Source organism: Lissotriton vulgaris, chromosome 3_1 (genome assembly GCF_964263255.1).
Source record: "Lissotriton vulgaris chromosome 3_1, aLisVul1.2, whole genome shotgun sequence".
NCBI classification, from domain to species: domain Eukaryota; kingdom Metazoa; phylum Chordata; class Amphibia; order Caudata; family Salamandridae; genus Lissotriton; species Lissotriton vulgaris.
In genome coordinates, this window is record NC_141689.1 from 1,451,410,355 (window position 1) to 1,451,482,443 (window position 72,089).

A 72,089-nucleotide genomic window follows, 5' to 3' on the forward strand; every position below is an offset into this window, starting at 1 on the left:
AAAACCTGGGGAACCCGGAGCCAATAACTGAGCTGGATCTTCCAATGTTTGTTTATTGTGCACCCGGAATATAGCAATTCATTTGGTAAAATATAAAGAGTGAAAAATAGGTACCAAGGAAACCTATATAATATCAACAAAATGTAGAGTTTAGAAGCAGTGGTTATTTGCACATCTGCAAAATTGTGCGCACCCATAAAAGCATGTGACCTAGAGGTCATTTTTCAAAATGATTTCATTTTACAAATTGTCTTACATTTGGAAGGCAGAAATGCAAAGAAGTTCAATTAGTAAGAACACTTGTTCCACTATTCTTTGTTTCTCAAAGTCTCCCAATAAAAATGCTACGTCACTTGTGTGGGTAGGCCTAGTACCTGCAACAGGAAATGTCCCAACACGCAATCTGGACACATCACATTTTATAAGTGAAAACTGACCCTTTTTTTGCTATGTGCCTAGCAGTGGATTTTGAACCCTAGCTCTGCTGGAACCTAGGGAAACCTATATATTTTTTTAAACTAGACACCCAGGTGAATCCAGGATGAAGTGATTTGTGTGACTCCCACCAGGTTCTGTTACCCAGAATCCCTTCCAAACCCCACCCACCCAGCATTTCCCACAGTCTTCTGATAAAAATGGCACATCACTTGTGTGGGTAGGCCTAGTGCCGGTGAGAGGTAACGGCACAAAACGCAACATGGCCACATCACATTTTTCCAGTGATAACTGACCCTTTCTTTGCAATGTGCCTAGCTGTGGGTTTTGATCCCTAGCTCTGCTGACACCGAGGGAAACCTAGCAAACCTAAAAAAAATGGAAAACTAGACACCCAGGGGACTCCAAACACATTTTCCTTACAATTCTGAGATGTAAAGTTCTGGAATCTGCGTGGTTCCACAAACTTTCACCCACCCAGCAATCCCCAAAGTCTACTGATAAAAATGGTACCTCACTTGTATGGGTAGGCCCAGTGCCCGTGACAAGAAACGTCATCAAACATATTGTTTGTGGTGACATCAAAGGACCTGGTTTTGCAAGGGTGTCAACTGCCTTTTTAGTCCTGGGCTCAGCTGCCATCTAGGAACTTGGCCCACCCACACCTGTGAGGTACCATTTTTATTGGGAGAACTGGGGGAACGCTGGGTGGTAGGAAATTTGTGTCAGCCCGGTGTCAGTCCAGCAGAGAAGCCGCCACTGATTATTAGTGCTCAAACATCTATTCCTCAAACACACACACATACTGGTTGGGTTTGGCACAAGGGTGAGTGATGGCTCAGCATAGAAAACTTTATTAACAAAAGAGTTCACAAAAATGAAATGCACTGTTAATAATTAAAAGGACAAAAAACTGAACCAGTGACTCACAGCTTGTGAGGTGTAAGCCGCATCAAGGCCCCAACCACTTTACAGGCCTTTCACACACCTTTCGTATGTGATACACACAAGACCATTCACACCGCCAGCCGTAGAACCAACACATAACAACATTCACAAAATGGGCCAAAGTACACCCTGCCAGAAAAAAACAGAAAAGACAAATATTACTGCACAACCATCTGTTCCTCAAGGACACCCATATACTGGTTGGATTTGGCACTAGCGTGAATGATGGTTCACTATATAACATTTTATTAACAAGAGATTTCTCAAAAATGAAATGCACTTTTAATAATTGAAAGGACAAGAAACTGAACCAGTGACTCACAGCTCCTGGGCTGTAAAACCGCGTCAAGATCCCAACCGCTTTACAGGCCATTCAACACCTTTCGTACGTGATACACACAAAACCATTCACATCGCCGGCCGCGAAACCAACACACTATGATATTCGCAAAAAGGGGCAATGTTCACTCTGCCAGAGAAAGACAGAAAAGACACATATTACTGCACAACTATCTGTTCCTCAAGTACACACACATACTGGTTGGAATTGGCAGTATATAAAATTATATCAGAGATTTCACAAAAATGAAATGCACTGCTAATAATTGAAAGGACAGGAACCTGAACCATTGTCTCAGCCCATGAACTGTAAAGGCACGACAAAGGCACCAACCTCTTTACAGGCCATTCATACACCTTTCATATAAGTGACACACACAAAACCATTCACACCGCCAGCAGTGGGCCCAGCACATAATACTCACATCAGCAGACAGCGCTATTCAAGGGCCCATCACTTTCACATGCCTTACACAGAAACCACACCTGCTGATGGATTATGTGGACTGGTGTTTAGCTACCAGTGTGTGTAGTGACCAGCAGCAGGTCACTACTCACACATCGCCAGCAAAGCACCGGTCCACGCACACTTCTAGCCAAGTGCCAGTCCAAGCACACAGCCAGTCAAGCACCAGTCCATGCAGACCACCAGCCAAGTGCCAGTCCCCGCACACCGCCAGCCAAGCGCAGTCCACACATACCGCCAGCCAAGCGTCAGGCCACACACACCACCAGCCAACGCACAGTGCCAGCCAAGCACCAGTCTACACACACTGCCGTCACATTTCATTTTTTTTAAACAATAAAGAAAACGCAAACAGATTGTAAGTAGATACAAAACTGGAAACACAAAAGCAGAAACTAAATACATCGCACTAATGCCATCCTTGAAACTGAACAAAAAATATAAAGCAAATCAGACCAGGCAGTTCACTTTATTACACATGGATGCTCCCAAAAACTATTTTGCATGTGGTACATTCTAAAACAAGCAGGCACACGCAGTGCAGGGTTAGAAGGACACTCTGGCAGTACATACCAGCCTCCTTCCACATACCTGTTCGCCAACAGACTCTTATCTCTTACTGGGAAAGTCTTTTGTGGGCTTGGGAGGAATGTGATCAGGAAAGTGGCAATCTTTCAATCTAACAATACAAAAAGGACTGTCACTGGCGGTTCCTTGGGTTTGGAGAAGCACATAATTCCAACAGGTGTGTGGCTCCTTAACCGGACCATCTTTGGTTCTATCCCAGATGATGAAGCTCTGCCATTGGGTGGGCTGATGGGATTCATTTACTTTTTGTTGTACACACTTTACAGGTAGACACAGAGCCCATCACATTTTTCTTTGCCCCCATCACTTGTACAGACCATTGATAGTCCTTTTTGTATTGTTATATTGTGGATAAGGGGTTAGTCTGTCCTTTGGTCTTTAAATAATTTCCCCCTTAGACCCTCCACCAACCTTGTTTTTGATGAAAATCTTTCAATCTAGCCACATCGTCCACCACCCCAACTCTAGGAACAGTTGCCTGTTCCACGACAACAAGGCTGCCTATCACAGACTCCTGAAACTTAACAAAAGTCATCGTTGACTCAGGAGAACAATCCTTAAATACAACAAAAGCATTAAAGGTTGCCAAGTGGAAAAGATTGATAGCCAACTTCTTATACCAAGTGTAAACCATACGAAGATCAGTATAAGGTTCCAACCTCTGATCTACTCTATCAACATCACCCATGTGCATATTATAGTCTAAAATGCACACAGGTTTGCGCACTTCAGCAACCTGACCCCAAACAGTCACAGTTGAAGTGCTTTCATCATGGATGGTACTCAGCATGTGGACATCTCTCCTGTCCTTAAACTTCACAACTAGAAGTTCCTCACTATGCAAAACACTGCACTGTCCCTGCCCAAGCTTTTGACAAACAAGTCCTTTTGGGAAACCTTTACAGTTCGAGCGGATTGTGCTGCAAGCAACAGTGTCCACTTTGGCCAATTCCATGAACAATTGCACACCAGTGTAGAAGTTATCTGTGACCTTTGTTAAAATGTCCTCTACCAAGTTCCCACAACATTTTCTCACTCACTCTGAAAATGGACGGACAACCAGGGGTTCAACCCTGGAGTCCCTACCATTGTACACCCTAAAATTAGAGACATATCCAGACCTACTGTCACACAGCATATACATCTTAATTCCATAGCGTGCCCTCGTGCTAGGAATGTAATGCCTAAAAACTAAGCGTCCCTGGAACAAGACCAAAGACTCATCCACAGCTATTTCTTTCCCTGGAACGTAGAACTCAGAAAATTGATCTACAAAGTGATCAATGTCAGTCCGGAACTTAAAAAGACGGTCACAATCAGGGTGATCTCGTGGCAATGCAAAACCATTATCCACAAAATGCAGCATCTGAAGCAGATGCAAATACCGATCATGACACATGATTGCCAGAAGTATAGCTGTTACCATCAAGGGACCAGTAGACCAATATGAAGACATCAATGGCTTCCTTATCAAGCCCATGAAAAAAGTGAAACCCAAGAACTTCTTAAACTCTTCCAGATTTGTTGAAGTCCTCCAGGTAGCTCTAGAATAGAGCCTAAGTCTGGCATGTTGTCCCTCAAATACTGTTCAGCATACAAATTAGTCACCTCATCAACCTCCACCAAAAATACATCATCCATAAACAACTGAAAAACATTTATAGGCAAAACGTTTTCAATATCCACTCTACACCCTGGAACACCATTAAAGTCAGGCAATGCCGGCTGCACCATGCCTGGTACAACCCAGAGGCCAGCTCTTCCAATGTGTAGCTTTGCAGACCCAACATGCAGCCCAGATTCCTCTTGCTGCACTGTCAGCACATCAATATCCTCCTCTAAAACAGGCCCTTCATCTACACTAAGAGTGGCTTCATCATCCGATAATTCCTCGTAGACAGAAAACTCACTGACAGAATCTTCCACTCCCTCACCTGCCTCAGATGCAGAGTCAGTTCCTGAACTATGGTTGGAGGAAGACTCAAAAGACATACCAACAACCTGCTGAGCAGTAATCCTGCTGCTAGCCATAATCCTTACTAAGAAAGGAGACTTCACAAACAAGTCAACAACAATTAACACTGTGCAAAACAAGTAATAAACAAAATGTGGCTTTATCACAAAGATCTTTATACGCAAAAAATATACAGCTCACTTGCCAGAGACAGCTACACTCACCAGCACCATCTCTGCTGAGACACAGCAAAATCCAACAATATCCCACTAACTCAGAAGACAACAAAATACACATTGAGCACAAATGCAAAAAGATGTTCAAATTCAATAAAACAGAAGCTAAACATACTGCTATTATTACACCATTTACGAAAACACATTCATGCAGGGGAATGAAACTCATTTAGAGTAAATGGTACAAAAAACATTTTCTTACCAAACACATGCAACTACACAAACTGCAGAACCACCAGTGACGAAACCGCAGCCTGGAACATCAGTCAAAAGAACAAAAGACTTGAACTAGAATAAAAAGGAGAAATAAAACATTTCAATCACAATTCACAAGAAATAAAACAATTAATATTATAACATGCTTTGTCACTACTCAAATGGGCAATCTGCCACCAAGGGGACAGTAAAACAGCTAAAAGTAAATAATAACCGATGCCCCATCCCATTGGGGCAACCCTTACCCAAAGGGCCACCACCAAATTTAAATATATTCATAGCCCTAGTGCTATTGGGTTGTCTATGGGGGCAGCTGGGCCTCAAAATATGGCCAGTCTGTCCCCAGAGGGAGCAGAAAACAGCCAAAAGTAATTTTGTAAAATTATTAGCACCAATAAAGGCGACCATTACCCAAGGGGTCAAACTTAAACTTAGAAATATACATATCCCTGTTGCCAGTGGGGTTTCTACTTCAAATAGGGTCAATCCGTCCGGGGGGGGCCAGAAACTGCCCACAAGTGTAAAAAAAACAATTTGGGGGCGATGCCCTTTTAAAACAAATCCCTGGGTCTAATGGGGATTTATGCCCGCCGAAAGCCAAAGAAAACAGGCTGATATGTCTCGAGGGGGGCAGAAAGCAGCAAACAGAAAATGGCCCACTTTGGAAGCGACCCTTGTCCAAGGGGTCGCTTCCATCTACAAAAATAAAGATGTTTTTCTACCCCTGTGGGCAGATGGGCCTTAGAAATAGTCTGATCTGCCCCCGGGATGGGGCAGAAAACTGTCACAAGTACAAAAAAAAAATTAGGGGCGATCCTTGCCTAAGGGATCACCCCCATTCACAATTAAAACAAATCCCTGGCTCTAGTGGGGTTTTCAGACAAAGAGTAGGCCAATCTGTCCCCCAGGAGGTCGCTTCCATTTTCTAAAAAAAAGAATCTCTGGTGCCCAGTGGAGCATTCCTGCTGCACGATCGTGACCCCGTGCACGTTCGTTCAGCAGGAATGCACTGCAAAAAGACATCAAGGGAGAGGAAAAACACTTTCCTCTCCCCCAATGGCTCGATGCACAAAGAAACCCCACCGGGAACAGGAAACACCTACCTGCTCCTCTGGACGTCTGGAAGTATGTTGGCTCCAGGGTGTCCAGGGCTTCCTGATGATGTCGTTGCACGCTGACGTCATGGGATTGCCAGGGGAGGATCGGGGTGGCAGCGGAAGAGTTTCCACTGCCATCCCTGTTTGTGGGGAGTAGATGGGCTGCCCAAACTAGTGGTTTTTGAAGATGTTTCTTAAAGAATGTAGCATGAGGCTGGAGATATCTGAATCAGATGCAGTGTGAGCAGACATTTCTGACTTACCATCCTGGCTTTGAAAGACTGGGCCAATAAGTGGGAAACAACTAAAGTAATTCTAACTGTAACATTTTGTTTTGCAGATTTATATTGAATGAACTCGACCCAAAGGTATTGGAGGGCTTCATATGAGCACCAGTTATGTTTTATATCAACAAAAAACGGTATCTGTGGGAAAAATGAAACAGAAATAATGGTATTTCTGATAATAATAATCCTTAAGGACAATGTCAATGCTTGTGAGAGGAGGTGCACAAACAACACAGAAAATTCAAACAGCTCAATGAGTAGAATGCAATATTTTTTATATTGAGAATTGATGTACTAAATAGAAAAGAGGTGTAAGGTGTCCCAAATGAATTTTAAAACTATATATAAGTGACAGGTTGTGACATACATTGAGTTTTCCAAAAAACAAAAACGACCTTTTAGTCAATATACTTTAATTATTCAGAGCCTTCAGTGATAATTGTGAAGGATAAGTGCAATTGTTCGTTTTGTTAAGCCTGTCGACGGGGTTTTGACCTCTGATAGAGTAGGAGGTCTCATCAGGACCTAGCAATGAGGGACACCTCGGTTTAAAATAGTAATCTGTCAGACCAAAGAGGTAAACACCCTTAGAAATGTGACTCACAATGAGTTAAGCAAGGGAAATTACATACATAGGGCCCAGCCAGGCACCCTGTAATTGGGAGGGGGTCTGACAGTCTGTTCAGCGTGTATCCATTTACATGTCTTGGATTAAAATGAATAAATTGGCAATCATGGACCTTTATGGGTCAAGTGCTTCCCAGGAGAGGATTGCTGTAAGTATTCAGTATTTTCTTTAGGGAAGTAGGGTTAGTTTTTTTAGACACGGGAGATTAGGTGATTCTGCCCAGAATTAAAGGACGTAGAGCTGATGCCAAGGCGTGAACCTGGTTCCCCAGTTCCAAAGTTAGCAGCTCTGGCCGTAACACCACATTATCTTGTATGCAATTTTGTGCATGATTCTGTCAATGTTATTTTTGGTTTCAATCATATATACATAGTAATGTGAACATTTTGCAATCAAAACAACAATGCTGTGAAGTACCGAACTGTGAAAAGGCCATACCAGGCCTCAACACCATCTCAGATTTAGAAGTAGTCCTGCTTTGATTTCTCAGAGACACCACATACCCTGATGCTTTGGGTTGAAACATCGTCTTAGAGAGCCTTGGAGGGTGTATTTTAATTAAACTATTGCTCTCTAAGGTCTCTGCCTGCTCTGTTCACTGTAGGTCTATTCATCTACAAGACCTTTCTTGTTTGTGGAAGCAGATTTGTGCTAACACGACCGAGGACATTAGGTCAGATGAGACTCTTGAATATTCATTAAGTGCTTGGATGGTAGGATAATATTACTGTTTTTAATGCAGTATTACGATTTAATGCTCAGTTCATACGTTTGCTCACTCTAGTCTAACTGTGTGATTTCCGTTGCTTCCTGTGGTGAATTAATCTATTAAAAGAAGTGTTGGGGGGGGGGGGGGGGGGGGTTAGTGAGCCAGAGATTTTTTGTTTTTTTCCTTGAGCCTTTCCATTGACGTGTTCCATATTCTGTACTTAGACTATTTTTCAGATAGATTTTGCTTATACTGCTAATTACCTGTTACTGAATGATGCATTTTAATTGATTTTGAGACTGACTATACATTTTTGCCTTTTATATTAAACTTTCATATTTTTTTAATAAACCTTTGTGGTTTCAATTTACTGATCTTAAGCCTTTTTGAGTCTCAAGACGTATTTATTGATTGCTTTTGAAATGCTGTTTGGAATCTTATCTTTATGTACACATTTCCTCAACTATTTTTGAGGACAAGTTCGCCCGACCCCTCATTAGGCTCTTCATTTCTAACTCTAGTCAGACTATCAGAAATAATGGTAACAGTTCACCATCCTGATGTGTATATGTGCCTATGGAGGCTGTGCTTTACCTCGTGATTCAAAGATGCTGATGGTAAGTCACAGAGCAGGGCATGTGCTGGGGGAGAGAAGCAAACGCAATCCTGTTGGTAATAATAACATACACTGTAATCAGTAACAAATACCCTTCCAGTGAAGGAATAGACTAACAATCTCAAATGTATTCCCTATACGTTTAAAGAACTGGTTAGGCAACAGGCGTCTGCTTCTATGTGTCACATGGTCAAATTAACGTGTGCTCATTTCTACGCTGGGAATCCTCTTATTATGAGAAAGTAAAGGCTATTTGTTTAGAACTTTTGGTGAACATGGATGATGTGAAATGGTAGCAAGAAGCATTTTAAAGCTTGCGACCCTATGCGGAAAAGCTAAGAGGTGAGTTAGTAAACAGCCACTGTATTTGCATGTGAATAGTGCAGCAACCTGAGCCCCAAAACCTAGTTGCAGTGAGATGCTGGTAAGGAGGGTGGTCAAGGGCTGGGGCATAGGCATACTCCCAAATAATCAGTGAACCCAAGCCAGGCTCCTGACAACATTAAGGAGCCAAAATAAAACCTGGAGAATGTTGAAATAGCAAAGCGAGGGGAGAATTACCTCCAAATATCACAGCTCCTAAAAAAGAGAAAAATATCAAAACTTTCATGGTTATGAATTAACTCCTAGGTTGGATGACCTGTCGCCCGTAGTTGAATTATGGCAGGTTTCCTGACCATTGATGTAGGAAAACAGAAAGTAAAGAGTTGATGACAAGCCGTTCATACCAATGGAATCATCAGCATGTGAAAACAGCATAAATGGAGACACCAGGCCTACGAAAATAGAGGCAGCAATATGATTTTCATCTGAAGCATTCATGATAGTGCATGTAGGTCCCTGTTTATAGGGCTCTTCATAGGTCCTCCTAGGTATCATGATGCTGACCTACCAGATCAGCTCTTCTGTCACTGACAGAATGCCTTAAAGGCCAGTATGACCCTGGGTATATGTCTTGCTGCCGCTTACAGATGCAATGTTGGTGTGAGCAGTAAGTCATTTTTTCAAGTAACAAGTATTTGGGGCAACATCAGCGGACAAAACAACTTGCCAACCCGCACCAGTAACTGACTACCAATGCCCAACTATTCCAGAACCTCCTGTCCCCACATGCGATGAGGACTCTGTAGTGGCCAGCCACATGCTTTGCAGGACACAACACACCTCCTCCTCCCCAAACCTAAGCAACACAGGAAAAACCAAAGAGAACAAGAAAATAAAAACTGAGATTAAAAATGGAACCAAACACAAAAAGATAACAAAAATATATGGCAAAAAGAAATAAATCATTACACTCATGGTGAAAAATGGTGTGATTAATATAGGAAAAAGAATTCAGTGCAAACTAGGTTCCTCAAACAAGCATGAAATATAATTCAAGATATAATAAAAGACTTTAACTTTGTAGAGAGGTGTCTCCCACGTTGACTGCACATTCTCCGAAAAGTTTGCATAGGTACTTTCCATGTGACATGACCAGCTGCAACTCCACCATTAACTTGTGCAGGACAACCTCTAATAGAGATGGCACAATCAACATTCTTCACCTGAACAACACGTATACTATTCCACCACTGACCATTCTCCAGTTTCAGATCGCAGCCATCTGCATTTATCTCCACTACTGCTCAACCTCCTGGGGAAAAAAATATCACAAACTGCTCTCCTTCTCAATACCTGGAAAGGTGTCACACCAGTGATACTATTGGGCATATTGCAGTGAGCCCACAACATGGCTCTAAACAATCTTCAATGCACTGTCCTGAAACCACTGCCCGAAACCACTGCCCCAGTACACCCACTCACCATCCTGTTGAATCTTTCGACATGACCTTTTATTTGGTGGTGGTGCATACTACATCTCTAATGTTTAATTTTAGCATCATCCAAACTATCTCTCCTACCATGAGAAGTGCATTGCATGCCATTGTCAAAAAGAATCTCCAATGGGAAGCCCTCTCTGAAGAAAATATAAGTAAAAAAATCAATCAGTATTTTGGTACCTCATAAATCATACTTCTAACTACTTCGAAACATAGTTCACCAAACCTATCACATACCTTTGTTGAGATAGCAACACCTGAAATGACAAAGAAAAATCAACACTCATTCTTTCCCAACCATCAGTGTGAAAGCCTACGCTGTCCATCTGAGGGCTTCTGCACTGCAACCCCTTATTATGGGTCTTGCAAACTACCCACCTTCCAACACAACCTTCAACATCTCTGTCCATGGCAGGCCACGAAAACCTTTCCCTTGACCTTTTTTCTTGGCCATCATTCCCATTTGCCCCACATGAGAAATCTTAAGCAAACTTCTCTTGATGCTACAGGGAGAAACTACGTTATCAGCCTAGAACATCAAACCCATCTCCAAAGAAAGCTCATTCTGGGTCTTACCATAGGCTTGAAGATGAAAAGAAAGCAAATTCTCAAAAGCTACACTTCCACCACAACCCGGATGAGATCATCATCCTTGGGACAACTCCCTTCTGAATTCAAGTTCACTTACATGCTTGCTTGACAACCAAGTCATACTTGAAACCAAACATTCAGTGTCCACATCATCCTGCTCTTGAGAAAATGCAGTTTTGTCACTAACAAGTAGATCAGAAAAACAATCTTTCTTGTTCTTCCCCCATGTAAATGTTCTGCTTCACACTGATGCTCTAAAAGCTCGGAGGATTATTCAAAACTTTGGCAGATACCTAAGAATCTTGAATCCTGTTAATGATTGCTATTGCTTCATCCAGAGATGGGTTTTTGTAGGTCAAAATTATTTCTTAAATATTCTTACAATAACATTCAGGGCCCGATTCACAAAGGTAAACTGAGACCTGAAGTCTGCATTTAGACCTAAGGTCTAACTTTAGGCCTGAAGTCTAAGTTTTGACCTGAATTATAAACTTAGACTTCAGGTCTAAACATAGACTTCAGGTCTAAAGTTACACTTCAGGTTTAAACTTAGACCTGAAGTCTAAGTTTATACCTGAAGTCCAAGTTTACATTCGGGAATCGGGCCCCTAATGACCAACTGATATCTGTCATTAACATGCAGGAATTTACACTTGGATGCTAAAGTCTTCAGTGATGCCACATATGTGGTGCTCAGGAGAAACAGAATTATGCTTTTGACAACAAGGTTCGGCAGTTTAGAAAGATTCTCCTCAAGTCTTTTGAGTTTTGACTGCTTCTCATATTTATCTAGAACGTAATCTATATCATCAGGGACAGATGCCAGCAAGTGTCTGAAATCCTCTCGACCTTCCAACCCTAATGAATGTTCCAGAAGCCAGTGTTTTCTGTTGGGGTTAAATTTGAACCCATCTATGGTGCCTAAGTAGGCATTAAAGGTCCTAAACTGCTCTTACCTTCTGAAGGGTGGTTCAATCAGGGGTTAAATAAAAGAAGGTGGAGGATTAATTGACTGAATGGTGAAAAAGTTGAAAGAAAAAAATAATATGCACACAATTTGGGGAGAACAGTTGAACAAAAAGCTGTGACAGTAGCAGTAAGACAAACCAAACAATCCTCTTCACAAAGTTAATTATATTGTGTCTTCCAACAAGAAATATACTGTTTCTTCCAAGAAGAAATGTAGATTTATAGACTGTTCCAACATAGCCACACCATTTTGTAATGAAAATCACACTCAAAGTACTAATGGTGGAATACTGACCCAATTCAAAATGGCTGGCAATGATGTTGCTGTTGTTTGATGGCATGCCCAAGCTGAAATAATACAGAGCAACTTATCAAGATTCAAAAGGGCAGCCAAAATGTTGAAATGCCACGCAGTGTGTGGTGAGCAGTATGTATACTAGCAATGCTAGTGGAAATGTTTATGTCAGAATCAAGATGCCCACTAGTGATGTTAATCTGACATGCAATATGCTATCATGTGCACAAACATTCACTCAGGAACACCAGAAAAGGGGTGAAGAGAAAATTTTCTCAAACATGCATTGAAAACTGCTCTGCTGTACCACTGTTGCCTCATAAATACCTTAAATTGGCAGCCAAGTGATTCTCTTACATGTAAAATAATTCCTCATGTCTGATGAGCTTCGCTTCAAGCTCTGCTTCAATGCCCAAAACACGAGGCAGCAACATACATGGAGCCATTCAGCTGCTTGTCATCATACTTACATCCACATACAAAAGATGAGATGTTGTTGTGAGCAGTGAGTAATGTATTCAAGCAACAAGTATGCAGGTGACGGAGCAGGGTTTTCTAAATCTTAATCTTCAGGGGTAATCATTAAATAAACCCCGCCATTGGTCAAATGGACCTTTGTTCAAAGAAGCAATCATCTACATCTAATACCATATAAATGATAAAATTCACTAAAGAGTTTAGTACAGTCAATAAAGAGACGTTTTTGAGTTAAATGATTTTATTGACCAATTCTTTAGTTTCATTATTTATTCAATAAGTATTAATCTTTTAAGAATCAGCATAAAAAATAAATATTATCTAATAATCAATATTGTAATATAAGGACAAATACAATATTTGTAAGTATTACAGTTAATATTGTAATAATCCAGCAAGAGTGTTCCACAGAGGAATTTCCCAAATTAGGTTGGAATAGAATTAAGGTGTCAGTTCCAAAACCTAATAAGAGTCCTCCTGACAAGAGAATAAATGTAAGCATAAAGCCTTTGCATATCAAATAAAAAAAAAAAATTAAACTGGAAAATATTCTCAGCTATAAATCAGCAGACATCTAATAAAACAGGGTTTCATCCAATTCCTATAAATTAAGTAGAAATTTGTATCTGGACACCATAAATGTCACGATATGGGGAATAGTTCCACACACATCATCAGTGTATGTTGACCTAATTCCCAGCTAGCTCACAGTAACCTCTGTTTCCCTAAAGAGGCCAGGCTACCAAATGGTATCTGCAACCTTAGAACATGACCACACTAATTCTTCAAGCAAATTGTTGAAACAGATCCATCCTTTCATTGTTACTCAGGCATGCCCAAAGGGCAACACAAGAAATATATAAATTGGTTTTCAAACATTTATTCAGATAATTGTTTTCTTGTGTAAAAGGGGTTAAGTGCTCCTCTACCCAATTTGGCTCAGACGCAGTTTATATAACAAAAACACTGTCCAATTGCACTTTTTCAAAGGTGCAGCTACAATGTCATCGTTTGTCTAGAGATTCAAATCTGTCTCCAACCGGACAACCAACGTGAAGGGCATCTTGTACAGTGTTCCTTAGCCTTGGACAGAATGTACGAATGAAATGATAATATGCTTACTAAGAAATATGGGGGCATATTATCAAGGACCGGTGTTAATATTATCACCGTTTTATTGGCAGGAAACTGCCGATAAAACGGCGATAATGGGCTTGATAATACGCCCTTGTTAATTCCCATAGAAGCTCATGTTCTGGTGTTAACCTGGGCTTCTATGGGAATAACAAGGGCGTATTATCATGCCCATTATCGCCGTTTTATCTGCAGTTTCCTTTCAATAAAACGGCGATAATTTTAACACCTGTCCTTGATAATATGCCCCTTGCTGTCTGCAGAATCATTTCTAAGAAGGATATTGTATAAGTGCAAGGGATGTAAAAGCACAGTGGGGCTGTGGTTCCTTGTTTGAGTTTTTTGGCCCAGGACCAATAAGAACAACGTAGAAGGTACTTATGATATTAAAAAGATTGCAGTATTAATAATGCTTCCTGTTGATGCCCTTGGCATATTTCTGAAGCTGCTGTCAACATGCCTTCAGTCAACTTTCACCATTTAGAAGTATTTGACTTCAACAATGTTTTGAATTGCTTTGCATACCTGCTAAAAATATTTTTTCTTCAGTGACTCTCTGCAATGCCCAAGGATTTCTAAAAAACAAAAGAGAATTGAAAGGGAGCCAACAAAATAGGAATCCAGACACAAAGGGCCCGATTCACAGAACTAACTTAAGACAAAATCCTAAACTTACTACCATTTTGGTATTCACAGAAGGCACTTACTCATTTTGATATTAACAGAAGGCACTTACTCATTGATGAGTAAGTGCCTTCTGTGAATACCAACATGAGTAAGTGCCTTCTATGAATACCAAAATGGTAGTAAGTTTAGGATTTTGTCTTAAATTAGGTCTGTGAATCGGGCCCAAAATGCTGAGCATAGTTTCTAAGAGTGAAAGACTTTTCCACCTATGAAATTGTATCCCAGTGTGAGGCTTTTCAGTATGAAGCGCTCCGTTACAATCCGGATTTCCCATCCTGGGTACTGGGTGTGTGCCATGCTGCGTGACAGTCCCCTGCTCTTGAGAAGTCAGGCTGCCACTGGAAAATGTCCAAACACAGAAGCAGCAAAGCAAATATCCTAGCCATCCTTCAGTAAATATTAACAAAGAGTTTTTCTGAAAGGGTTGGGCTGCTTTATGTCGCTGTAATTGTCTTCCTGTCTGCGCCTCGGGGCTTCTGGGTGCCTTTTAGGTACATTTGTGAAGCTGATGATGCAGCGCTCTGACCCAGAGTGAGCTTTATACAAACCGTTAGAGCACAGTCATTTTAGACAGGCATGCATTATTTGCCTGTAAAAGAGCTTGAGAATAACTAGTAATTGAAAGGCGGTACAGACAATAAATTCTGTCAAATGTGAGTCACAACCGAGGTCAGTGAATTTCTCCCAGTTTAGTCCGCCGCCCAGTGTTGTAAATAACAGGAGTAACAGAAACTATGGAGGACAAACAGAGTGAACAAGGTTTACAAGTGAACCCCTGAAGCAAAGCCCCCTAGAGAACTGAAGTATTAATTGGAGAAAAAGTAATTCGAGGCTCAATAATCCTGTAATTTCTCATTTTCTCCTCACATTTTACCTGGAGATTCCAGAGGCTTTCAGTAGGTGAAATATCTGTGTGAAATGTATTAGGTCTGTAGTAAATCCTCGGAACTATTGCAATGGGACCGGCAAAGAGGGTTATCGGTCCAAAAGAAATGAAGTCATAACTCCGAATGGGACCCTTTGTAAAATCCATGGACGTCAATGGCTCATCCATTAAATGAGGAAACAACCTCAAGAACTCAAGAACAGATACTCAGAAAAACAGAGCATCTCCAACCTGCTGTTGCATTCCATACACTAGGTTACGTTGCACAAAAATTATGTGCTAGGGTAAACAATTGGTAACGATTATTTTGTACAATGGTGGAGTTGCCTAGGATATTACATGTTCTTCAACATGTTATGCATAAAGTACCCCAATAATACTTTAGCCATCCAACAGTGTAACATTCTTTCTTCTGGAACAATGTGTTGCCCAGGGTCAGTATGGCCAAGTTGTCCGCATTTGACGGAGGACTTGGAATGGCTGCTTTGCTCGCCTACTATTGAGTGGCATATTTAGCAGTAAGTAATGTACGAACCCATGGGAGGACCCAACGAGAGGTGGGCTCTGGGAATGGAATGACCCGCAACACTTCTTATATGGGGTTGCCTTCCGGCAGTGGTCCTGGCAGCTACCTAAAACTATTTGTAGATATTTGACCAAGGAAACTGGGCGACTGGGGATGCTGACGCAAAAGACTCCCCTATAGATGGGAGTGACTATCTTACAGGTGGATGTACTACAGGGTTTAGAGTCCTGCAACTTTTTTAGGGTCTCTACACTCGGGTTGTAGTCTTGGACAGTGCTATCAGGGCCTTCTCAAAGCTTCGAGAGGAGATTGGTTTATTGAATACTTCAGGTACCCACAGCTTAGACATACCCTGACGAAATACCTGGTGGAGGTAGAGGATTTTCCCTGTTAAGCCCATTATAGGTGAAGTTCTCCATGACCCTCCTCTCTGATAAAAAAAATTCACGTGCATCAAAGACTTTGTTTTTCCACACACCAGGGTTCATAATATAGAAAGTGTTCTGGGCCACAAAGGGCATGTGCGCTCATTTTGTGCACCCCTGGGACACTTTGGTATTACAGAAGGGGCTGCAGACGCCTGTGTGGCCCCTTCTGTAACACAGATAGCGCTGACACACTTGCAGCACCAGCACTATCTCAAGAGAGCATTCCCAAATTTGCATGGGGTATGGTCCCATGAAAATCAGTGAATCTCTTTACCTCTGTTCCTGCACTTTATTATGGACATGGGTGCAAAGGCAAAGAAGCTGTAAGGAGGCACACTGAAAGTATGCCACAAAACGATGGCACACTATCAGTGCGCCTCTGATGGCAGCCTTCTGAAAGGGGACAATAGGGGTCCTATGGAGCCCTCAGGCTTCCCATTTCAGATGGGTGCAGTCACTTAGTGCACCGTCTGCAATGGTATCTCTAATCCCTTTAAAAATTGCAGATGACAACCCTCCTGCACAGTGAAACACAAAGTGGCTTTGAAGCAGTTGCTCCGTAATTCACTTGAATGCTCTGCCCTGGGGCAGCACAAGTTTGCGGCTGCACTGAGGGCAGCGTATTCTTCATAATAAGGCGCGCTTTCCCTGTTTGCACACGGCGCACCCATTTAACAGTGCGCAGTGGCGCAAATGGGAAAAATGCACCCTATCTTTAATAGGGCCCCAGATGTCTTTTAAGGGCTAAGGACCAGTTGGGAGGCAGTCGTGGCTCCTATGGATGAAACAGATTGGCAGACTGCACTAATGATCCCAAGGGAGATAGGGATTTCAGCGAGCTACAGGCCTATCTAATTTATTTACTTATGCCCCATATACTACACAAGGAAGAGGCAGCTGTGAAAGGATGAGAATCCTCTCTTACTTGTTTGAGGTACAGAGTGGGTTGTGGGCATTTCCTACACGTGGTGTGGGCCTGTCTGAATCTGAGGCCATACTAGAATAGATTGGCCAGTAATTTGCCTGACCTGATGGGGGCTACCATTGAAGTGAAGCATCAAATGACCTTGTAGAAAATTATAGAAGCCATAAACACAAACAAGTATGTGAAGCTGTTTGTGGAGTTAGGGTTCCTAGCGGCCAAAATGGATCTCCTACGGTCCATTTTTACTTTTGCACATCAACTGGAAATTTTAAGAAATCAGTATTTTTTTGCAACTCTTAGTGGCGATTGCCTAATTGATATTCATATATAGGGAATTGCAAACCTTGTGTATGAACCATTCACAAATTGTGAATTGTTGCCATTTTGTTGTTTTGCACTTTACAAGTGAGAGCAGGTGATTGCCATACGTGTTTTATAAAATTTGGGACAAAACTGTTTTTTACTCAAAATGGCTACACTATGTTTAACCACCCCTTAAAAGTCACTTTGGCGGGGTTCTTCCATTTGGACAGTATAATCTTTATGGCACTTGTTAGAAGGAAGTCTAGGAGGTTTCTGTCTTGCTGTGTGGTGACCTCAGTGTTAATAAGGGCTGTTGTTAGGGTGTGTAACTCTCTCTTAAGGTTGCATCCTAGTGTTTGTTCAATAAAAGCGAAGACTCTATCCCAGAATTTTTGACCTTGCTGCACTCGAATATAAGATGGGCTAGATCGCCCGTTGCCTTGTTGCAGTTCCAACATTGGCCATCCTCTCTGAGGTTCAGATTTGCCAGCTTTGTTGGGGTCCAGTGTGCTATGTGGGCATCCCTGGACAAGGCACTGGTCCCTTTCAAACCGCCCTAGATAATGAGTCGAGCAGAGAAGACACTAAGCAGATTGTCGCACTCCGATCACCAACAAACGGCCATCACCTATATGTTTTCATGTTTTATGTTATATGTGTAAGAACAAACCTAGCGCCACCAAAGCCACACCAGGAGTATGTATACAATGTTAACAGGGACAATGGACTTGAACTATATGCCAAACATACTTTGGGGCAACCCTGTATAATAGCATTATAACCCGACGGCGCAACGCCCTGTCAATGCTTTATATGCTCATACTCCTGTGCTCACCGTGTGTATGTAAAATCAATAAAAATATTTTCCCCCAAAAAAATGGCTACACTATATGTGATGGTGAGAAGGTTGGGACTACTGGCAATGCAGACAGAAGACTTATTTTAAACATCTTATACTTCTATCATGTTTTATTTAACCCTTTTGGGCAACTTTGCGTATGGTTTAAGACCATGACTAATAACACCATAAATTCATCCACACACTCTTAGCTAAAGTAGTTATAACCTAGCCCCAGGCACACACATTCAGATACTAAACATACAATTGGCCTTTTAAAAAGTTGATTCCAATGTCTCCATTGAATGAAAAAGTCCAGCATAATAAGACTTTTGAACACAACACCCTACTGATGTTGATTTCTCAGCCCCCTGATGTGGTCCCTTCGCTTTCTATGCAGTTTATGACCATTAACCATAATGTTGTGAAATTGCAGTTGCCTGCTTTGACATACCTAATTTGATTTGCTGGTGCACTGGCTTGCATATTGTATATTTCTCACTATAGATGCCAATAAACACATGTATAAAATAAAATAAATATACAATATATTTGAGGAGCTCCAGAATATGCACCTCAGACCCCATATAAAAATGTTGCTTGTTCAATTTTGCACAACATAGCTTCCAGGAAATTGCTTCCTATAGAGCCAGATGAGGAAAACTTCGATGAAGAAGTGCAATCACCACCAGAAGCAACAATACAGAAATCACACAGAACCACTTCTAAAGGTAAGAAACATAAACTTTATTATGAAAAATATTATATACTTCTAATACAGTGCTGAGCCCTTATTTTTGCTATTTGGGGTACTTCACACTTAGACCTCCATAACTTTTTTCCACATAAGGTATCCATGCCAAATATGTGTTTTTTTCCCAACATCACGAGGATTCCTAAGGTAGCCAGTGTTTTAGGATTCCCTTGGAAGGGACCGAGAAAAAAAGCCAATATATATCTACATTTTGGATTTCTTTTCGGAAAAATGGGAAAAGAGTACTCTGCAAAATGGCATCAGCAAAATGTTTGCTGAGCTAAAATCACCATCTTTCCAACTGTTAGGAACATGCAGAGCTGTATCAAAAAGCACTTCTTTACCACAGTTTTGGCCTTTTTCTTAGAGATTGCAAATTTTTCAGAATTTTTGTCCTTTCAAATAACTTCCTGTTTGTGAAGGAAACAAGTGTGAAACCCATGAGTGATGCTGGAAAGCTACACGTTTCTGAAAAGTAAACAAAACTCTGAATTGAGGTAATGTGTGTAGATCCCACAAGGTTTTCCCAAAGATAGTAACTGTTGAAATAGAAAAGTATCAAAAATGGGCAGGAAAAAACTGTCATTTGTGGCAACATTTTCATCTGTAACTTCTTATCACGATGGTTAATTTCCAAAAGCAATGCACCAGTGTGTTCTCTGTACTTTTCTGGTCGTATGGATATATAAAGTTTGTAGGGTCTCAAAGAACCCAAGGTACTCAGTGCAAACAACAGAGCTGCACCTTACAATGGTTTTTCATTGTGTGCAATGTATAAAGCAATTCGTATGGTAAAATATAAACAGTGAAAAATAGACATGAAGGAATCCTATGTATTTCTAAAATGTACACTGCATGCTAAATTGAGAAACAGTGGTTACTTGTACATCTCAGAATTTGTGGGTACTATACTACCATGTGATTCAAAGGGCATTTTGCACAGTGTCTTGTTTCTTACACACTGATTTACATTTGGAAGGCACAAATGCAAAGAAATCGTATTGATAATAACATATATTCATTTTCTGTAGTGCCACAGGTCTCAATAAAAATGGTACCCCACTTGTGGGGCTGGGCCTAGCACCTAAGACACAATACACCCCAAAACACAACCAGTAGACAGCACATTTTACCCAGCAGAATCCATGGTTTTAGGACAACATGGGTAACTGCAGTTTGTGGGCTCTAGCTCATCTGCAACACAGGAAACCCTACCAAAATCAGACATTTCTGCAAATGGGAGAAATATTTACAAGCCCCTCTCGCTACCACAAAATCTCGTTTTCTTACGTTGTGGTGGCGATAGGGGCTTCGCCTTATTTACAAGGCAGCATTAAGCCACTTAATGTGGCTTAAGGCTGCCTTGCAAATAAGGCACCCTTTCACGCTATACTTAGCATGAAAGGAGTGGGCAATGGGTGTTGTGGTGGGCATTCCACCGCAAAACCCATTGATTTTGGCATTGCCCCATATTTACCAGGGTGGCATAACTATGGGGCAGCACTAAAATGAAGACAAGGGAAAACCTGGTCTTACCCTTGCACAATAAGGAGACATGTTTAACCGCATGCGTTCAAACGGAATTCCGCTCGTACGCTTAGTTTTTTAAAACCGCATGTTACGTGACGAGCTGGGCTCGTCATCCGCGTGCGGGCGGGCTACGCCATGACGAGCCCAGCTCGTCATCAGCGTAGAAGGGGTTAATGTAGCCTCCTTTTTGCTGTTTCCATGTGTGCTGCATTGTGCAGCACACACAGAAACAGCAAAAGGCCATTGATTGTTTATTTGCAGGTAGGCGTTCCTTCCTGCACATAAACAAAAATACGTTTGCATCTTCTATGTGTGCTGCATTACCGCCATTTCAAATTATTCATGTACAGGAAGGGAAACCTTCCTCACACGCCTTTCTTGCACCACAAACAAAGCCATTCATACCCAGGGCCGGACTGGGAACCAAAACCAGCCCTGGCAAAGTGCTCAGCCGAACCCCCCTCCCCCCGGGGGGAGGGGGGCCGGCCGCGCTCTTTGCCAGGGTCGGTTTTCGACCGATTTTGTTACAAGGCCGTTTTACTATGCTGCAAAAACGGCCCTGTAACAAAAACGGCCCCCAGGGGCCCCAAACAGGCCCCCACCCGTGCGGCCCACCGGGGGATTGCCCGGTGCCCGTAACGGCCAGTCCGGGCCTGTTCATACCGCCTTCCACAGACCCAAAACACAATGCTCATATCAACAAACTACCTCCGTTCAAGGGCACATCACATTCATACACCAATCAATCAATCATGGATTTATAGAGCACACTAATCACCCGTGAGGGTCTCAAAGTGCGGGGGGGGTTCAGGCAGCTCCGAGGTCATCCGGAGGCCCAGGTCTTGAGGTATTTTCTGAAAGCTTGCAGTGTAGTGCTTCGTCTGATGCTAAGGTCTTGGACGCGATGTAGGAGAAGGATCTAATCCCTGTTCTGGCTCTTTGGAACCGGGGGATTTCAGCAAGGGCTAGGTCAGTAGAGCAGAGGTTTCTCTTAGGGGCGTGGAAGGAGATTCTTTCATTGAGGTATTGGGGTCTGGTGTTGTGGAGGGCTTTGTAGGTGTGTGTGAGCAGCTAGAAGGTAACTCTCTTTTTGACGGAGAGCAAGTGGAGGTCACAGAGGTGCTGGGTGATGTGGTATTGTCGTGGGATGCTGAGGACAAATCTGGCTGCGACATTCTGGATGATCTGGAGGTTGCAAAGGAGTGCTTTGTTGATTCCGGCGTAGAGAGCATTTCTGTAGTCCTGCCTGCTGGTGATGAGTGCGTGGGTGACGATCTTCCTGGAGTCGGGGATCCCTTTGAAGGTCTTGTGTAGTATGCGGAGGGTGTTGAAGTATGTGGAGTACACGGCGTTGATCTGTCGGTTCATAGTGAGTGAGGAGTCGAGTATGATGCCGAGGTTGCGGGCGTGGTCCATGGGGGTGGGAGGGCTTCCGAGGGTGGGGAGCCACCATGCAGTGGCGTGGATCCCAGTATGAGGACTTCCATTGTCTCCGAGTTGAGCTTCAGGCAGCTTCTGCTCATCTACGATGCGATGTCCTTCATTCCTTCCTGGAAACTGTATCTGGTGATGCCGGGTTCCTTGGTGAGGGAGAGGATGAGCTGGGTGTCGTCGGCATAGGATACTATGCTGTCCGTGTTTTCTGACGATGGTTGCAAGGGGGGCTATGTAGATGTTGAAGAGCATGGGGCTGAAGGAGGATCCTTGGGATACTCCGCATCTGATCTCTGTGAGTTCGAAGAGGAAGGGCGGAAGTCTTATTCTTTTTGTTCTACTGGAGAGGAAAGAGAGAATCCAGTCTAAGGAAGTTCCCTGTATGCTGGCGTCGTGGAGTCTGGTGACTAGTGTGGACTGCAAAAACCATGTCAAAGGCTGCTGAGAAGTCTACTAGAATGAGGGCTGCAGTGTGGCCTTGATTGAAGAGGCTGTGGATGTCGTCAGTGGCAGCTGAGGGCGGTCTTCATGCTGTGGTTGCTGTGGAATCCGGATTGAGATGAGTCAAAGATGTTAGTTTCTATGAAATGCGTTAGCTTGGTTTTGACAATTTTCTCGATGGGCCTGTAGTTCTTGATGTCCATTGGGTCTGCGGAGGGCTTCTTGAGAAGGGGTTTGGCTTCGGTGCATTTCCTGTCATCGGGGAACGTGCCTGTTTCAAGGGCGCAGTTGATTGTCTGTCGTAGTTCTGCTACGATGGCCTAGGCAGGGTTCAGTGAGTACTCTGGAGTAAATGCGCTTCATAGTCTTTGCAGTGTCTTCTGTGGTGACCAGGGTCCAGGTAAGAAGGGTTGGCTGGGTAGTGTAGCTGGTGAATGGTTTTGGGTCGGTGCCTTGGTCTTGGTCATCAAAGTTGTCATAGAGTGTCCTGATATTGTGTTGGAAGAAGGAACTGAGTTTATTGTAGAGGTGCTGGGAGGGAGGGACGTCGGTGGTTTCGCTGGGGTGCCTGGTGAATTCTTGTATGATGGTGAAGAGTTCCTTGGAATTGTGGGATTTGGAGAGGATTCTGCCCTGAATTAAGTTTCTCTTTGTAGATCTGATGAGTTGATGGTGTGCTGTGGTTGCGGCCCCATAGCGGGACGTACTTCCGGGGTCCATGGTGAAGCAGATGGCATTCGTGTTGAGTCGTCTATCAGAGTTCTGGAGGGGGGCGAGCGTGTTGGCGCAGTAGGCGATCCATTGGTGGAGGTCATTGGCTGCAGTGTTGGCATCTGTCGTTGTAGGAGGAGGAGGATGGCTGAGGGCGGAAGTGCTCTTCGGTGATCTTGCCCTAGGTTCTGCGTGGGAGGCATGGCGTAGGCTTGTGTGCGGTGGGTTTCAAGAAAGAGAAGTGGAAGCAGTGGTTGTCCATCTAGAGAGGTTCCGGCGAAGATGGGGTTGAGAGTGTGCCCCACCATGTGAGTGGAGGTAGAGATGAGCTGTTTCAGTTCAGTGTTGGCAAGGTTTTCTAGGAGGGTGTTGGAGTTGGGGTTGCTGATGTTGTCTAGGTGGAAATTCAGAACTCCGAGCAGCACACAGTCCATGGAGGCGAGGGTGTGGAGGGATATGTAGTCTGCGATGGTATGGGTGAATGGGGAGTGGGGTCTGGATGGTCTGTGAGCGATTTTTCCACAGAGTGTTGTTCTGGGGTTGGGCTGAATCTGGAAATGGATGTGTTCCAAGGGGGTCAAAGAGTTGTTCAAGATAGAGGTTGTCAGTTGGAGGGAGCTTTTGTGGACCAACAGGACTGAGATACCAATCACACTGTTAGCCAACTACTCATCATCCAACTTATTAAAATAAACATACCTTCTGTAAAGCAGTACACAAATTCCACAAGACAATGGCCACACATTTCACCAACCAACAGCCAAAAATTCGGCCACATTCCCTAAAGAGAACTTCTGGAACGAATAAGTTTACAGTTTCGTGGAATGGATAATCAGGCAAACCATGGAACAGGTCCTGTTGACCACTATATGCAGTGCACTCACTGAAATGTAATCCTAATACAGTGGACAGAATCTCCACCACATTTTTGATGGAAGGTGAAGGAGGCAAGCAGCCAAAAGCAAAACCAATGTGTGCCTCTTTTCTGGTGTTGGTTAATACATGATGGCTCAAATCTAATTTCAGAAGAAAAATCTTGGATTTCAATTTTTCTTCCAAAATTAGATTGATGAATTTCCAAGCCTACATGGCTACTCAGGTAAAGGCCCACGAAAGGTTATGTATCAATGAACAGTCATTTGGGGCTGAAAGTAACTCCTGATTTATGTGCTCCAGTTCAGTCAGTTTGCCAGGACTTCACTTTTGCATGGTACAAAGTGAAGCAAGTTGGCAAACACAGGCCAGGCTGAGATGGGCACTCGGGACAGTATTTCGTACTCTCCTTTATCTTTCATTGTAGAGCACAAAAAACTGCATTGGTGACATCGGCTACTCTTGTGCTCTGTTGCAGGAATGCAGTCAGCAAAATGCAGATTCTGAAGCAAATGCTACTGCCTCTACAACAGTAAGGCTTTCAATAACAGACTACTGAAAGTCAAGGAAGGACATCAGACTTCCATTGGTGATCTGCCAATAGACAACATACACATTGTATGTTAGCAGCTGAATTAAATGAGTAGCCAAATTCCTATATCATGTTCAGGTTTTAATACCCACAATATAAGGTTGAAGAACTTGGTCATTTTTTCCACTTCACTCAGGAATGTTTTGTAATCAAGTACACATGTGGGCTTGTGGACTTCTACCAACTGTCCCCAAAATATGACAGGAAACGTGCTCTCATTATGAAGGTGTGAAGTGTAGTGAGCACATATACTTCCTGCATGTCTTTGAACTTGACAGCGGGCTGTTCATTGAATTGCAATGCACTGCTATGCCCTTTTTAGGTCGAGCCTGAGTGGCTGCGCACGTGTGCAGTCTTGCTCGCATGATTTATTATTTTTGGGGAGCTTACACTAGCGGGCTTTAAGCCCCGCCCCTCTTTCCTATTGGCCAGCATCACAGTTTATGCTAAACAGTGGCCAGCCATTGGGAAAGAGTTTGTGGTGACCGAAAGTTTTCTCTATTTCTGCCATCCCACTTGGACGGACTGGCCTTCCTCCCTTCTGGCGTAAAAGCTTTGTTATCTTTATGGGGTCAAATAGATGGCCCCATAAAGATAATAAACCTTTTACGTCAGAAGGACGTCAGGCCGAGACCGTCCAAGTGGGACAACAGAAAAACGGAAAAAGCTACCTCATGGTGAGCGTTTGTTGCTGGAAAACAGTCAAATACAAACTTCAGGGCAAACCTCCACTGAAAGTCTTATAAATAAAATACAGTGCTCAAGTTCTGTGGATTGATGTGTGTTTAGTCGGGTAAATGTGCTTCTTTTTTACATCGAATTGCAGCATTGCTAGTGCTTTACTGTTCTGGTTAAACGTGTGCGTGTTCTTCCTTGGGCTTGTAACCCTACACTTTGTGTGTGGGGGATTGGTTGCCCCCCCTCAGACACGCCCAGCAGTACACTCCGAGCATCTGCGAAGGCTGGGGACACAGAGCCTGTGATGGGCAGACGCTGCTCAGGGCGTCAAAACACTGTGCTCTCTGTTCCCTGTCCTTCAAAGTACTGTGTCTTCTGCCCCGGGACTTCGAAGCGCGTTGTTCTGTGTGGCAGGGGCTTCAGTGCACTGCATCCTTCAGTGCAATGCTTCCTCTGTGCCAGGGCTTCCATGTACTGAGTCTTGTATGCCTGGGTTGTGGCCGTTGTAATGAATGGACGCTCTGTCAGGTTGGGGCAGATGATTGCCAGGAGTGGGTGTGGCACGGCCGCTGTGAGTGTACATGAATGCATGTTCATGTCCATTAAGTACTGGTTGTCCCGCTGACTGATGGCATGGCTGCAACTCAGAGGGGCGTGCAGTGTTCCTAACTGTCCTTGGAACGGGAGGGAAGACTTAAACGTGTTTGTTCAGGAAAAGGTGACAACATGCCCTGCCCATCACTGGGCGACAACTGGGAGTATCTGGGGTCAAACTTCAAAATGCTGTGGGAGGAGTATTTTTTTAATGCCAATTTAATGAAGCGCTAGAACTGCTGAAAGTGAATGAATGAATCAAGGTTGAGTGTAAAGATTAGACAATTTAGTGATGATTTACATCTGATAGCACCAGTTGCTCTAGTTGGAGGGGCAGAGCCTGGGATTTGAACCAAGACCCTCGGTTTCCAAGTCTACACTGGGTTACCAAATACAGTTCCTCGACCTTGGTCCAGGATGGCCCATCACCCCATGGGTATGAAGGGAACGGGCGCTGCTTCTGAAGGAATGGAGCGGGCGAGCCCAAACTCTACCTTCATTATGGGATATGAGTCAGAAACATGAGGACAGATTTGGCACACAGGAAAGGGCACAGACACATCCAAGTGAAAGGATGTCAAACTTGAGTCGTTACTGAAGGATGTCTTGCTGGGCAAATTATGACTAAATAATGCACCAAAACAATACTTTCGCCCATTAAGAACATAGAACATTGTTGTATGTTTTTTGGATAACAGTGTGCACCTAAGCATCCATGAAGGCCAGTTTCAACCATCAACATACACATGCTGAAACAGCTACCCATTCCAGTTTTCATCCCTACGGTGCATAGCGCCTAGAGACGTCCGTGCCTAGATGTGCCCTACTGATTTACCAGGGAACACCCAACCCCCCAGCATCTAATAGGTCTGTCTTTCCAAGAAGTTTTAGAGGCCTGGGACCTTCTTTTGTAATGTTTTTTATATATCTCTTTTATGGTTGGCTATTGCCCCCCAAATAAAGATATATTGATTGATTGATAGAGGAAAAAAACAGCAGCAATATTAGATGCTTTGTCAGACAGTGTCCAAGCAAAAAAAGATTTTTCTGTTTAAAGGATTATAAACGTCGAGGCCTCGAAGCTCAGCATGGTTGTTCTTCACAGCCAGAAGTGTGGCGCTTAACACAAATCCAGTTATCTTTCAGGTGCCGCGGGTTCCTTCCGCAAATTGCAGGTTATTAAGATATTTGTGAACAAATGCATTTCTCTCCTCCCCGCTGCCTGCCAGCCACACTCTCTACTACACACTGTCTACAACAAGCGCTAGTACACACTCACTACTCTCTACTATACACTCTGTACTACACACTCTACTAAACACTCTCTACTATTCTCTACTACTCTCTACTACACACTGACTACTCTACTACTCACTCTACTACTCTCTACTACACACACTACTACACACACTACTACACACTCTCTACTACACACTCTCCACTACACTCTCTCCACTACACACTCACTACTCTCTACTATTTTCTACTACTCACTCTATAGTACACACTCTCTACTACACACTCTACTAAACACTCTGTACTACACACTCTACTACACACTCGCTACTATTCTCTACTACTCTCTACTACACACTGACTACTCTACTACTCACTCTACTACTCTCTACTACACACACTACTACACACACTACTACACACTCTCCACTACACACTCTCCACTACACACTCTCCACGACACACTCACTACTCTCTACTATTTTCTACTACTCACTCTATAGTACACACTCTCTACTACACACTCTACTAAACACTCTGTACTACACACTCTACTACACACTCTCTACTATTCTCTACTACTCTCTACTGCACACTGACTACTCTACTATTCACTCTACTACTCTACTACTCACTCTACTACTCTACTACTCACTCTACTACTCTCTACTACACACACTACTACACACACTACTACACACTCTCTACTACACACTCTCCACTACACACTCTCCACTACACTACTCTCTACTATTTTCTACTACTCACTCTATAGTACACACTCTCTACTACACACTCTACTAAACACTCTGTACTACACACTCTACTACACACTCTACTACTCTACTAGACACTCTCTACTACACACTACTAAACACTCACTACTCTCTACTACACACTCTACTACACACTCTCTACTATTCTCTACTACTCACTCTCTACTAAGCACTCTCTACTACACATTCTCTACTACACACTCACTACTCTACTGCACACTCTCTACTACTCTCTACTATTCTCTACTACTCACTCTATACTACATACTCTCAACTACACACTCACTACTCTCTACTACACACTCTCTACTACTCACTCTCTACTACTCACTCTCTACTACTCACTCTCTACTACACTCTCTCAACTACACACTCTACTACGCTCTCTACTACTCTACTACTCATTCTCTACTGCCCACTCTCTACTACTCACTCTACTACTCTCTATTACACACTGTCTACTACACACTCACTACTACACACACACACTACTGCACACTCACTACTCTACTGCACACTCTCTACTACTCACTCTATACTACACACTCTACTACACACTCACTACTCTCTACTACACACTCTCTACTACACACTCTCTACTATTCACTCTACTACTCTCTACTACTCTATACTACTACTCTCTACTACCACTCTCTACTACTCACTCTCTACTACTCACTCTCTACTACACACTCTCTATTACGCACTCTACTACAAACACTCTCTACTACTCTACTACTCACTCTCTACTACTCAATCTACAACTTTCTACTACACACTCTACTACACACTCACTACTAGACACTCACTACTCTCTACTACACATTCTCTACTATTCTCTACTACACACTTTCGACTACACACTCTCGACTACTCTCTACTGCTGTCTACTACACACTCTACTACACACTTTCTTCTACACACTCTCTACTACACACTCTCTCCTACTCTACTACTCACTCTCTACTACTCACTGTACTACTCTCTACTACACTCTCTACTACACTCGCTACTACACACTCTCTACTACACACTCACTACTACACACTCACTACTCTATACTACACACTCTATACTGCACACTCACTACTCTCTACTACGCACTCGCTACTACACACTCTGTACTACAGACTCTCTACTACACACTCTCTACTACACATTCTCTACTACTTACTCTCTACTACACTCTACTACACACTCTCTACTACACACTCTCTACTACACACTCTACTAATCACTCTCTACTACTCTCTACTACACCCTCTCTACTACACACTCTCTACTACTCACTCTCTACTACTGACTCTCTACTACATACTCTCTACTACACACTCACTGCTACTCTACTACACACTCTCCACTACTCACTCTACTACTCTCTACTACACACTCTCTACTACACTCTCTACTGCACACTCTCTACTACACACTCACTACTACACACTCGCTACTCTCTACTTCACACTCTATACTACACACGCACTACTCTCTGCTACACACTCACTACTACACACTCTCTACTACTCTCTACTACACACTCTCTACTACTCTCTACTACACACTCTCTACTACACACTCTCCAATACACACTCTCTACTTCTCACTCTCTACTACTGACCCTCTACTACACACTCTACTATTCTACTACACACTACTACTCACTCTACTATACACTCTCTACTACCCACTCTCTACTACACACTCTCTACTACCCACTCACTACTACACACTCACTACTGTACTACACACTCTCTACTATTCACTCTACTACTCTCTACTACACACTCTATACTACACACTCTCTACTACACACTCACTACTCTCTATTACACACTTTCTAATACTTTCTACTACTCACTCTCTACTACTCACTCTCTACTGCTCACTCTCTACTACTCTTTACTACTCACTCTCTACTACTCACTCCCTACTACACACTCTACTACACACTCTACTACTCTACTACTCACTCTACTACTCTCTACTACACAATTTACTACACACTCACTACTAGACACTCACTACTCTCTACTACTGTTCTTTACTACACACTCTATACTACATACTCTACTACACACACTATACCACACACTCTCTACTACACACTCTCTACTACTCTCTACTACACACTCTCTACTACACACTCTCTACAACACACTCTCTGCCACTCACTTTACCACTCACTACTACACACTCACTAGTCTCTACTATTCTCTACTACTCACTCTATACTACACACTCACAACTGTCTACTACACACTCTCTACTACACACTCGCTCCTACTCACTCTCTACTACTCACTCTCTACTACACACTCTCCACTACTCTACTACACACTCTCTACTACACACTCTACTACTCACTCTACTACACACTCTACTAAACACTCTACTACACATGCTATACTACACACTCTCTACTACACACTCTCTACTACTTTCTACTACTCACTCTCTACTACTCACTCTCTACTACTCTCTACTACTCACTCTCTACTACTCACTCCCTACTACACACTCTACTACATATTCTACTACTCACTCTCTACTACTCACTTTACTACTCTCTACTACACAATTTACTACACACTCACTACTAGACACTCACTACTCTCTACTACACACTCTCTACTATTCTCTACTACACACTCTATACTACACACTCTACTACACACACTGTACTACACACTCTCTACTACTCTCTACTACACACTCTCTACTACACACTCTCTACTACACACTCTCTACTACTCTACTACAAACTCTCCACTACTCACTCTACTACTCTCTACTACACACTCTCTACTACACTCTCTACTGCACACTCTCTACTACACACTCACTACTACACACTCGCTACTCTCTACTTCACACTCTATACTACACACGCACTACTCTCTGCTACACACTCACTACTACACACTCTCTACTACTCTCTACTACACACTCTCTACTACTCTCTACTACACACTCTCTACTACACACTCTCCAATACACACTCTCTACTTCTCACTCTCTACTACTGACTCTCTACTACACACTCTACTACTCTACTACACACTACTACTCACTCTACTACTCTACTATACACTCTCTACTACCCACTCTCTACTACACACTCTTTACTACCCACTCACTACTACACACTCACTACTGTACTACACACTCTCTACTATTCACTCTACTACTCTCTACTACACACTCTATACTACACACTCTCTACTACACACTCACTACTCTCTATTACACACTTTCTAATACTTTCTACTACTCACTCTCTACTACTCACTCTCTACTGCTCACTCTCTACTACTCTTTACGACTCACTCTCTACTACTCACTCCCTACTAAACACTCTACTACACACTCTACTACTCTACTACTCACTCTACTACTCTCTACTACACAAATTTACTACACACTCACTACTAGACACTCACTACTCTCTACTACTGTTCTCTACTACACACACTATACTACACACTCTCTACTACACACTCTCTACTACTCTCTACTACACACTCTCTACTACACACTCTCTACAACACACTCTCTGCCACTCACTTTACCACTCACTACTACACACTCACTAGTCTCTACTATTCTCTACTACTCACTCTATACTACACACTCACAACTGTCTACTACACACTCTCTACTACACACTCTCTCCTACTCACTCTCTACTAATCACTCTCTACTACACACTCTCCACTACTCTACTACACACTCTCTACTACACACTCTACTACTCACTCTACTACACACTCTGCTAAACACTCTACTACACACGCTATACTACACACTCTCTACTACACACTCTCTACTACTTTCTACTACTCACTCTCTACTACTCACTCTCTACTACTCTCTACTACTCACTCTCTACTACTCACTCCCTACTACACACTCTACTACATACTCTACCACTCACTCTCTACTACTCACTTTACTACTCTCTACTACACAATTTACTACACACTCACTACTAGACACTCACTACTCTCTACTACACACTCTCTACTATTCTCTACTACACACTCTATACTACACACTCTACTACACACACTATACTACACACTCTCTACTACTCTCTACTACACACTCTCTACTACACACTCTCTACTACTCACTCTCTACTACTCACTTTACTACTCTCTACTACACAATTTACTACACACTGACTACTAGACACTCACTACTCTCTACTACACACTCTACTATTCTCTACTACACACTCTATACTACACACTCTACTACAAACACTATACTACACACTCTCTACTACTCTCTACTACACACTCTCTACTACACACTCTCTACTACACACTCTCTACTACTCTACTACAAACTCTCTACTACTCACTCTACTACACACTCTACTACACACTCTCTACTACTGACTCTCTACTACACACTCTCTACTAAACACTCTCTGCTACTCTACTACACACTCTCCACTACTCACTCTACTACTCTCTACTACACACTCTCTACTACACTCTCTACTGCACACTCTCTACTACACACTCACTACTACACACTCGCTACTCTCTACTTCACACTCTATACTACACACGCACTACTCTCTGCTACACACTCACTACTACACACTCTCTACTACTCTCTACTACACACTCTCTACTCTCTTATACAGACCCTCTACTACACACTCTCCAATACACACTCTCTACTTCTCACTCTCTACTACTGACTCTCTACTACACACTCTACTACTCTACTACGCACTACTACTCACTCTACTACTCTACTATACACTCTCTACTACCCACTCTCTACTACCCACTCTCTACTACCCACTCACTACTACACACTCACTACTGTACTACACACTCTCTACTATTCACTCTACTACTCTCTACTACACACTCTATACTACACACTCTCTACTACACACTCACTACTCTCTATTACACACTTTCTAATACTTTCTACTACTCACTCTTTACTACTCACTCTCTACTGCTCACTCTCTACGACTCTTTACTACTCACTCTCTACTACTCACTCCCTACTACACACTCTACTACACACTCTACTACTCTACTACTCACTCTACTACTCTCTACTACACAATTTACTACACACTCACTACTAGACACTCACTACTCTCTACTACTGTTCTTTACTACACACTCTATACTACATACTCTACTACACACACTATACTACACACTCTCTACTACACACTCTCTACTACACACTCTCTACAACACACTCTCTGCCACTCACTTTACCACTCACTACTACACACTCACTAGTCTCTACTATTCTCTAATACTCACTCTATACTACATACTCACAACTGTCTACTATACACTCTCTACTACACACTCTCTCCTACTCACTCTCTACTACTCACTCTCTACTACACACTCTCCACTACTCTACTACACACTCTCTACTACACACTCTACTACTCACTCTACTACACACTCTACTAAACACTCTACTACACACGCTATACTACACACTCTCTACTACACACTCTCTACTACTTTCTACTACTCACTCTCTACTACTCACTCTCTACTACTCTCTACTACTCACTCTCTACTACTCACTCCCCACTACACACTCTACTACATACTCTACCACTCACTCTCTACTACTCACTTTACTACTCTCTACTACACAATTTACTACACACTCACTACTAGACACTCACTACTCTCTACTACACACTCTCTACTATTCTCTACTACACACTCTATACTACACACTCTACTACACACACTATACTACACACTCTCTACTACTCTCTACTACACACTCTCTACTACACACTCTCTACTACTCACTCTCTACTACTCACTTTACTACTCTCTACTACACAATTTACTACACACTCACTACTAGACACTCACTACTCTCTACTACACACTCTACTATTCTCTACTACACACTCTATACTACACAGTCTACTACACACACTATACTACACACTCTCTACTACTCTCTACTACACACTCTCTACTACACACTCTCTACTACACACTCTCTACTACTCTACTACAAACTATCTACTACTCACTCTACTACACACTCTACTACACACTCTCTACTACTGACTCTCTACTACACATTCTCTACTACACACTCTCTGCTACTCTACTACACACTCTCCACTACTCACTCTACTACTCTCTACTACACACTCTCTACTACACTCTCTACTGCACACTCTCTACTACACACTCACTACTACACACTCGCTACTCTCTACTTCACACTCTATACTACACACGCACTACTCTCTGCTACACACTCACTACTACACACTCTCTACTACTCTCTACTACACACTCTCTACTACTCTCTACTACACACTCTCTACTACACACTCTCCAATACACACTCTCTACTTCTCACTCTCTACTACTGACTCTCTACTACACACTCTACTACTCTACTACACACTACTACTCACTCTACTACTCTACTATACACTCTCTACTACCCACTCTCTACTACCCACTCTCTACTACCCACTCACTACTACACACTCACTACTGTACTACACACTCTCTACTATTCACTCTACTACTCTCTACTACACACTCTATACTACACACTCTCTACTACACACTCACTACTCTCTATTACACACTTTCTAATACTTTCTACTACTCACTCTCTACTGCTCACTCTCTACTACTCACTCCCTACTACACACTCTACTACACACTCTACTACTCTACTACTCACTCTACTACTCTCTACTACACAATTTACTACACACTCACTACTAGACACTCACTACTCCCTACTACTGTCCTTTACTACACACTCTATACTACATACTCTACTACACACACTATACTACACACTCTCTGCTACACACTCTCTACTACTCTCTACTACACACTCTCTACTACACACTTTCTACAACACACTCTCTGCCACTCACTTTACCACTCACTACTACACACTCACTAGTCTCTACTATTCTCTACTACTCACTCTATACTACACACTCACAACTGTCTACTACACACTCTCTACTACACACTCTCTCCTACTCACTCTCTACTACTCACTCTCTACTACACACTCTCCACTACTCTACTACTCACTCTATACTACACACTCACAACTGTCTACTACACACTCTCTACTACACACTCTTTACTACTCACTCTCTACTACTCACTCCCTACTACACACTCTACTACACACTCTACTACTCTACTACTCACTCTACTACTCTCTACTACACAATTTACTACACACTCACTACTAGACACTCACTACTCTCAACTACTGTCCTTTACTACACACTCTATACTACATACTCTACTACACACACTATACTACACACTCTCTACTACACACTCTCTACTACTCTCTACTACACACTCTCTACTACACACTCTCTACAACACACTCTCTGCCACTCACTTTACCACTCACTACTACACACTCACTAGTCTCTACTATTCTCTACTACTCACTCTATACTACACACTCACAACTGTCTACTACACACTCTCTACTAAACACTCTCTCCTACTCACTCTCTACTACTCACTCTCTACTACACACTCTCCACTACTCTACTACACACTCTCTACTACACACTCTACTACTCACTCTACTACACACTCTGCTAAACACTCTACTACACACGCTATACTACACACTCTCTACTACACACTCTCTACTACTTTCTACTACTCACTCTCTACTCCTCACTCTCTACTACTCTCTACTACTCACTCTCTACTACTCACTCCCTACTACACACTCTACTACATACTCTACCACTCACTCTCTACTACTCACTTTACTACTCTCTACTACACAATTTACTACACACTCACTACTAGACACTCACTACTCTCTACTACACACTCTCTACTATTCTCTACTACACACTCTATACTACACACTCTACTACACACACTATACTACACACTCTCTACTACTCTCTACTACACACTCTCTACTACACTCTCTACTACTCACTCTCTACTACTCACTTTACTACTCTCTACTACACAATTTACTACACACTCACTACTAGACACTCACTACTCTCTACTACACACTCTACTATTCTCTACTACACACTCTATACTACACACTCTACTACACACACTATACTACACACTCTCTACTACTCTCTACTACACACTCTCTACTACACACTCTCTACTACACACTCTCTACTACTCTACTACAAACTCTCTACTACTCACTCTACTACACACTCTACTACACACTCTCTACTACTGACTCTCTACTACACACTCTCTACTAAACACTCTCTGCTACTCTACTGCACACTCTCCACTACTCACTCTACTACTCTCTACTACACACTCTCTACTACACTCTCTACTGCACACTCTCTACTACACACTCACTACTACACACTCGCTACTCTCTACTTCACACTCTATACTACACACGCACTACTCTCTGCTACACACTCTCTACTACTCTCTACTACACACTCTCTACTACTCTCTACTACACACTCTCTACTACACACTCTCCAATACACACTCTCTACTTCTCACTCTCTACTACTGACTCTCTACTACACACTCTACTACTCTACTACGCACTACTACTCACTCTACTACTCTACTATACACTCTCTACTACCCACTCTCTACTACCCACTCTCTACTACCCACTCACTACTACACACTCACTACTGTACTACACACTCTCTACTATTCACTCTACTACTCTCTACTACACACTCTATACTACACACTCTCTACTACACACTCACTACTCTCTATTACACACTTTCTAATACTTTCTACTACTCACTCTCTACTACTCACTCTCTACTGCTCACTCTCTACGACTCTTTACTACTCACTCTCTACTACTCACTCCCTACTACACACTCTACTACACACTTTACTACTCTACTACTCACTCTACTACTCTCTACTACACAATTTACTACACACTCACTACTAGACACTCACTACTCTCTACTACTGTTCTTTACTACACACTCTATACTACATACTCTACTACACACACTATACTACACACTCTCTACTACACACTCTCTACTACACACTCTCTACTACACACTCTCTACAACACACTCTCTGCCACTCACTTTACCACTCACTACTACACACTCACTAGTCTCTACTATTCTCTAATACTCACTCTATACTACATACTCACAACTGTCTACTACACACTCTCTACTACACACTCTCTCCTACTCACTCTCTACTACTCACTCTCTACTACACACTCTCCACTACTCTACTACACACTCTCTACTACACACTCTACTACTCACTCTACTACACACTCTACTAAACACTCTACTGCACACGCTATACTACACACTCTACTGCACACTCTCTACTACTTTCTACTACTCACTCTCTACTACTCACTCTCTACTACTCTCTACTACTCACTCTCTACTACTCACTCCCTACTACACACTCTACTACATACTCTACCACTCACTCTCTACTACTCACTTTACTACTCTCTACTACACAATTTACTACACACTCACTACTAGACACTCACTAGTCTCTACTACACACTCTCTACTATTCTCTACTACACACTCTATACTACACACTCTACTACACACACTATACTACACACTCTCTACTACTCTCTACTACACACTCTCTACTACACACTCTCTACTACTCACTCTCTACTACTCACTTTACTACTCTCTACTACACAATTTACTACACACTCACTACTAGACACTCACTACTCTCTACTACACACTCTACTATTCTCTACTACACACTCTATACTACACACTCTACTACACACACTATACTACACACTCTCTACTACTCTCTACTACACACTCTCTACTACACACTCTCTACTACACACTCTCTACTACTCTACTACAAACTCTCTACTACTCACTCTACTACACACTCTACTACACACTCTCTACTACTGACTCTCTACTACACATTCTCTACTACACACTCTCTGCTACTCTACTACACACTCTCCACTACTCACTCTACTACTCTCTACTACACACTCTCTACTACACTCTCTACTGCACACTCTCTACTACACACTCACTACTACACACTCGCTACTCTCTACTTCACACTCTATACTACACACGCACTACTCTCTGCTACACACTCACTACTACACACTCTCTACTACTCTCTACTACACACTCTCTACTACTCTCTACTACACACTCTCTACTACACACTCTCCAATACACACTCTCTACTTCTCACTCTCTACTACTGACTCTCTACTACACACTCTACTACTCTACTACACACTACTACTCACTCTACTACTCTACTATACACTCTCTACTACCCACTCTCTACTACCCACTCTCTACTACCCACTCACTACTACACACTCACTACTGTACTACACACTCTCTACTATTCACTCTACTACTCTCTACTACACACTCTATACTACACACTCTCTACTACACACTCACTACTCTCTATTACACACTTTCTAATACTTTCTACTACTCACTCTCTACTGCTCACTCTCTACGACTCTTTACTACTCACTCTCTACTACTCACTCCCTACTACACACTCTACTACACACTCTACTACTCACTCTACTACTCTCTACTACACAATTTACTACACACTCACTACTAGACACTCACTACTCTCTACTACTGTTCTTTACTACACACTCTATACTACATACTCTACTACACACACTATACTACACACTCTCTACTGCACACTCTCTACTACTCTCTACTACACACTCTCTACTACACATTCTCTACAACACACTCTCTGCCACTCACTTTACCACTCACTACTACACACTCACTAGTCTCTACTATTCTCTAATACTCACTCTATACTACATACTCACAACTGTCTACTACACACTCTCTACTACACACTCTCTCCTACTCACTCTCTACTACTCACTCTCTACTACACACTCTCCACTACTCTACTACACACTCCCTACTACACACTCTACTACTCACTCTACTACACACTCTACTAAACACTCTACTACACACGCTATACTACACACTCTCTACTACACACTCTCTACTACTTTCTACTACTCACTCTCTACTACTCACTCTCTACTACTCTCTACTACTCACTCTCTACTACTCACTCCCTACTACACACTCTACTACATACTCTACTACTCACTCTCTACTACTCACTTTACTACTCTCTACTACACAATTTACTACACACTCACTACTAGACACTCACTACTCTCTACTACACACTCTCTACTATTCTCTACTACACACTCTATACTACACACTCTACTACACACACTATACTACACACTCTCTACTACTCTCTACTACACACTCTCTACTACACACTCTCTACTACACACTCTCTACTACTCTACTACAAACTCTCTACTACTCACTCTACTACACACTCTACTACACACTCACAACTACAAACTCACTACTACACACTCACTACTCTCTACTATTATGTACTACTCACTCTATACTACACACTCACAACTGTCTACTACACACCCTCTACTACACACTCTCTCCTACTCACTCTCTACTACTCACTCTCTACTACACACTCTCTACTGCTCTACTACAAACTCTCTACTACTCACTCTACTACACACTCACAACTACACACTCACTACTACATACTCACTACTCTACTACACACTCTCTACTACTCTCCTCTATTCTCTACTACTCACTCTATACTACACACTCTGTACTATACACTCACTCCTCTCTACTACACACTCTACTACACATGCTGTACTACTCTCTACTACTCACTTTCTACTACTCACTCTCTACTACTCACTCTCTACTACTCTATACTACTCACTCTCTACTACACACTCTCTACTACACTCTCTACTACATACTCTACTGCACACTCTCTACTACTCACTCCCTACTACTCACTCTCTACTACTCACTCTACTACTCTCTACTACACACTCTACTACACACTCTCTACTACACACTCCCTACTACTCACTCTCTACTACTTACTCTCTACTACACCCTCTCCACTACTCTCTACTATTCTCTACTACTCATTCTATATTACACACTCTCTACTACACACTCTGCTGCACACTGTCTACTACACACTCACTACTAGACACTCACTACTCTCTACTACACACTCTCTACTATTCTCTACTACACACTACACTACACACTCTCTACTACTCACTCTACTACTATCTACTACACACTACTACACACTCTCTACTACACACTCTCTAATACACACTCTACTACTCTCTACTCTCTACTACTCACTCTCTACTCTCTATTACTCACTCTCTACTCTCTATTCTCTATCTCTCTCTCTTCCTCTCTCTCTGCTACTCTCTCTCTACTACTCTGCACCTCTCTCTATTCGCACACATATATGTATATATATATATATATATATATATATATATATATATATATATATATATATTTAGTAATGATGCATTGAAAAAGACAGCAGATAATGTGAAAATTGCCCATTTAATAATAGTGGACACCCTGACTGAAGGTGAATTGGGTGTCCTTTGTTTATATTAATGAACATTGTATATTTGAATCTGCCTAATGGTGGCGCCGGCCACTATTGATGAAGGCGTTAGCCGAAACGCGTTTAGTTGTGTATTGCTGAACCCAATAAAGGTTTGGGTCATGTTCCTGAGAGTGCTGGTGCATTATTTTTGTACTATGAAGCTGTGGTCTTGAAGACCGGCGTGGTGTCCATCATCCCGCAACAGAGCATCCGATAGCGAGTGAAAGGGAGTTTGACGGAAAGTGAGCATGATATTTAAATCTCGCTTCACCGCCGAGAGAGCGATAATTGCTACATTGTTTCACCGAAGCCCGGCAGAGGCTGCATCCGAAGTGGTGAGGCACGACAAGTGAGCGTTTTCAATCTGAAGTAAAGCGCGGGAAGGCAATCGGTGTGATACAATATATTCACCGTTGGAGACAGCGTCTGAAATATACGGCTCGGCAGACCGAAGGAACGAAATACACGTTTAGGGAGCAACAGCTCCAGTTGAGAATGTTCGACGAAGAGGCACGGCGAGAGGCAGCTTCGGAGATTGTTTAAAAAGAAAGAATCACACGTACATGGAGATCACAGCGGGGGCAGTAAAACACAAAGCACTGGTGGCAATTTGCTTAAAGATCAGTTTACCAAATTGGAGAGACTTTACGAGCGGGAGACCCGTAAATAATGGGAGGCGACCTCCCTTCAAAATTACGTTGAGGTCGAGAGAGTACCGCGGGGTCTTAGAATCTATACTGTTCCTGCTTACGAGAATCCTAACCCACAATTACTCAAAGAGGGGGCGGAGCACTCGGCAGCATCATCGAAGGGGATGCTGATTATTTTAATGAAGTTTGCATGGTGTGACAGAGAGCAAACATTACGCGAGATAGAAGAGTTGGAAGCTGAAATTGCCAAAGACACTGACAAAGAGAAACAAATAGAAGTACTGGAGGCTATGAAAAAATGCTTGAAAACATATGAGCAGAGAATCAACCAACGCAAGCAGGATAAATTCGAGAGAGTCGAGAGAGACTATTTGCAAGGTTGCATTCTTATGTTTGCAGAAAGATATGACCAACCTAGGAAGCGGCTATTGAGCAACAAAGGTCAAATACCAGCTGAACGCAAGGAGACCTCGGAGTCTGAAGTCACGGACATCGAACTGAGTGAGGAGGAAAGAGACGGCGGAGCATCTGGTTCTGCAAGGAACACTACGCCCGTACCGCCCCTTTTTTAGACAAATTCCAAGTGCTCAGGGAAATGTGGGGCACAGGGGGAGAGGAAAAGCAGTGGAGAATCACCACAAAGAAAAAAGAAAACAAACGTCGGACAAGGGGAGGCGGGTGGAGCAAGCGCCAGCAGCGCCTCGCCGAGGGTGACATGATGCAAAAAGCAATGGAACAGGAGATAAGTGCTGAAGTCTTAATAGTTGTAAATCTAACCTCAAGAGTACTAACAAAATCGGAAGAGGAGGTGCTACAACTGGGACTTAGCTTCTGTCCAATAAAACATTCTGTACATACACAACTTAGGATTGACCTCTTCAAGTTTTGCAGAAAAATGCAACTGCTTAAGTTCTTTAAAGAGAAAGAACGTCCCGTGACACAGCAGATTTCCGATGAGGGACAAGATAATCTCACAGCTGGTGAGATGAGGGAAATCCGATGACATTGATTCCTTCTTCGATTTTTAACAGAAACCTGACTGGAATAATACAGGTAAGACCGGGAAGTCCGTTCAAACCAAAGTCACGATTTTGCCCCATGATGCCAGCAGACGCAATAGAGGTATTTACCGACGTGATGATCAAGGACCTTCTGAAACATCGCAATTTAAGGAAGAGAAGGCAAGGTAGAGATAACATCACAGAACAACAAAGAAAAGCAATAGCAGATTTATTTTTTGAACGATAAGGAAATTATCTGTAAACCATTTGATAAGGGCGGGAATGTAGTCCTGATGACCAGGGACTACTATGTAAAGGAAACCCTTACACAACTGAATGACACAAAGAGTTACATGAGAATAACAAAAAGAGTATTTGGAGAAAGTGTCAGCTCATATCGCTCTCTCTTGACTAAATGGTACCATGAAGGAATGTTAAGCAAGGAAGAGTTTGCCTTTTTTGAAATGTAAACACCCCAAGATACCAACATTTTATCACCTGCCAAACATGCATAAGCATGCAACCTGCCCACCAGGACGTCCGATTGTTTCATCTTTGGGAAGCCTGACGGAACAGATGTCTAGGTTTTTGGACTTTTTTCTCTTTGATTTTGTTAAATTGTTGGTATCATACATAAGGGACACAAAAGACTTCCTGTTAAAAATTGACAACTTGGTTTGGAATGAGGACATGGTAATGATGACACTTGACATCTCAAGCCTCTACATGAGCATTGACCATCTCCAAGGGGTAGAAGCAGTGAGATGGTTCTTAGAGATTCGGCCCTTGAATTTAGCTGAACACAATGAGATGATACTGGAATTTGTAAAATTTTGCCTAGGAAATAACATATTTTTGTTCCAGGAACAATTATTTAAACAGATACGTGGCACTGCCATGGGCACCTGCTTCGCCCCCAGCTACGCAAACCTTTTCGTGGGCTGGTGGGAGGAGCAGGTGTCCAGGGAAGAGGAGAATGCAGAATGGACACAGAGAGTCATATCTTGGAACAGATATATAGACAATTTTTTATTGTCTATAAAGGCACAGAAGAGTCGGCCAGGGCATACATTGAGGTACTTAACAATAATATCCTCAATCTTAAATTCACGGGCGAAGTTAGCACAGAAACAGTGAATTTTTTAGATTTGAAAGTGTTCGCTGCTGAGGGGAGACTGTGCACAGCATTGCACAGGAACCCACCGCAGGGAATTCTGTGCTACACGCAGGCAGTTGCCATCCGGGAAAAACAATATCTAGTATCCCGTATGGCGAATTTCTTAGAATTAAAAGAAATGAATTATGAAACAGCTGCAGCAGAGAGCATTAAGAGGTTTGAAGCAAGGGGCTACAGTAAGACAGTGCTCATGGAGGCAAACTTAAAGCCAATAGCAAGCCTAGAAGAGATTTGATATCTGGGGAGGCCACCAATGTCGCAAGAACAAAAATGAAATATGTGGAAACCAATAGCCTGAGGATGATTACGGACTACTCATGCGATGCCTTAGAAATTAGGCGGATGTTTGCAAAAAACTCGCACATTTTAAGATCCGACCCAGCTATTGGATAGGATCTTCCAATGGTACCCATCATTACTTTCAGGAGAGCAAGATCTCTACGAAGTAGCCTAGTTCAGAGTCACTGTGGGAAAGATGATAAAATGTCGCCATTTGAGAAATTGGCGGGATTCTACCCATGTCTGAAGTGCAAGGTTTGCAAAAATAGTAAAAAGGTGTTGGAATACAATGTACCAGGTATGAAAGAACCAAAGAAAATCAAGAGTCTAATGAATTGTAACACAAGCCACACGGTGTATTGTTTCATATGTCCGTGTGGCTTGCGTTACATTGGAAGCACTATACACTCTACAAAGATCAGGATCTCGGAACATCTCAGGGCCATACAGAATAGGGACCCCACCTATCTGGTGGCGAGGCATTTTGAGATGTTTCACCAAAGTAACAGAGATCAGTTAAGTTTCTTCTGTATGGATCAGGTTCCCGCGAATGTAAGAGGAGGGAACAGGCTATTACAGCTACGTAGACTAGAATCACAGCACATAATTGACAATCAGACAAAGAGACCAGGGGGTCTCAACAGTGGTGAAGAGTTGGCCGTGCATCTGTAATGTTTCTCCGAACTATGTGTGAATCTTGTGAACAGTGAACATATCTAAATTTGGGTGTGCCCATCCAGGGTGTAATTATCTTTTTTATCTTTTCTTTTTTGCATTATATGAATGTTGTTTATTACTTGTGTATATAACATTATCAAAAAAGCCCATCCAGGGCTATAATTTAGTAATGAAGCATTGAAAAAGACAACAGATAATGTGAAAATTGCCCATTTAATAATGGTGGACACCCTGACCGAAGGTGAATTGGGTGTCCTTTGTTTATGTTAATGAACATTGTATATTTAAATCTGCTGTATGGCGGCGCTGGCCACTATTGATGAAGGCTGTAGCCGAAACGCATTTAGTTGTGTATTGCTGAGCCCAATAAGGGTTTGGGTCATATTCCTGAGAGTGCTGGTGCATTATTTTTGTACTATGAAGCTGTGGTCTTGCAGACCGGCGTGGTGTCCGTCATCCCGCAACAGAGCACTCATGAGTGAAAGGGAGTTTGACGGAAAGTGAGCATGATACATATATATATATATATATATATATATATATATATATATATATATATATATATATATATATATATATATATATACACATACATACATACATATATATATATATATATATATATATATATATATATATATATATATATATATATATATATATTACCTACTGGCTATCGCCAGTAGGTATATATAGTTAGGATTAATTCCCTATGGCATTTCTGAAAATTCTATGTCTAATAACTTTGGCGTTTGTGGACGGAATCGGCTGAAATTTTCAGGAAAATGGCACATTTTGTTTCTGAGCAGCCCCTAAAAATTTGGGGGGGTTTCGTCAAGGGGGGGCCGAGAAAAAAGGGGGGTCCCAAAACGCGTTTTTCCCATGTTAATTTCCATAGGGCGGTTGGACTCACTTTTAGCTCGAACGGCTGAATGGATTTGCACGAAACTTGGCAAAATTGTAGGGACTGTTAGCCCGATGTGCCTTTGCTAGGTCTCAATATATGTGCTTCAGTGGATTTTGAGAAATTAACGTTCAAATCAAGATATATATCTGTAACAGCGCTCTGGGCAGCGATCCGGTCCGCTTACTTTTCGCGAAACGGAACTTTGCGCGCAGAAAGCTGATTGGCTCTCCGGTGTCTGTCAACATTCTAAACAGTCCGGAGCGGCCGCCATCTTGTCTCTCGGTAGGATCGAGAGAGAAGAAGAGGTGAAAAACGAAAGGGGAATTTAATGAAAGGGGGCAAGGTATCCCCCTCTTGACCCCCTAGGAATGTTGTTGGGGTTATTAAAGGGTCCCGTGGGGAAAAAAAAAAAAAATGATTTTTCACGGTAGAAGCGCTTCACGGGCCGCGAACTGGGCCGCAAACTGGTAGCGAAACGGGAATTCGCCATTTTGTGCTTCGTTAATTAAATTACTAGGTATAAGTGGGTGCGGGAGACGTATCCTAATCCCCTATGTTTCCTGAGGGTGGCTGAGGAGGCTGATATATGTTGATACATCTCTTCCAGCGGCTGTGCGTGAGCTTTTTTTTTTTTTTGCTGCGTGACAGTCCGGAGCGGCCGCCATCTTGTCTCTCGGTAGGATCGAGAGAGAAGAAAAGGTGAAAAACTAAGGGGGAATTTAATGAAAGGGGGCAAGGTATCCCCCTCTTGACCCCCTAGGAATGTTGTTGGGGTTATTAAAGGGTCCCGTGGGGAAAATAAAAAAAAATGATTTTTCACGGTAGAAGCGCTTCACGGGCCGCGAACTGGGCCGCAAACTGGTAGCGAAACGGGAATTCGCCATTTTGTGCTTCGTTAATTAAAGTACTAGGTATAAGGGGGTGCGGGAGACGTATCCTAATCCCCTATGTTTCCTGAGGGTGGCTGAGGAGGCTGATATATGTTGATACATCTCTTCCAGCGGCTGCGCCATCTTGCCTTTTTTCCAATGCCACAATTTTGTCGTGCACGGCAGCCATTTTAGATGCCAGGCTGGTCCCAGGCTATCACCTAACCCTGCGGATGTAGTTTATGGCCCCAGCTGTAGAGAATTCAGACATGCCAATCCTCCCGATTCAGGCGTGTGACTACTGATTTCAGTGCTAGTCTCCCGCCTCCCGATTTCTGCAAGCAAAAACCCGGGGGCATATTACGAACAACTAGCGATAATTTTTGTCTCTAACTTGTTTAGAGACAAAAATTATCGCCGTACATCGGCGATTTTTATCGCAGATAAACCTTGCTATTATCGCAGAAAAGTCAGCGATATTCATGTATTATCGAGCAAATGCTCTTAGCCATGTTATCCACCTCCCATTGGATAACATGGCTAAGAACTGCTCAGGGCAGGTGTTAGATTTTGGAGATATTCGCGCTTAGCTTAGTTGGTAATAGAAGGTAGCGATGTTAGGGACTGTTTCCAGTCGCTAACATCTTGGCACGCCACTTTGCATGTCATTAGTGATAAGTATCACTGACATGCAAAGCGGGGCCCAAGATGGTCGCTATCTCCTTTTAGCTGTCTCTAACTGGTGTTAGCGACAGCTTGGTAATAGGGAGATAATTTTATCTCCGCTTTCAAGGCTTTTAAAGCCAAAAAAGCGGAGATAAACCCCCTTGATAATATGCCCCACGATTCCTTGGGGGTTTCAGCTGACAGGGCTTGGTATTGTGTTACATGGTAATTTTTCCAGGAAACGTCAGAGGGTCGATGCAGGGGTTCTAGAAGAGGTGATAAACCATTTAAGCCTCATGAACAAGCGCATGGTCTTTTAAAGATTTGTGAAGTACTCGGAGCGGCGGTGTGTGTGTTTCCTCTTTCAGGAGCGGGCGGGGGGGCACTGCCAGCAACTTGCCAGGTCAGGTAGTGTTCAACACGTGCATCACCCTTTCTCTGCTTGCTATTGCGCTCCATGCTTCGGAAAGGTAAGAAAAAGAACGTGCATTTGAGTTTGAAATGTCCGATCCTGCAGCAGCACACTTCCAAAGCCCACACATGACAATAACCCGATTCAAGGCCCCATTCACCCGTTTTTAAAAAAATAGATAACACTCCAACAAAGTAAGGTTATAAAACTTTATTAACTATTAACTTTAACGAACGGAACAAAAACTAAAAACATTTAAACATTTCTCAACACAAAAAGCAACAATGGTTAGAAGCTGTCTTTTGTGCAAATAGTCCCAAGGCAGCACAACGTGCAGAGTTCTGGACGGCACCCAGGTGATGTCGCCTGGGTGCCGCACTGGTTTAGGGATCCTACAATGCAGCACAGAAAAACAGCGTGGGGCGTCCCGGGTGGTGCGGGGGGAGGCCTCGTCAGTAGCGGTCTGTTGTGCGAATAGTCCCAAGGCAGCAGAACGCGTTGAGATGTCGATGGGACTGTGTCCAGTGTCCCATGGCTGACACAACATGTACGACAGGCACCCAGGTGATGTCCAGTAAACTGCCGCACTGGTTTTGGTATCCTACAATGCTGCTCCGAAAATTGGCGTGCGGCGCCCCGGGGGGGGGGGCGTGGGGGAGGCGGCGTGAACGGGCCTCCCCAGGTGGCGGCCATCTAGCTGAGTTGCGCCCGCTCTTGCGGCTACAGCGTCTCGCTCACCATGTTGTTGAGTTGCTCCCACTCTTGCAGTGCAGCGATAGGCGGCTGCCACATGGCTCTTAAAATGGCGGACGGCTCCTCGGTTTTGGGCCTGGTCCACTGAAATGGCCCTGGGACACTTTGGAACTCGGACGCTTGCCTGCTAGGGCTTGGGCTCCATTCTCGAAAAGCGTCCCCTCAGCCGTGAAGATTGTACAAAAGTCTTGGGGGCCCCCGACTCCCGCAGGCTTCCGGTGGGGAGCGGCTGCCATGATTGCTCGCGGAATGACCACGACGGAGCCACGAGATGGTGGTGCTCTCATGCTGACGCCAGCTTCAGTCTGAATGATCCAGAAACAAGGTGGGGCTTTCATCGTTTGGGAAAAAAAAATGTTCTAAACCAATGAAAAGTGTTATTTTTAGGTCATATGACCAAGCCTTCCATCTTTAGGAAACCAAAAGTAAAATGAACCAATGAAAAGTTTTATAAACAAGTCACATGACCTGTTATGAGGCATAGGGATACAAAAAGCGTAGAAAATCCGTTGGCACGTGAGGCGGCGTCAGTAGCGGACCGATGTGCGAATAGGCCGAAGGCAGCACAACGGGCCGAGATCCGGATGGTACCGAGGTGGTGTCCAGCAAATTGCCGCACTGGTGTGGCCATCCTACAATGCTGCGCCGAAAGACGGCGTGTCCAGCTGAGTTGCGGTCACTGTTGCGGTACAGTGACTCGAACGCGCCGAGATCCGGATGGCACCGAGGTGGTGTCCAGCAAATTGCCGCACTGGTGTGGCCATCCTACAATGCTGCGCCGAAAGACGGCGTGTCCAGCTGAGTTGCGGTCACTGTTGCGGTACAGTGACTCGAACGCGCCGAGATCCGGATGGCACCGAGGTGGTGTCCAGCAAATTGCCGCACTGGTGTGGCCATCCTACAATGCTGCGCCGAAAGACGGCGTGTCCAGCTGAATTGCGGTCACTGTTGCGGTACAGTGACTCGAACGCGCCGAGATCCGGATGGCACCGAGGTGGTGTCCAGCAAATTGCCGCACTGGTGTGGCCATCCTACAATGCTGCGCCGAAAGACGGCGTGTCCAGCTGAGTTGCGGTCACTGTTGCGGTACAGTGAGTCGAACGCGCCGAGATCTGGATGGCCCCGATGTTGTGTCCAGCAAGTTGCCGCACTGGTGTGGCCATCCTACAATGCTGCGACGAAAGTCGGCGTGGGGTGCCCCGTTGGCTTATGAGGTGATGTCAGTAGTGGACCAATGTGTGAATAGGTCGGAACCAGCACAAGGCGCCAAGATCCGAATGGCAAGTCCTGGATGTTGAGTGCCTCAGTTGAGAGTTCTGAGCAGTGCTTGTAAGACTGTCTGAAGCTTATTTGCACCTGCTGCAGCTTCACTAGGTCCGGCGGAACTTTTTTCCTTTTCCTTTCTGCTTCTTTTCCTACAATCCGTTTCATCTGAAGACACGATCAGGTCCCTGAATGTGTGCAGGGGGACGCTATTGATTGAATGAAAATGGCGGCTTGACACAAAGCTGACTCAAGCGTTACTGTTGGTGCTATACAGACAAAAATTGGTTTTCAGTTTGTACATTCTTCAGGTTTTTTTTTTCCATCCAAGTCTGATTGAGAGTTTGTAGAAAAATGGCTTCAGATTTTCCACATACTACTCTTCAACATTCTTCCTAAATGTAACAATGTGAAACTCACTAGGAGAACGGCTGTTTCTGTTTCCTTTCAAAATGCTGCCAACAATATTTTCTGAATGGAAGACACCATCTTGTAGCATAAAGGGCCGAAAGGGGTTCTGGTCTGGCCGATGGTTGGTGGAGACATTTTGACTATATCTTGGACCTGCCCGGCCTCGCCCAAAATGGCGCCGGTATAAATGGGACTCGTAACTCCTTGCCCGCAAATGTATATCTAGAAAATGTTATTGTAAGTGGCCCTGTTCTATTTTAATTACAAAATGTATGTCCACCGATTCCGCAACTGTTAGACACCTTAGTTCTTGCAACCTAATGGCCCGCTCGTTACGTTCCTCTACAGTGTAAATGTCTCCTCATCATATACGATTTCAGTTTGCTCCGTGGCCGGCCCACGTGGTTATAGGCCCGTATTTGTATACTGACATTTTCACAATAAAGGTTTTTAAAACAAAACATGGTAGTAGTATTTACATTGGTAAAGTTTTTACTTTTAGTCACTGTTTTCGAATCAGTAAAAGGCAAGTGAAATAAAGCAGTCCAATTACATGACGGATAAAAGGTATAATATGTAGGAACGCAGTAAAGATAAATGGTCAAGGGCAGTTGTGTTTTTCATGTCTGCAACATAAAGTGATCGATAAGAATCTGATAATCAGGCGTATCGGCGACTAAGACAGCAGGCCGAATCTCTTTTACTCAACGGCACCGTCATGGAAGGAAGAAACGCCCTTTTTCTCGAAAAAGGAATATATTTTACTTGCAAGACAGTTGTAAATTTTCCGGGAAAGTACATTAGCCTGGAATATTATAACATATGTTTGAAAAAAAAATATTGTTCGAAAATAATAAAAAGCGTAATTTTTAGGTCATATGACCAAGCTTTTCATCATTAAATTAACAAAAGTAAAATGAACCAATGAAAAGTTTTATTAACAAGTCACATGACCTGTTATGCTTACGTTACGCGCTGCGCGCCGCGCCTCGGATCACTTCCGGGTGCGCTAACGCGGCGTGTCATAAAACGCATTACGCGACAACGTAGGTCAAGAATATAGTCTAAATGTCTCCACCAACCAGCGTTCAGAACACAACCCCTTTCAGCAGTCCAAAAAGTTCTGTTAAATGACAACAGAGGGGACAGGCAACAAGAACCATCAGTCAAAGAGGGGAGGGCAAGTTCTTCTCTTCCGGGTCATGTTGGGGCGCTACCGGAACTGATCGAATTGGTAGTCTATAGTGTTTCTGGATGTTTCAGACTAAAGCTGGCGTCAGCATGAGACCACTACCATCTCGTAGCTCCGTCGTGGCCATTCCACGAGCAATCATGGCAGCCGCTCCCCACCAGAAGCCTGCGGGAGTCGGAGGCCCCCAAGACTTTTGTAGAATCTTCACGGCTGAGGGGACGCTTTTCGAGAATGGGACCCAAGCCCTATCAGGGAAGCGTCTGAGTTCCAAGGTGTCCCAGGGCCATTTTAGTGGACCAGGCCCAAAACCGAAGAGCCGGCCGCCATTTTGAGAGTCCTGTGGCAGCCGCCTATCGCTGCACCGCAAGAGCGGGCGCAACTCAACTACATGGTGAGCGAGACGCTGTAGTCGCAAGAGCGGGCGGTAAACAGCTGAATGGCGGAAGAGGCACAGTGTAGCAAAAGCGGGCGGAATGGCAACTAAAACGATAAAGGGGCGCCCCACTACAGCTTGTCTTCAGGTCAAACGGATTGTGGGACAAGGTCCAGAATTGAAGAGTCATCAAAAGGCAAAAAGTTCCGCCGGACCCCGGGAGCCGGCCGCCTATGTCGGGGGCGATCTCAGGCTACACCAGTGCTATAAGACTTGGGGAGGGTGTCGGAGCCAAGCGTCTTCTCCGAGTCCATGGCCATCACACCGCCCCTCAGGGGCCTCCGTCAAGCTGTTTAGGAAGGTAACATATCACATTGTTTTCTAATGCAGTCAGGTCCACAAAGGACACTCACTTACTTTGAGAATAGTGAAGCTGCAGTAGGTGGAAATAAGCTTCAGACAGTGTTACAAGCACTGCTCAGAACTCTTAACTATGGCACCCAACATCCAGAACTTATGCTATTTGAGAATGGCAGTGACATCGAAGCATCTCAGGGACCAAAACCATTAACGTACTTTCACGTATGAAAATCTTACTTGGGGAGGGGGCAGGAGCGAAGCGCCCCCTCCCAGTCAGCGCCACCACACCGTATGTTGAAAATCTGAAGCCATCGTTCTACAAAGTCAACCAAACTTGGATTGAAAAATCTAGAAAAATGTACAAACTGAAAACCAGTTTTGGTCTGCATAGCATCAGTAGCAACGCTTGAGTCAGCTTTGTGTCAAGCCGCCATTTTGATTCAACAAAGCACAGGCATTGAAAAAGGCTGAAATTCAGAACTCTAAACTATGGCACCCAACATCCAGGAGCTTGCCATCCGGATCTTGGAGCCTTGTGCTGCTTTCGATCTATTCACACATCGGTCCACTACTGACATCATCTTATAAACCAACGTTATGTAAATAGTTTTTTAATAAAATGTTTTACCCTGTTTCTTTGCTGGTGTGTTGTCTATATTTTTAATATTTGCATAGGGTTTGTCGTTATTTTGTGCGGGATGGGTGATGGAGCCGAGCTGTCTTGCAGCCCTCATGGTGTGGAGCTCAGTTCATCTCACTATTTTCGTATTTCTCATGAAGGGTTGTTCCTAATATTTCTATTTTAGCGAGGTCAAAAAGAGATCCAATTAGTGGCCTACTGATTTTGCACGATTACTTTTATTTTTTTACACGATTTTTCACTATCTGCAAAGACTAAACAGAGTATTGCGACTTTGTGCTTGTTTGTAAATAGAGAATGATCCAAAGAGAACCAATTCTAAAACAGTAAATGCTTGGACAACAATCAATCAAATGGAGAGACAAGGAGGCACGACGGATTACAACGGGGGTAAAGGCCTGCGTTAACTACCCTTCAGTATCTGCAAAGAGAGAGTACTACTAAGACAAAAGAGGGGAGGGGGGGGGTGCAGCGTTCAAAGCACATCAGCGTGCATAAATACGAAAATGTTTTTATCTATCACGTACTTGACATTTTAAAGCTTTTCATATTTGCTATTAAAAAACCAATGAAATTCACAGAAAAAACCATAGGTTATAGTGGATATATAGTTAGGAATTTGCATTTACAAAACCTTGAAAATTCAATGAAAAAACCATTGGTTTTAGGCCATATATAGCTAGGAATTAGCATTTACAAAACCTTATTTTACTCGCATAAAACCATTGAAATTCCATATATAGTTAGAAGCGCTAACTATATATCGCGCACCCGCAATCCACTGCTGATGATGTCACATATTACATCATTCATGACATGGTCAGTGACATCACTGATGACATCACTGATGACATCTCAAATGACATCACTGATGACATCACTGATGACAACTCAAATGACATCACTGATGACATCTCAAATGACATCACTGATGACATCACTGATGACAACTCAAATGACATCACTGATGACATCTCATTTGTCATCACTGATCACATCACTCATGTGATAATACAATGAACCTCTTCAGACTCTAATATAACCTTACATACACTCAGTATAAACAGACACTCACAGACTGTCACTCATCCATGGAGTTACTCACACACCTAGTCAGTCATGCAAAGAATCAATCACACCTCCATTTCCTCAACTATACAGTTATACACATCTTACTTATTCAAACATATAATAACACATATTTACTCTCTTATATAATCCCTGATACAAGCTCACAGTGATCGATACAGCCACTCACACATTCACTGGCTCTTATGTTCAGTTATTTATATATCTCAACTCTCACATGTATTGTGTTTTACATACGTACTTACTTGCACATGTAGCAATGAGAAATCCATTCACTCACCAACACACCCATGCACAGTCAACCGCCCATATAGCTGTTTCCACATGCACTCTTGAACTCATACTCCTAGTGAATCAACTGCTTACACATCTATGCACAGAGTCACGCACCTCCCAGCCACCCACACACACACTCAGCCTCCCATTCAAATACTTGGGCAACCAATCAATAACCCATATGGCCACTCTTATAGCTACTGATCAACACATGCAGCAGCTTACACAACAACAAACATACTGATGCACAAATTAAGACAGTTTAGTCACTAACCCATGCACTCAGTGAGACACATTTAATCACTCTTTCATACAGTCAGTCATGCACCTACTAAATTCTTCATCCAGACACTTATACATCCACTCATTCTTCAATATGTAAAACATATTTAAACTTTACAGACACATACAATCACTGGATGTTGTGATCAGTGATGTCATCAGTGATGTCATTTGAGATGTCATCAGTGATGTCATCAGTGATGTCACTGACCATGTCATGAATGATGTAATATGTGACATCATCAGCAGTGGATTGCGGGTGCGCGATATATAGTTAGCGCTTCTAACTATATATGGAATTTCAATGGTTTTATGCGAGTAAAATAAGGTTTTGTAAATGCTAATTCCTAACTATATATGGCCTAACCAATGGTTTTTTCATTGAATTTTCAAGGTTTTGTAAATGCAAATTCCTAACTATATATCCACTATAACCTATGGTTTTTTCTGTGAATATATATATATATGTGCAAATGCATTTATATATGTACGCCAAACTCCAAAACGCTACCTCCGATCCCAAACTCGGAACGGCAAAGCAAACAGGAGTCGGACCACCAGGATAATTACAGGTATTCTTTATTGCATATCTCAGCTGGGTTGAAGGGCAAGACGCGTTTCGGGCTGGTACAGCCCTTGTTCACATGCAATAGACCCGATGTAACTTTCATTTTTTTATAATGCTGGTGATCCTCGTATGACCCGCCTACTGCACTGGTCACGTGAGTAGAAAACATACTGCTAAATGTGAAAAATACGCCGATATTCTCACTGAATGATAACATTGCAAATGTTGACATTATAATAAGATGCATAATTTAAATAAATCATGACAAATGAAATGAGAGGATAAATCCTTTCTTTTCTAATAGAGTTGGCAAAGCAGTATATTGCTGTATAATACAGCCAAAGATATTCTTAAATTGTATCCACAGTACCAGATAATACTTATGCAGGACGAGGAAACTCATAGTGCAACTAACAGTGACACCTGGTCAAATGCATAAAGTGCAAGAAGCTATATTACATGTGCAAAATAGAGCGGGATAAAGTGCTAAAGTGCATGATAAGATCAACCTGTAATTGTAATGCATGAATGCCTTCTTAACAATTGGGTTTTCTTGACCGAACCTCATTTTGTTGGTTAAAATTAGATTTAAAACATTGCAAAAAACAGTTAAATAATTTATTATGATAAAAGTGAATAAAAATCCAATGTGCAAAACAGTTGTAGTCAAAAAATTGATAAAAGACAGAATAATGGATATATATACACATAACTATATACACTAGAGGAAACTGTAAAAACTGTTGGAAACGAACTAATGACAGACAGGGAACCTGACTGATCATTATAGATGAATGCAGAGATATCAACAATGAACATCATGGAAACAATTTTGGTCAACAGTTCTCCTCAGGTAACAGGGACCCTGACTACCTGAGGATTAGGAGTACATGCTAGAAGATTTGAAACAAAGATGAATTTGACAATGGAGTCCAGACAATGCAGATTACAAGAAATTATGAAGGTCCTCGGTATTGTTGAGCCCATACGGCCATTTACTGTCATATTCAAGCATCATGCTGGACTCTGGTTGTCTCAATTTTAATTCTCTGTTGCCGCCCCTTAGAAGTTTCGGTACTGCAGCCACTACATAATAGGTAAGACAGTTTACATCCTTATTATGTTTGCTTTGAAAGTGGCGAGCCACGGGATAGGCAGGATCGCCATGTAGGATTGCTCGAAGGTGTTGGAGGATCCTGATATGCACCTGTTGTTTTGTACAGCCTATATAATTTAGGCCACAGGTGCACGTCAGGACGTATACCCCAAACTCCGTTTTGCAGGTGTGATTGCCTACAATGGGGATTTCAGTACTGTTAAAGGGGGTGCGGTAATGGGTTTTATTTACACCAAATTTGCAGGCTCGACAGCTGGAGCATTTGCGAAATCCGGCTGCAGGTTGCAGCCAGTTTGCCTTATGGTTTAATTCTGGACTGCTGGTGTTTAAAACAGCTCCCATGCTGCGAGCTCTGCGAAAGGTTACCACTGGTTTGTTGGGAAGCATGTGTCCTAATGTATTGTCTGTTAAAATGATGGACCAGTTCTTATTTATGATCTGTCTGATCTTGGATTCTTGGTCACTGAAGGCCGTTATGAACCTGGGACAGTCATTTTGTGAATTGTCTACAACAGGGGTAGATGTAATCACCTCTCTGTTGGGGATGTCAGATGGAAAAAGACTAGCCCTCGTTCTGAGATCGGCTTTGTTCAAGGCTTGCTCAAACATTTTGTCTGAGTAGCCTCGATTTTTTAACCTGACATGCAATTCTTCAACACATCTGTCAAAATCATCATTGGAGCTGCAAATTCTTTTGAGTCGTAAAATCTCACCCAGTGGGATACTGTAGATGGTGTGTTTAGGGTGCAGACTCGAGGCGTGCAGCGTGGTGTTGCCTGCAGTGGGTTTTCTGTGTAGGGTGGTCTGTACTCTGTTAGACTCGTCAATATAAATTTTGACGTCAAGAAACTCAATCTGTTTCGCGCTAATGTGGGATGTGAATTTCAAGTTGAGTGAGTAATATTAAGATCTTCAATGAAAGCACATGCTTCCTGGATTGCAAAAAACAAGGACCCCCGGGACACTGATATCAGTGAGCTCCTAGGGCAGGGACAATAATGTGTGAAGAAACACCCTAGGCAGTCAATGGCAGTGGCAGTGGCAAAACAAGTATTATCAATTGACAGTAAGAACTATAGGTAAAGAAAAAGGTTTGAAAAAAATAATCAAAACTTTAATGTAGACAGTTAAAAATCATATACACACATGACATAATCATAACCATACAATATAGACATAAGGCTTAAAAACATACATTTCATTAGTTTATAAACATACATATGAAAATCAATATCATTAAATTTATAAAAATCACACTGTGGCGAGTGCAACTCGATGCGAGTTTCGGCGTAAAGACGCCTTCTTCAGGAGACACACAAAAGTGATGATATCTGAAATACATATTAAAAATTATCAAAACGATTTATTTAACCTTCTTATTTCATCATGTAAAAAGGACATAAACACATCAAACACAATTCCACATTGGATCCTAAACCCAAGTATTCACTGCCAAAAGAAAAAGTAGTATCATGTTGCCACAACAATTTGATATAGTAATAAACAAGATTGTACCGTACTCAAAAACTATGGGAGGGGGGGGACAAAAGGGGCAGGGGGGGGTTTGTTTGAGAAGATACATTATACAGTGAAACATACAGTCATGATGGTAATAGGGACAATTCCCTTTACATGTATACATTCATTCTATTTATACACTCTTATATTCATATATACTCACTATTCTCTGTAAGATGGCCCAAGCTGTATAAACTGGGGGAACGACAAGTCTCTTGAGCAATCAATGGGTACAGGGATCATCAAAACGAATATGTCCCTAAAGCGTACAAATCATCAAATAGTCAATTGGAGTGTAGTTTCTGGGCTGATAGAGCAAAAGGTAAGAAAATAACAGGTGGACAAATTGCCTGATGACACAGACATGTGGGATCCAAAACTCTAGCCACACTGAACAAAGGGTAAAGGATGACCAAGGTCTAGTCAGAATCGTATCAAAACAAGAGGATGTACTAATCCTGCCTCCAGATAATAGCGGGTCTATGTCCATCTATAATGTGATATAGTTACATCAAAGGCAACCAGAGTCAGGTCAATTGTGATTGATAATTGACCGTGTTAAACTATATGAAGGGTTAACCAAATACTGATGTATCATAATATACGAAAAGATGGTAAAACAATACTTCCGTAATTCATGTTCGCTAACATAGCAGTAGGTCACACCCGATGGTTACTGATTTAGGAGATTGTGTGACAAGGCACACAAATGTAATCAATACATGGCACGGTCGCAAATGTGTCGGTCAAAAAGATAAAGAAACCAACAAGTAATGAGGTTAATTAACAGACTACATTCTGTACGCACCTTGTAAGTGTATCCTTAGGGCGCTGCAGGAGGCTTTAAAGCTGATAATCCTCACACAACGAGTAAGTAAAAAACGATAAAATCTAAAAGGCAAAATATTGAGATGGGAGAACCGAAAAAATACATATTATGTCAGAGTCATGGGACAGAGGACAGTTAAGAAAAATTAAAAATTAAAATGAATCCCTAATCACGATTACGCGATTCTGGATAGGTACAGTTAACATAGTAACTACCTTGTTGTTGTTTGATCTTGCAGGGATAAATGGTAAGCCGCAGTATAGTGGGGATTTCCTTTCAAAGACTCTGTATGGCGATCAGCAACTAGAGAGTCAAGATATGTATATAATATCACAAAAGAGGTCTATTCGCGTAACACAAAATTATTCTGGCCGCGAGAGATCTACAAGTAAGGTGGGATATACCAAATGCGGTGCTTACCTGCGGAGATCGAGAAAGAGCAGGATAATGCCCTTAGAAGTCAAACGTGGTGGCACATGGCGGTCGGTGTGCAGAAAATGATCGCCATCCCTTAGAAATGCGCCAGTATAAGTACTGCGCTAAAGATTGTAAAGTGAATACACCTAAAAATAGTCAAAAAATAGAAAGCGGACTGTAGATTGGAGTAGAGTGGACTTCCTACTTACACAGAAGACGGACTCCCTGAAGGATCTACGATAAACACAAAAAGTGGACTCATTCAACTGATCCACGAAAGAACCATGATAAACATAGAAGGTGGACTGATTTAAAAGATAAAAATAGAAACGAATGACTATATAAAGAGGCGGCCCTCGTATAAATAGTTAAGTACATGAGGGGGGGTGCGAGAAGGGCGGGGGGGCCGGGGGGAGGGGGAAAAAAGGGTATTGTAAAACGTTGATTTCTACTAATAAAAATAGAGAAAGGGCTAAGTGGTAGCCAGTCAATTACAATGGGCTCCCAATCTCTACAGTAGGCAACAACAACAAAATAATTCATTTGCAGAAGGCAAAGAGAGACAACAATTGTAACAAGGTAATTGAAAAGAAATAGAAAAGAAATCAATATGGGAGAAAAATGAATAATAATAACTAAAGAATGGGGACTAAAAAGAGACTAATGAATAAAAATTGAGAAAAATATAAAAGATAATGGAGGAAAAAATAATGAAGGAAATGAGGCCGGGTAATACATATATAGTTTGGTGAAAATGAGATAAGGGAACTAGGGAGCAGGGGAAGGATACATGAAGCAAGAACGCTTGCAGGAAAGGGGGGACATGGCAATAATGCCAGTACTCATCATTTTGTGGTCAGTCATGCAGACAATATCAAGAGACTGGAGAGACTCTGGTCAGATGATCGCGTTTTCCCAGGGAATTTCGCTATTCAGCCCGTTTTTAAAGGTTCCCAGACTAAAGATCCAAAAGACCTCTCTTTTCTTACGGACTTTGCAACCACCTCTACTGTCAGGAAGTCTGATTTTTTTCTATGATGCGCCATCTGAAGTCATCCGGAGCATGATGCTTCTCCAAGAAATGCTTGACTAGAGGGGCTTTGGTTTTCTTAGTACGTATTGCCGTGCGATGCTCAGTTAGTCTTGTTTGGATTGGCCTAGATGTTTCGCCAACATAGCCCAGGTTACACGGGCATAAGATAAAGTAAATACAATTAGAAGTTTTACAGTTCCACATGTCATGTGCCTCCATGCGATGTCCATTATGCTCAAAAGTTTTGCCTCCCAGAATCGTACTGCAAGACTTACAGGATGAACATTTAACAGTACCCTTGACCGGGAAAAATTGCCGATCAAAGATCTTTGCACAAATTCAGATTGAGCACTTTTGCAGGTAAAACGAGAATGTACTATCAAATCTTCAAGGTTTTTGTTTCTTTTATGTGCAAATAATGGCTTGGCTAGCTTTTCATTTGACGTGGGGTTGGAATTCAGAATATGCCAATTGGCATTGATAATCTGCTTAACGCTATTATCGAGAGTAGAGTGCTTGGTAATGCAGACTAGTTGGTTACTCTCTTTAGGCATTTTAGTTCTCAAAAGATGTTCACGGTCATAGAATCTAGCTCTTTTAAAAGAGTCTCTTACTAATCTGTGCGGGTAGCCACGGTTTAAAGTTTTTTGTCTCATTATCATGGCTTGTCGATCAAAATCTGCCAGATTAGAACAATTCCTTCTAACTCTTAGGAATTGGGAAAAGGGGATACTCTAGCGCTGACTCCGAGGATGAAAGCTGTTAAAGTGGAATAATGTGTTGCGCGCAGAGGGTTTCACATAAAGGTCACAATAATTTTATTGTCCTGATGTTTAATTAATAAATCCAGGAACTCCACACTATTCTTATCGAAATGTGCTGTGAATTTAAGATTGCTATCTGTCAGAACTCCTCCAGAGTCTCATTCCCACTGGTCCAGATAAAAAAGATGTCGTCAATATATCTGGACCAATGGGATATAGACTCAAAAAATGGGGCAATTTCATTATAAATGAATTTTGCCTCAAAAGCCGCCATATAGATGTTCGCAATGGACGGTGCTACAGAGGCCCCCATGCTGACTCCTTTCACTTATCGGAAGAGAGCATCTCCGAATTCAAAGATATTCTCCTTCAGGACTATATTCAAGAGCTCAAGGATAAATGCTTTAGGGCACGGAATCGCATAGGTATCAATGAACCAACTTGTCGCACTCACAGCTTCTAATTGTGGAATATTGCTGTAAAGCGCTTCAATGTCCATAGTGACTAGAGTATCCCTCCTGGGGTTAAATGGAAGGTTCTCTATTTTCTGTATCATAGATCCTGTGTCCTTAATGTAGGATGTAATCTTTGATATGTATGGACGTAAATGAAAATCAATGAATTTTGAAAGCGGTTCGGTATTAGTGCCAGTTGTTGATACAATTGGCCTGTAGAGGCGGTCTATCTGATCCTTATGGATTTTAGGCAATCCATTGATAGAAGCTGTTTTTCCTTGGTTGGTATTAAGGTAGTCGAAGTCTTTTTGATTGATGCCACCATTTGAGAGGGCTTGTTCAGTAAGGAGTTTTATCTTTTTATTTACCTGATTACAAGGATTAGACTTAATCTTAGAGTAAGTGTTGTCATTGGTAAGCATGGTCATCATTTTTTTTTCGTATTTCTCTGAATCTATTAAAACAATTCCTCCACCCTTATCGCAACTTTTGATGATTAGGTTGTCATTAGTTCTCAAAGTTTTTAAGGCTTCAGATTCCTCCTTATTCAGATTGTAAATGGTCTTTGGTATATACCGTAAGGCTCTTTCTAATTTCTGTAAGACAACGAGCTCGAAAGCAGCCACCTCTGGACCAAGTTGGTCCAGAGAGGGGCAAAAGGTGGAGGGTAGGGCTAGTTGTCTAGGATTAAGCGGGACTTCGCTCTGATCCATATTTGAGGAGAAAAACTTTTTGAGTCTAATCCTTTGAAAAAATGAAATTATATCTTGCTGTAGTTCAAACACATTCACATGGGCGTGTGGAACATATGTCAAACCTTTAGAGAGGAGAGACTCACAGACAGGATCTAATTCTCTAGATGACAGATAGAATATAGGGATTACATCCCTTGTCTCCAGTATTGGCGACTGCATGTTTCTCGCACAAACTGGGGTTCCTGTGGTTGTTGTTGTTGATGCTGATGGTGCATCTGTTGAAAATTCCCTCTGTTCTGAGTCTGGAAATGCACTCTTGGATGGCCCCGGCGTGGCCCCCTGTTGGATAAAAAAGACCGTTTAGGGTGGGCTCCATTATAGTGATTGTAATTGCCGTCCGGCTCATAATAAGCATTAGCACCTTCATTTTCGGAGTCTGAAGAGTACGTGAAATTATTGACTCTTTGTGGTGCTGATCTAGTGTCATATACATAGTGATTCTGCTTATAAAAATCCTGCCTCAAATATGGATAGGTGTTTTCTAGAGTACAGAAACGTTTGTCCGTTGCTAATTTATCATTCTTTCTCTTGTTTAGATAAGTACTGAAAGAGTCAAGTTCTTTATTGGCTTCTTCTATTTTTCTTATAGCTTCATCAACTGATCCCATTTGTCTCATTTTTTCTTCTAAATCTTCAACTTCTTTCTTAATATCCGCTGCCAACTCTTTTGCAGTTGCAATAATTAGAATCATTAAGTCCCGGGAGCATCTATTGGCTATGTGACTCCATTTTTCAAGGAATGGCCTATGGTGTACAAACAAACAGGTATATTTCGAACTCTTAAGCCCATTGGGATAATGCCAGATTTCAAATATGGCAGCATAAACTCTCCATGAGCCTCCATGCGTCTCAGTTTTTTCTTTAGTTCCAACAGATTGTGACTATCGTCATTATGTTGACCATTAAAATTACTGTTACTGCATGATGTAGGGTTGGTTCCAACTAATAACGCGAATTCATCATCTGTGAATCCAAAGGTTTGCATTTGTGCCATGCTTCCAGTACACCGCCCTGCCACACTATAAAGATGTCGTCTATATAGCGGAGGTATTTAATAATCTTCTCCTTAACCCACACTTGGTGTTTTACGTTAAGAACCCGCTCCTCCCACCAGCCCACATGTAAACACACGTAGCTGGGGAGAAGCAGGCTCCCATCGCAACACCCCTCAATTGTCTCCTCACCTGTTTGTCAAATACAAAATAATTATTGTACAAACAACATTTCATCAGACTCAATACTGCCTTATTATGTTTGTAAAATTCTGCTTGCCTAAGGCCAAGAAAATGTCCTGATGCTGAGAGACCTTGATTATGTTCTATACAGGTGTAAAGGGACTCAACGTCCAAAGTTATGAGCAGCATGTCATCCTGCCACTCAAGATCTTCTATTTTTTTCAAAAAGTCACTTGTATCACGCACAAAGCTGGGCAGGTTGCTTACCAGGTCTTGAAGAAAGAAGTCAATGTATTGCCCAATGTTTTCTCCCATGCTGTTTATCGCTGAAATAATTGGTCTTCCCGGAATGGGCGAAACTTCTTTATGGACCTTAGGTATTAAATAAAAGGCTGGCAAGACTGGGAATTCATTATACATATATTTGTATTCATCTAATGAGATGAGGCCCTCTCTGCGCCATCTTGATAGCAGTTTTTTCAAGTCGTCGTTTGCCTTTAAGTATTCTTTGTTGCTTGATTTGATGTAACAGTCATTGTCATGCAATTGTCTGTGGGCTTCAGTAATGTAGTCTTTTTTAGGCCATATACTGATGTTACCGCCTTTATCTGCCATTTTGACCACAATGTCTGGATTGTTACTGAGCTTCTTCATTAATGCATGGTAGTTGGCCTGCTTTTGATTATATTGCTGTCTTTTACGATTGTTGGTCTTTTTATATAACTCTTTGATTTCCATCGTGATACAATCATGGAAAGTATCCACAGTGTCCTTAACCATAAGAGGGACAAATTTGGATTTGCCTTTAAAGGGAATTATGCCTGCACCTGTTTGTTTCATATTGATTTTTTGCAATCTTCTCTGAGTGTTGAGATCAGAATCAGGTCCCATGGGTTGTGAATTGGTTGCCTGATTAAGGTCATGTATCTCCAAGAGAACAGGAATGTCAGCCGCCAACGGTTGTGGATCTTCAATAGCCGTGTCAGGACTGGAAACAGCACTATTGTCATCGCTATTTTTCAGTCTTTGTAAAGCGAAGAATTTTTTCAATTTAAGTTTGCGAATAAAACAATATACGTTTACTCGTGTGGAGGCATATTTGAAGGATTGCCTAGGGCAAAAATTCAGACCGAGAGTTAGGAGTTGTTGTTCAGCCTTGGATAACACGACATCAGAGAGATTTATAATGGATTTTTCGTTTTTTACTTCCTCTTCTGGCATTGTTGGTTCTTCTTCTTTTTTTCTGTATATTTTTGTTTTTGTTTTCTTCTCCTTTTTCGTCTTTTTTTATTCCTTCGCTTGTTGCCGCATTCCTTTGTCGTGGTCTTAAAGTTGAAAGTCTTTCCGCGACTAAAAAATCAAGTTCCTCCCCAAGATTTAAAATAGTTGTGGGTTGTTCATGGTTTGTCGATTCAAAACTTGATTCGCTGTTAAGTGACACCGAACTTAAGCTCAATGTTTCATCCTCTTTATTGCCAATATGTCTCACTGCCGCTTGGGGGGGCTTTTGTTTGTTTCCTTTGTCGCTAAATTGTTGGCGTTTGGTGTCATTATATTTTCTAGCAAAAGTAAAAATCTGGCCGTTTGTATAGTCGGCTTGGTCGCGTCCAAATTTACTCACTTTTCCGGTTTTTATTTTTTCCTCATGTTTTTTCAGCCTTTCCAGAATTGATTCCTTTAGTTTTTTGTTGACATCTGTTTCTTTTATTTTGTCAATTTCCTCATGTATTTTATCAATTGTTTTCAAAATCTCTGCCCTATCGATGGCTGCGTATTTAATAAGTAAATGAAGCAGGTTCATTGACGCATCCAAATTATTTTGGCCCCATTCCTTTAGCATTTGGGGGTTTGGGTTCTCGAACTCGGTGCGAGCATAATTCGTAAACCTCTTGGCACTCGATTGAACTCAACATATTTAGACAGGGAGTAATGCTCCCACCATTTTGTGATCTCAAGATGTTTTTCAAGGTCTTTGTATAGAGTCTTGATATTAGAATCCTCACGTACTTCTGTAAGTGCCGGTGTTTTTTTAGTTACATTTCCCGAAGCAGAGACTTAGCAGTTCGTCGGCTTCCTCTTCCCTTGCACAGAAAGCTTACGCAGGCATGCCTTCACTTCAGCTGATGCTCCCTGTAGTAATGGTCGTAAACAAAGCGCTGCAGATAGATTCACGGTGCTTTGTACGATATCAATTCCCCGACAGGGAAAACACCTCCCCACCTTTGCATTGCCTTTGTATGACTCACGGTGTTGTAGATGACATCAAACGTTTGTCGGAGTCCTCCGACCCTGCCGCTGGTTATTGTCGTCGTCGCACGCTGTCTTGAATCATTTACTGGCTGCAACAGGGGGTATCCGAAGAAGTTCCACACAGGATCCAACGAAAAGAGTAGCTTGAGACGGATACCACTTCAGGGGAGGGGGTCCGTTACCGGAAGCAAGCTCACTTCCGTAAAAACATGTACGCCAAACTCCAAAACGCTACCTCCGATCCCAAACTCGGAACGGCGAAGCAAACAGGAGCCGGACCACCAGGATAATTACAGGTATTCTTTATTGCATATCTCAGCTGGGTTGAAGGGCAAGACGCGTTTCGGGCTGGAACAGCCCTTGTTCACATGCAATAGACCCGATGTAACTTTTACTTTTTTATAATGCTGGTGATCCTCGTATGACCCGCCTACTACTCTGGTCACCTGAAAATAGAGGTAGAAAACATACTGCTAAATGTGCAAAATACGCCAATATTCGCACTGCATGAAAACCTCGCAAATGTTAAGATTATAATAAGATGCATAATTTAAATAAATCATGACAAATGAAATGACAGGATAATTCCTTTCTTTTCCAATAGAGTTGGCAAAGCAGTATATTGCTGTATAATACAGCCAAAGATATTCTTAAATTGTATCCACAGTACCAGATAATACTTGGGCAGGACGAGGAAACTTATAGTGCAACTAACAGTGACACCTGGTCAAATGCCTAAAGTGCAAGAATCTATATTACACGTGCAAAATAGAGCGGGATAAAGTGATAAAGTGCATGATAAGATCAAGCTATAATTGTAATGCATATATATATACATATATAAACATATATATATACATCTGCATATCAATGATAGATGTTGTGCACTTTAATGCTGGCCCCTGATGAGGAAAATAAATTTCCGAAACGCGTCGGGCCTATTTCAAACATGCAACTGTCCATACCAACAAACGCTTTGGGGAAGGCGAACGCATGTTCGGGTGCATCCCGCTACTTGGACAACCCCACAAGCGTAATACATTAGCGGCGGTCCTGCCGCTGGGTTGCACCACCCTGGGAAACGGGGGCCACGTGACTCGCTCTTTTAGGAGTCGCCTATGTGGAGCTGCGCGATTGACAGGAGTGTTATTTGGGGCTCATGTTAGAGCCTTTGGAACGAGCAGTAATTTAAAAGTGCATCCATTGAGGACATATGGACTACATCTCCCATAAGCACAATGTGTGTTTCCATCTAGGGAGATGATAGATGTCGTGCACTTCACTGCTGGCCCCTGATGAGGAAAATAAATTTTCTAAACGCGTCAAGCCTATTTCAAACACGCAACTGTCCATACCAACAAACGCTTTGGGGAAGGCGCACACAGGCTCGAGTGCAACCCGCTACTTGGACAACCCTACGGAGCGTAATACATTAGGGGCGGTCCTGCCGCTGGGTTGCACCACCCCGGGAAACGGGGGCCACGTGACTTCCTCTTTAAGGAGTTGCCTATGTGGAGCTGCACGATGGATGAGGATAGGAATGTTATTTGGGGCTCATGTTAGAGCCTTTGGAACGAGCAGTAATTTGAAAGTGCATCCATCGAGAACATGTGGACTACATCTCCCATAAGCACAATGTGTGTTTCCATCTAGGGAGATGATAGATGTCGTGCACGTTACTGCTGGCCCCTGATGAGGAAAATAAATTTCCGAAACGCGTCAGGCCTATTTCACAAACGCAACTGTCCATACCAACAATTGCTTTGGGGAGGACCCACGCAGGCTCGAGTGCAACCTGCTACTTGGACAACCCCACGGAGCGTAATATATACATACATATACATGTTATGTCCATGAAAGTTTGAAAAACACTAATAAAAGCAATTACAAACAGAATTGCTTTAACTTAAACGAGGGCGAGACCTTTTGCATTTTCAATGCTTATTGAAACTTCTTTCAAACAAGCTCCTGAGGGAATCCTTTGCCGTGCTTTCAAATGGTACTGCAAGGTACAGTACAAGCTTTTTGCAGTTCACTAAACAGCTGCCATTATATATATATATATATATATATATATATATATATATATATATATTTATATATATATATATATCTAATGTGGAAGGACAGCCTTCAGAATTTTTGCAGACCCCTTCCAGGTGTATACTCACAGACTGTGTACATAACTAGTGCAGCTTTCACACAACATGTACATCTTGATGTTGTAACAAGCTCTTTTACTAGGTATGTACTGCCTAAATAGCAGTGACCCTTTGTACAAAATTGAGGACTCATCAACTGCTATATTCATTCCAGTAGTATACATATCTGGACACTTGGCAAACAAATATTCCATGACAGGCTGTATTTTGAATAACCTGTCATGGTCTAGGTGGTCCCAGAGCAATGCAGCAGAATTATAATTTAAATGCATCAGATTCTGCAAAATCAAAAACCTGTCTCTGCTTATGACCAATGTGAAACAGAGTATTATCCAAACAGCACAGGTAGAACAGTAGGACTCTATGGCTGGTTTGTGGGCTATTCCTGTTTTCAGCATTAGACCCAGAACTTTTTTCAGCTCCCCAAGTGATGTGGAAGTCAATAGGTGGGCTATAGAGTGAGGTACCAGAGTGCCTCCAAGCACCCTCAGAAATTGTTCAGCATAGAAATGTGTTTGCTGCACAATTTTTTCAAGTAAGTCTGCATCCAAAAAGAGATAGAAGTAGTCAATAGCAAAACAAAATTGCTGCATTGACCTTACATCCAGCTTCTTCAGTGAGTAGGGGAATTACTGGAGAAACTAAATTAGAAGTCTGTCAAGTGAGCACTCCATCTGTGCTTAGTGTTGTATCTGCCTGCACTCTACACTAGCCAGACCCGGAGCATTTGACAATTTTGCGATTCACGAAAAAAACGCGAAATCAGCTGACAAACATGATGGCTGCAATATTTACCAACCCAGCTTTAAAAAAAAGGTCTCCCGGCAGGCATTAAACAATTATGCCATTTTATTGGCTGTACGCGCTTACATCACCATGTGAACAGAGCTGTACAGTCGTGATAGCTGCCTGCTTCCTCCATTACAATATTAAAGAACAGCGAGCGAGAAAAGGAAAGTATCGCTTCTCTGGCACATTCTGTAAGGACTATAAATGATGCACTGTGCTTGCATCATTTATAGGGACAACTAGAAAAGTATGCCCTTCAGGACCTGTCTGCCGCCACATAATGTCATCAGGGACCCAGTGACCCATCAATGGCTCGCGGTGGCAGAGGCTGCCCGACTCTTGCTCTCAAGCTCGCAGGCTCGACTGCTTCAAACGTTCACATAATTGCTGGAAAGAAAGTAAAAAATGAGGATCCCAGCATGGGGGCAGGCGGAGCGGGCAGAGAAGAAAAAGGATTCTATCTTGTCCTTCATGCCCAGAGAATACAAGGACAGTGTCCACTTTTGCTCTGCCACTTCAGCTACCTGCCCTTTCTTTCTTCCTTTTTATTCCTTCTTTCTGTCTAGCAGCTCCTCCTCTCTTACTGAAAACTGTGACTTGAAGAATCGGTTCTCACCCTCTCTTTCCTTCTTTTGTTTATTTGTTCCCCTGTGACATGGATCCAAAAATAAAAACACTGGAAATGTCCTCTTTTTCTGACATTTTTCTATTCCAAAGTTCATCTGCGGGAATAAAAGGTTAAAATATGAAAATACATAACTAAATAAAGCCACACAGAGATTGTAGCAAGGTGGTCAGATTGATTTTATACACACCCAAACACATTTGCGCCGCTCTACAGAGTTTGCCAGTGAAGCGCTACTTTTGTTTCTTGTCTTTCTTTGAATAGCATTGTTTTACCTGGGCAGGGAACTAGTTCACCAATCCTGGAGGTACTGCAACGCGTGGATTGGAAAACAAAACGTGTACTGCGGATTCACTAGAAGATGAGTAGTCGTCGGAAGGAGCTCCGACTGAACAATCAGTCCCAGATCCTGCTCCTTGACTCTCTCCATCTGATGCTATCTCAGTGTCAGACCCTGCTCTCAGAGCTTTCATCCACTAGTCGAGTTACAGCCTCAGAAGCAGCGAGACCAGTGAGACGCCATCTCTGTTTTCTAACTAAAACTTTCTGGCCTATTATGCAGAGATACTTGTAGAAATACATGCCTTGTATCTGTGTATGGAAGCCAGGGGGGATGGGCTATGAACTGAACTAATGTAACGCTGTAAGAGTATAGCAAAGTGTGATCACAACAACATCATTCTCAAACTCGCACAAAAAAATTCTCCAACGATCCAAGACCATCAAAACCTTCTCCAAAGATCCAATGCTGTCAAGAACTCCTGCAACAAAGCTAAGAGAAACAGATAAGAAAAACAATTAGTTCATGTTGCATACACAAAATATGGCAAAAGCACATTATGCTTCATTTGTACCTAATGCCAGGAGAAGATTCTTTGTGAGACATTCCCCTTTTGTGAAAAAGCAGAATGCGATTGATTCACAAGGAAGTTTGCTATTTTCACCATGTGCCACTCTGCTTCCACCCACCACAGCACAGGGCAATGTGCCAGCCCAGGTTGGGCACTGATCATGTCTTGTGTCATTCACATTTTACTTTCACCCAGCACAGCATGTATCATTGGGGAAATGGGCGAGTACACTTCAGTCATTTATCAGTGCTGTTTACATGGAAATTGTACACAACGTGGAATACATTTTGGGCCAATGGCTTAATCCTTTTCAGCCACTGCTCAATTATTCAACCATACACACTTTGCTCCCACCCACCACAGCATAATGGAATGTGTCAGCCCATACACCATGACCTCCCAAATACTGTGGCCATAGTACAATTTGAATGGCTGAAAAACTGATCAGTAGCTGAAATGGTTTATTCATGATCCATGAGGGGGGATCTGTGTCAGCAAGGCATTGCTGGAAATGGGAAGTTCCCACCTTCCCAATGATGCCTTTTCACATTTTTGTGCTGCCTGGGAAAGCTTGAAAGAATCGAGCAGCTTAGCCTCCAAATGTTCCTTTACGTGAGTTGGGCCGATTGGCTTGCCCTAGTGAAGTGATAACATAAATATTTGAATCTGTGCCATTGTAGGGTAACAATGGATAGAGGGGACACCCCTCCCCACTTCTAAAATGTTAAATCCCAGGTGCTTAGTGGATCACTGCACAAGGATCGCGGTGGCATTGTGGAGGACATACAAGAGTCGTCCACTGCATCTAACCTGTTAATCTTTTAATCATTTACATTAAATTTGAACCTTTTCATTTTCAGGTGTTGGGACTGATTTAGAGTTTGGTGGGGACGGTAATCCATAGCAAAGGTTACAGAATGCCCTCTCTGCCAAAATGAAGGTCTGCCCGCCTCATTTAGAGCCAGGCAGACCTTCAATATGTCGACAGCGGAGACTAATCCGTCTCTGCCACTGACATACACCTCTAATGGCCAGACAGTGTTGAGGCCAGTGGAAGCTTTGCCATTTGCAAATTAACTGGGACGGCCCGTTGCTGGGGTAGCCATGCGCTATACAAAATTACTTAACGTAACATAACATTTGTCTGCTCACCATAATTAAATTAGAAAAAGAAGAAGCAACGGTGGGGGAAAACCTCTGCATGCACCAGGGAGAAGTGTACGAAATTAATTATAGTTTTGATAGTCTCTTATTAGTATAGTGGATGCTCTTCTTTCTTAGGTCCACCGTCAAGACCCCACACATGAACCATAAAATGAGTATTATTGAAAGGAGCACCCAAATTGATGAATTCACGATTAACAGTCCATGTTGAAGTCCATATTAATTTATTCAACGATAATGGTTCAGTTTCCAACATAAGCGTTCATTATATCACAAGCAAACAATTCAGTCCAATATTCAAAATCCAATCTTGAATATATGTTGTATCAATATTTCTTGTCACAAAGCAATCAACAGCCTACGCGTTTCGTCCCTAACGGGACATCATCAGGACTGATTAGGGGAAATTGTTTCTCATATATTATTGAGAAGATTATCAAAAAGCGATCAAAAGCCTTGGTATCAATCTTTGCCTATAAAGCAGTTAGATTCATCTTCTATTCCTTAGTACATGGAGGTCAGCGTTGAAATTGCTCATGATAAACCTGAGGCGCCACAGGTTTATTATGATCCGCTGATGCCGTAGCAGCATATTTGGCTGTCTCTACTGATACCGTTTTGAGGTTTTTGTGTGAATGTCTGGCCTAATATGAAGTAACAAGACTTATGCTGACCCTCCTTCTTGTACCAAGTAATTGAAGGCGACTCTAACTGCTTTATAAGCAAAGATTGACACCAAGGCTTTTTAAATTATGTGTAAATTTCCGGTCTAACAAAAAGTAGCAATTTCAACGCTGACCTCCATGTACTGCAGTAATTAAAAACTGTCTTTGAAATGGCCCTTGACTGGGGCCTAAATTCTTGTCCTTTACAGAAAAAAACAAAGTCTAAAAAGCCTCAAGATAATCAATAATAGCGATGCAGACCCTATTCAAAGTTTATTTTAACATCATCCTACATTCCCTAAGAATATATGCTTATTTTTGTATCTTGTGTTTCTGAAGTTTTTTCATGTAACATATCACTCCTTTATGTTAACCGAGTTGCCTCTAGGCCTCTGGGTGTGTTTTGAACATGGATGAGTGTTCATGCCGTGGTACGAGTGCGAGCTCCGGTGATGAGTCTGAAGATAGCATGCATTTCTCAGAGTCTTGTCAGTGTGACATAAAAGTTTTCAGACTTCATGCACATGCAATCATTGGCCTCCCTACAGAGAGCACAGAATGTTGGCAATTGTAATTGTGATTTTATGGCAAATTGTGTGAAGGAAGTACACAACTGTCAAACTATTGACAGCACCAAAGGAAATAAAATGGAGTGGCTAAAACTGAGATGATGGATTGTGAGTGTGAGAGCATGGTGAAGAGAATAGATGAACATAAGTAGGGGTGGGCGTAGTTCGCAAAGTAGCGCTACGCGAAGCTACGCAAAGTGCACTTCGCACAAAGCGAACTTCATGTAGCACTACGCGAGCTGCGTAGTAGCATGTTCGCACTGTGCAAGATGCGTTTTCAATGATTGCACAGTGCGGACAAGCATTCGGCACTGTGCAATCATTGAAAACAGCATTTTGCACAGTGCAAGCTGTAGTTTTCTGCTACTCGAGTAGATTATTACTCGAGCTGCAGCTTTCTCAACGCGAAATGGTAGTTTCTCATTGAGAGCGGTCGCGAGCATGCGCAACCACTCACAATGAGAAACCTTACCTCCCCGCATTGAGAATCTCGCCGGGATGACATTTTGCTTGCTCGCGGTCGCG